The sequence below is a fragment of the Protopterus annectens genome, chromosome 2.part1 (assembly GCF_019279795.1).
Source record: "Protopterus annectens isolate FY-2018-M chromosome 2.part1, PAN1.0, whole genome shotgun sequence".
Lineage (NCBI taxonomy): Eukaryota > Metazoa > Chordata > Ceratodontiformes > Protopteridae > Protopterus > Protopterus annectens.
Genome location: NC_056729.1, coordinates 1,841,015,029 through 1,841,087,117, shown reverse-complemented (window position 1 = coordinate 1,841,087,117; position 72,089 = coordinate 1,841,015,029).

Sequence of the window (72,089 nt, the reverse complement as noted above, 5' to 3'; positions counted from 1 at the left end):
CCAAAGAACACAGGTCATATGATGATGCACCCAAAAAACATGGCTCATATGAATATGCACCCAAAGAAAATGGCTCATATGATGATGCACCCAAAGAACAGAGCTCATATGATGATGCATTCCAAGAACACAGCTTATATGATAATGCTCTAAAAGAACGGAGCTCATATGATGATGACCCCAAACAACACAACTCATATGAAGATGTACCCAAAAAACAAGGCTCATATGAAGATGCACCCACAGAACATGGCTCACAAGATGATACACCCAAAGAACATGGCTCACATGATGATGCACTCAAATGATGCCCTGAAAGAACACAGCTCATATCATGCACCCAAACAACACAGCTGATATGCTGATGCAACCAAAGAACACGGCTCACATGATCATGCACCTAAAGAACATGCCTCATATGAAAATGCACCCAAAGCACATGGCTTATATGATTCATTTGAAGGAAACGGCTCATATGATAATGCACAAAAAGAACAAGGCTCATATAATGATGAACCCAAAGAAAAGAGATCATATGAAGATGCACACAAAGAAAATGTTTCATATGATCATGCATCCAAAGAACAAGGAACCTATAATGATACACCCAAAGAACACTGCTCATATGATGCACCCAAATAACATGGTTCACATGATGATGCAACCGAAGAACACAGCTCATATGATGCATGTAAAAAACATGGTAATTATGGTGTTGCACCCAAAGAACAAGGCTCATATGATGATGCACCCAAAGAACATGATTCATATGATGATACACCAAAAGAACATGGGTCATATGATGAGGCACACAAAGAAAGTGGCTCATATGATGATGCACCCATAGGACAAGGCACATATGATGATACACCCAAAAAACATGACACATATTATGATGCCCCAAAGAACATGGCTCATATGATGATGCACCCAAAGAATAAGGCTCATATGATGATGCACCCAAAGAACACAACTCATATGATAATCATACCCAAAGAACACGGCACATATGATGATGCACCCAAAGAACACGGCACATACGATGATCATACCCAAATAAAATGGCTAATATGATGATTATACCCAAAGAACATAGGTCATATGATGATGGACCCAAAGAACATGGCTCATATGATGCACAAAAAGAACATGGCTCATATGATGAGGCATCCAAAGAACAAGGAACCTATGATGATGCACCCAAAGAACACAGTTCATATGATGATGCACACAAAGAACACAGCTTATATGATGCAACCAAAGAACATGGTTTATATGATGATGCAGCCAAAAAACTCAGCTCATATGATGATGCACCCAAAGAACACGGCTCATATGATGAACCCAAAGAACAAGGTTCATATGATGATGCACCCACAAAATATGTCTCACATGATGATGCACCCAAGGAACATGGCATATATGATGATCCACCCAAAGAACATGGCTCACTGATGATGCACCCAAAGAATATGGCACATATGCTGAGGCACCAAAAGAACATGGCTCATAAGATGATGCACCCAAAGAAAGTGGCTCATATGATGACACACCCAAATTACAAGGTACATACAATGATACACCCAAAGAATATGACTGATATGATGATGCACCCAAAAAACACGGCTCATATGATCATACACAAAGAAAATGGCTCATATGATGATTATACCGAAAAAACACAGGTCATATGATGATGCGCCCAAAAACATGGCTCATATGAAAACCCACCCAAAGAACATGGCTCATATGATGAACACAAAGGACATAGCTTATATCATGATTCACCCAAGGAAAATGTTTTTTTTTTTTTTTTTTTTTTTTTTGTAACATTTGTTGACCGGGAATGTCCGACTAGGTTCCACAGAGCCTGTTTTCAGCGGAGGCCCGGGGAGAAATGCTCCAGATGCATGTCTTTGGAATGTGGGAGGAAACCGGAGTACCCAGAGGAAACCCACGCAAACACAGGGAGAACATGCAAACTCCACACAGAAGGCAGCCCAGCCGAGAATAGAACCGGAGAACCTCTTGCTGTGAGGTGACAACGTTAACCACTGCACCACTGTGCCACCGTGTTTCATATGATGATGCATCCAAAGAACATGTTCCATATGAAGATGCACCCAAAGCACATGGCTTATATGACTATGCACCCAAAGAAAATGTCTCATATGATGATGCACCTGAATAACAGAGCTCATATGATGATGCATCCAAAGAAAATTCATATGATGATGCATCCAAAGAGCAAGGTACCTATGATGATGCATACAAAGAACATGGTTCCTATGATGATGCACCCAAAAAACACAGCTTATATGATGCAACCAAAGAACATGGCTCATATAATGATGCACCCAAAAAACACAGCTCATATGAAGATACCCCCAAAGAACACGGCTGATATGATGTACCCAAAGAACACGGTTCATATGATGATGCACCCACCACACATGTCTCACATGATGATGCACCCAAATAACATGGTTCAAAAGATGATGCACCCAAAGAAGAAGGCTCATATGAAGATGAACCCAAAGCACATGAGCCATGTGCTTTGGGTTCATCTTCATATGAGCCTTGTTTTTTGGATGCACCCAAATAACATGGCTCAAATGATGATGCACCAAAGTACACAGCTCATAGATTTGGAGTGGAGTGATCCCTGGTGTAAATTTTTTATTTCCCATCCAATCATCAAGATTTCTCTTGAAGAGGGCCAGTGAGGTGCTCTGTTTGACATGTATGGGAAGTCTATTTCATGGCATGGGTAGTCTCTGTGTATGAACCTGTCCCTCCAGCATGTTCTGTTGATTGTGGTAAGGAGGTTAAAGTCTCTGAAGTGTGTAGTGTAGATGGACTGGGAATTTTTTAGATGTATTATTTCTAACAGACCTGGGTCAGACATGGCTTTGTAAGTCAAGCAGAGATCACCTCTAAGTAGGCAATATGAGACAAAGAATAGTTGAATTTTTGAGTCTGTCCATATAGAACAAGTGTTTAAGGTATAGGATCCTCTTTGAGAGGTACTTTGCGGTCTCTCCAGTTGTTGCAGGTGTCTAGTGAGGTACATGCCAAATGAGACATTGTACTCGATGACTGGCATACTGAGGGAAGAATAGAGGGAGACAATGACTTCCTTCTTCCTGGAAGCAAAACCCTTAGTAATGAGATGTGCCACATAGAAGGACTTTCTGACCAAACAGTAGAGGCATCCAAGGCAGAAATGCACTGGACCACCACAACACAACACTAATCAATGATGCCCTAATAAGTGACTTAATAGTGAGCAATTACTAACCGATGATGCCCCCAAAGAACATGGCTCATATGATGCATCCAAACAACACAGCTCATATAATGCACCAAATAACATGGCTCATATAATGATGCACCCAAAGTACATGGCTCATATGATGATGCACCCAAAGTACATGGCTCATATGATGATGCACCCAAAGAACATGGCTCATATGATGCACCCAAAGAACACATCTCATATGATGATGCACCCAAAGAAAATATTTCATATGATGATGCACCCAATGAACATGGCTCATATAAATATGCACCCAAAGAAAATGGCACATATGATGATGCACCCAAAGAACAGAGGTCATATGATGATGTTCCCAAAGAACAAGGCTCATATGAAGATGCACCCAAAGAACACGGTGCATATGATGATGCACCCGATGAACATGGCTCATATGATGCATCCAAAGAACAAGGCTCTTATGAAAATGCACCTAAAGCACATGGCTCATATGATGATGCACCCAAAGAATATGGCTCATATGATAATGCACTTAAAGAACACAGCTCATAGGTTCATAGGTTCATAGATGTCTTCTAGGCTAATGGCGTTGGAGCCCTTGCAAGCCTATCCCATAGGGTTACCCTAGCATCATGCCACCTGACCTTAGTTCCCAGTGCCTCTGTTGAGTATAGCCACTGGAATAATCCCTGGGGTGAATTTCCTATTTTCCATCCACTCATCAAGATTTCTCTTGAAGAGGGCCAGTGAGGTACTCTTTGACTTGTATGGGAAATCTATTTCATGGTATGGGCAGTCTCTGTGTTATGAACCTGTCCCTCCAGCACATTTTGTTGATTGTAGTAAGGAGGTTGAAGTCTCTGGAGCATGTAGTGTAGAGGGATTGGGATTTACTTAGATGTAGAATTTCTAAAAGAGCTGGGTCAGACATGGCTTTGCAAGTCTAGCAGAGATTGCTTCTAAATAGGTGATATGAGAAAGAGAATATTTGGAGGTTTTTGAGTCTGTCCATATAGGACAAGTGTTTAAGGTCTAGGATCCTCTTTGAGAGGTACTTTGCGACCTCTCCAGTTGTTGCAGGTGTCTAGTGAGGTACATGCCAAATGAGACATTGTACTCGATGATTGGCCTAATGAGGGAAGAATAGAGGGAGACAATGACCTTTTTTTTTCTGGAAGCAAAACCTTTCGTAATGAGATGTGCCACATAGAAGGGCTTTCTGACCACACAGCAGAGGCCTCCAAGACAGAAACACACTGGACCACCACAACACAACACTAATCGATGATGCCTCAATAGATGACTTAATAGTGAACCATTACTAATCGATGATGCTCCCAAAGATCATGGCTCATATGTTGATGAATCCGAACAACACAGCTCATATAATGCACCAAAAAACATGGCTCATATAATGATTCAACCAAAGAACATGGCTGATATGATGATGCACCCAAAGAACATCTCACATGATGATGCACCCAAAGAACATGGCACATATGATGATGCATCCAGAAAACATGACTCACATCATAATGCACCCAAAGAACATGGTACATGTGATGATGCATCAAAAGAAAATGCCTCATATGATTATGTACCCAAAGAAAGTGGCTCATAAGATGATACAACCAAAGAACACGGCTCATATGATGATCATACCCAAAGAACACAGCACATATGATGATGCACCCAAAGAACACAGTTCATATGTTGATGCACCAAAAGAAAATGTTTCATATGATGATGCACCCAAAGAACATGGCTCATATCACATTAGCATGCAAATAAAATGTCTCATATGAAGATGTACCCAAAGAACAGAGCTCATATGATGATGCACCCCAAGAACATGGTTCATATGATGATGCACCTAAAGAACAGAGCTCATATAATAATGTTGCCAAAGAACAAGGCTCATATAAAGATGCACCCAAAGCACATTACCATAATTTGGACTAAAGTGGAAAAAAGAGAACCAGAAAAAATAAATAAAAAAAAAAATATGTATGATGATGGAAACAAAATGTACACTTAAATTTCAAATGATTTAAAATGGTATTTAAAACCAATTTGTAGAAGAAAATAAAATACAATTAGTCATGTAAGCAATGTGGCATTTTTTTACATTCCAGTGCACTTTTAATAACAATACTAACTAATTATACAATTATATAGTTTTTTAGGGTTCTTGTACACAGACCTGAAGAAGTCTAGAAGGACGGAAGCGATCTTTGTTAACAATAGGTTATGAAAATAGAAACTGATTTTTACATGCAAAATGTATTTATATATAATTTTTGATAGCAAAATGAACTAAGGTTGATATTATTCCAGCCATGTAGTATATTGCCTTGTATAAAATCACAGACTTAATAATCTACTTAATAATTTGGTTAAATAAGATGTACCATTAAAGTACATTAGGGCTATATATTATTATGACAGCTACTAGGTAGGGCAAGACCAGCTTAAATGTCACACTGATGGGGGAATGGATGTGAATTTAACATGTGTACCAATAACACTTTGTTTTACAGCACAATTAACCACTCCCATGTCTGATAAAAAGTATATATATATTTAGAAAGCTTGTGAGGAAATTATTGCTCTATTTTTGTTTTACTTGGATCGCTTGTCTGTGTAGTTAATAAAGAATTTTTGAGTGGAAACAGACTGCCTGTCTTGCTTAGATTACTTTCGAATACTTAGTAATGCTGTAGAATTATGTATTTTCTATTATTACTTTTTGACTTGAGTTTACGTTCGCTACTTCTACTACTGTTGTCTGATCTGATTAATATACAGTGATTAACTAGAAATATATGGACTGAAAATCTTCCACACAGAGAAGTTTCTTACACTGTTTTTTTTTTTTAGACCCACTACACTTTAGTGGGTTGTTTTGAGACTTCGTGGATACCACGGAGATCACTTGTTTGTCATAGAAGGACTTTCTGACCAAACAGTAGAGCATCCAAGGCAGAAATGCACCGGACCACCACAACTCAACACTAATCAATGATGCCCCAATAAGAGACTTAATAGTGAGCTGATACTAACCGATGATGCCCCCAAAGAACATGGCTCATATGATGCATCCAAACAGCACAGCTCATATAGTGCACCAAATAACATGGCTCATATAATGATGCACCTAAAGAACATGGCTCATATCATAATGTCCCCAAAGAACATGGCTCACATGATGATGCTCCCAAAGAACATCATTCATATGATGATGCACCCAAAGAACATGGCTCATATGATGATGCACACAAAGAAAGTGGCTCATATGATGATACACCCAAAGGACAAGGCACATACGATAATACACTCAAAGAATATGGCTGATATGATGATGCACCCAAAGAACACAGCTCGTATGATGATCATACCCATAGAACATGACACATATGATGATGCACCCAAACAACACAGGCCATATGACGATGCACACAAAGAACATGGCGCATATTATGATGCACCCAAAGAACATGGCTCATATGATGCACCCAAAGAACACATCGCATATGATGCAACCAAAGAACATGGTTGATATGATGATGCAGCCAAAAAACACAGCTCATATGATGATGCACCCAAAGAACACGGCTCATATGATGAACCCAAAGAACAAGGTTCATATGATGATGCACTCACAAAATATGTCTCACATGATGATGCACCCAAGGAACATGGCATATATGATGATCCACCCAAAGAACATGGCTCGCCTGATGAGGCACAAAAAGAATATGGCACATATGCTGAGGCACCAAAAGAACATGGCTCATAAGATGATGCACCCAAAGCAAGTGGCTCATATGATGACACACCCAAATTACAAGGTGCATACAATGATACACCCAAAGAATATGACTGATATGATGATGCACCCAAAAAACATGGCTCATATGATCATACACAAAGAAAATGGCTCATATGATGATTATACCGAAAAAACACAGGTCATATGATGATGCACCCAAAAACATGGCTCATATGAAGATGCACCCAAAGAACATGGCTTATATGACTATGCACCCAAAGAAAATGTCTCATATGATGATGCACCCGAATAACATAGCTCATATGATGATGCATCCAAAGAAAATTCATATGATGATGCATCCAAAGAGCAAGGTACCTATGATGATGCATCCAAAGAACATGGTTCCTATGATGATGCATCCAAAGAACATGGTTCCTATGATGATGCACCCAAAAAACACAGCTTATATGATGCAACCAAAGAACATGGTTCATATAATGATACACCCAAAAAACACAGCTCATATGAAGATACCCCCAAAGAACACGGCTGATATGATGTACCCAAAGAACACGGTTCATATGATGATGCACCCACTACACATGTCTCACATGATGATGCACCCAAATAACATGGCTCAAATGATGATGCACCCAAAGAACAAGGCTCATATGAAGATGCACCAAGGAACAAAGCTCATAGATTTATAAGTTCATAGGTGTCTTCTAGGCTAATGGCCTTGGAGCCTTTACAAGCCTAGCCCATACGATTACACTAGCATTGTGTCACCCAGCTTTAGTTCCCAGTGCCTCTGTCGAGTAGAGTCACTGGATTGATCCCTGGTGTAATTTTTTTATTTCCATCCACTCATCAAGATTTCTCTTGAAGAGGGCCAGTGAGGTGCTCTGTTTGACATGTATGGGAAGTCTATTTCATGGCATGGGCAGTCTCTGTGTATGAAGCTGCCCCTCCAGTATGTTCAGTTGATTGTGGTAAGGAGGTTAAAGTCTCTGAAGTGTGTAGTGTAGATGGACTGGGAATTTTTTAGATGTAATATTTCTAACAGACCTGGGTCAGACATGGCTTTGTAAGTCAAGCAGAGATCACCTCTAAGTAGGCAATATGAGACAAAGAATAGTTGAATTTTTTTGAGTCTGTCCATATAGGACAAGTGTTTAAGGTATAGGATCCTCTTTGAGAGGTACTTTGCGGCCTCTTCAGTTGTTGCAAGTGTCTAGTGAGGTACATGCCAAATGAGACATTGTACTTGATGACTGGCATAATGAGGGAAGAATAGAGGGAGACAATGACTTCTTCCTTCCTGGAAGCAAAACCCTTAGTAATGAGATGTGCCACATAGAAGGACTTTCTGACCAAACAGTAGAGGCATCCAAGGCAGAAATGCACTGGACCACCACAACACAACACTAATCAATGATGCCCCAATAAGTGACTTAATAGTGAGCCATTACTAACCGACGATGCCCCCAAAGAACATGGCTCATATGATGCATCCAAACAACACAGCTCATATAATGCACCAAATAACATGGCTCATATAATGATGCACTCAAACAACATGGCTCATATGATGATGCTCCCAAAGAACATCATTCATATGATGATGCACCCAAAGAACAAAGCTTGTATGATGATCATACCCAAAAAACACGACACATATGATGATGCACCCAAAGAACACGGCTCATATGATAATCATACCCAAAGAAAATAGCTCTTATGATGATTATACCCAAACAACACAGGTCATATGATGATGCACCCAAAGAACATGGCTCATATGATGATGCACCCAAAGAACATGGCTCATATGATGCACCCAAAGAACAGATCTCATATGATGATGCACCCAAAGAAAATATTTCATATGATGATGCACCCAAAGAACATGGCTCATATAAATATGCACCCAAAGAAAATGGCTCATATGATGATGCACCCAAAGAACAGAGGTCATATGATGATGTCCCCAAAGAACCAGTCTCATATGAAGATGCACCCAAAGAACACGGTGCATATGATGATGCAACCGATGAACATGGCTCATATGATGCATCCAAAGAACAAGGCTCTTATGAAAATGCACCTAAAGCACATGGCTCATATGATGATGCACCCAAAGAATATGGCTCATATGATAATGCACTTAAAGAACACAGCTCATAGGTTCATAGATGTCTTCTAGGCTAATGGCCTTGGAGCCCTTGCAAGCCTATCCCATAGGGTTACCCTAGCATCATGCCACCTGACCTTAGTTCCCAGTGCCTCTGTTGAGTATAGCCACTGGAGTGATCCCTGGGGTGAATTTCCTATTTCCCATCCACTCATCAAGATTTCTCTTGAAGAGGGCCAGTGAGGTACTCTTTGACATGTATGGGAAATCTATTTCATGGCATGGGGAGTCTCTGTGTTATGAGCCTGTCCCTACAGCACATTTTGTTGATTGTAGTAAGGAGGTTGAAGTCTCTGGAGCATGTAGTGCAGAGGGATTGGGATTTATTTAGATGTAGAATTTCTAAAAGAGCTGGGTCAGACATGGCTTTGCAAGTCAAGCAGAGATTGCTTCTAAATAGGTGATATGAGAAAGAGAATATTTGGAGTTTTTTGAGTCTGTCCATATAGGACAAGTGTTTAAGGTCTAGGATCCCCTTTGAGAGGTACTTTGTGACCTCTCCAGTTGTTGCAGGTGACTAGTGAGGTACATGCCAAATGAGACATTGCACTCGATGATTGGCCTAATGAGGGAAGAATAGAGGGAGACAATGACCTTTTTCTTCCTGGAAGCAAAACCCTTAGTAATGAGATGTGCCACATAGAAGGGCTTTCTGACCACACAGCAGAGGCCTCCAAGACAGAAACACACTGGACCACCGCAACACAACACTAATCGATGATGCCTCAATAGATGACTTAATAGTGAACCATTACTAATCGATGATGCTCCCAAAGAACATGGCTCATATGATGATGAATCCAAACAACACAGCTCATATAATGCACCAAAAAACATGGCTCATATAAGGATTCAACCAAAGAACATGGCTGATATGATGATGCACCCAAAGAACATCTCACATGATGATGCACCCAAAGAACATGGCACATATGATGATGCACCCAGAAAACATGACTCACATCATGATGCACCCAAAGAACATGGTACATATGATGATGCATCAAAAGAAAATGTCTCATATGATTATGTACCCAAAGAAAGTGGCTCATATGATGATACGCCCAAAGAACACAGCACATATGATGATGCACCCAAAGAACACAGCTCATATGTTGATGCACCAAAAGAAAATGTTTCATATGATGATGCATCCAAAGAACACGGTTCATATGATGATGCACCTAAAGAACAGAGCTCATATAATAATGTCGCCAAAGAACAAGGCTCATATGAAGATGCACCCAAAGCACATAGCTCATATGATGATGCATCCGAAGAACACGGCTCATATGATGATGCACCCAAAGAACACAGCTCATAGATTCATAAGTTCATAGGTGTCTTCTAGGCTAATGGCCTTGGAGACTTTACAAGCCTAGCTCATAAGATTACCCTAGCACTGTGTCACCCAACCTTAGTTCCCAGTGCCTATGTCGAGTAGAGCCACTGGTTTGATCCCTGGGGTAAATTTTTTATTTCCCATCCACTCATCAAGATTTCTATTGAAGAGGGCCAGTGAGGTGCTCTGTTTGACATGTATGTGAAGTCTATTTCATGGCATGGGCAGTCTCTGTGTTATGAACCTGTCCCTCCAGCATGTTCTGTTGATTGTGGTAAGGAGGTTAAAGTCTCTGAAGTGTGTAGTGTAGATGGATTGGGAATTTTTTAGATGTAATATTTCTAACAGACCTGGGTCAGACATAGCTTTGTAAGTCAAGCAGAGATCACAAAGTAGGCGATGTGAGACAAGGAATAGTTGAAGTTTTTTGAGTCTGTCCATTTAGGACAAGTGTTTAAGGTCTAGGATCCTCTTTGGGAGGTACTTTGTGGCCTCTCCAGTTGTTGCAGGCGTCTAGTGAGGTACATGCGAAATGAGACATTGTACTCGATGACTGGCCTAATGAGGGAAGAGTAGAGAGAGACAATGACTTCTTTCTTCCTGTAAGCAAAACCCTTAGTAATGAGATGTGCCTCATAGAAGGACTTTTCTGTGTGGAAGATTTTCAGTCCATATATTTCTTGTTAATCACTGTATATTAATCAGATCAGACAATAGTAGTAGAAGTAGCAAACGTAAACTCGTCAAATCAAAAAGTAATAATAGAAAATATATAATTCTACAGCATTACTAAGTATTCGAAAGTAATCCAAGCAAGGCAGGCAGTCTGTTTCCAATCAAAAATCCTTTATTAAGTACACAGACAAGCGATCCAAACAAAAATAGAGTAATAATTTCCTCACAAGCTTTCTAAATATATATATATACTTTTTATCAGGCATGGGAGTGGTTTATTGTGCTGTAAAACAAAGTGTTATTGGTACACATGTTAAATTCACATCCCTTCCCCCATCAGTGTGACATTCGAGCTGGTCCTGCCCTACCTGGTAGCTGTCATAATAATATATAGCCCTAATGTACTTTAATGGTACATCTTATTTAACCAAATTATTAAGTAGATTATTAAGTCTGTGATTTTATACAAGGCAATAAACTACATGGCTGGAAATATATCAACCTTAGTTCATTTCGCGATCAGAAATTATATATAAATATATACATATACATTTTGCATGTAAAAATCAGTTTCTATTTTCATAACCTATTGTTAACAAAGATCGGTTTCGTCCTTCTAGACTTCTTCAGGTCTGTGTACAAGAACCCTAAAAACGTATATAATTGTATAATTAGTTAGTATTGTTATTACCATCATTTTGAATAAAGTGGAAAAAAGAGAACCAGAAAAAAAATTAAAAAAAAAATATATATGTATGATGATGGAAACAAAATATACACTTAAATTTCAAATGATTTAAAATGGTATTCCAATTTGTAGAAGAAAATAAAATACAATTAGTCATGTAAGCAATGTGGCAATTTTTTACGTTCCAGTGCACTTTTAATAACAATACTAACTAATTATACAATTATATAGGTTTTTAGGGTTCTTGTACACAGACCTGAAGAAGTCTAGAAGGACGAAACCGATCTTTGTTAACAATAGGTTATGAAAATAGAAACTGATTTTTACATGCAAAATGTATATGTATATATTTATATATAATTTTTGATAGCAAAATGAACTAAGGTTGATATATTTCCAGCCATGTAGTATATTGCCTTGTATAAAATCACAGACTTAATAATCTACTTAATAATTTGGTTAAATAAGATGTACCAATAAAGTACATTAGGGCTATATATTATTATGACAGCTACTAGGTAGGGCAGGACCAGCTTAAATGTCACACTGATGGGGGATTGGATGTGAATTTAACATGTGTACCAATAACACTTTGTTTTACAGCACAATAAACCACTCCCATGCCTCATAAAAAGTATATATATATATTTAGAAAGCTTGTGAGGAAATTATTACTCTATTTTTGTTTTACTTGGATCGCTTGTCTGTGTAGTTAATAAAGGATTTTCGACTGGAAACAGACTGCCTGCCTTGCATGGATTACTTTCGAATACTTAGTAATGCTGTAGAATTATATATTTTCTATTATTACTTTTTGACTTGAGTTTACGTTCGCTACTTCTACTACTGTTGTCAGATCTGATTAATATACAGTGATTAACTAGAAATATATGGACTGAAAATCTTCCACACAGAGAAGTTTCTTACACTGTTTTGTTTTTAGACCCACTACACTTTAGTGGGTTGTTTTGAGACTTCGTGGATACCACGGAGATCACTTGTTTGTCATAGAAGGACTTTCTGACCAAACAGTAGAGGCATCCAAGGCAAAAATGCACTGGACCACCACAGCACAACACTAATCAATGATGTCCCAATAAGAGACTTAATAGTGAGCTGTTACTAACCGATGATGCCCCCAAAGAACATGGCTCATATGATGCATCCAAACAGCACAGCTCATATAGTGCACCAAATAACATGGCTCATATAATGATGCACCTAAAGAACATGGCTCATATCATAATGTCCCCAAAGAACATGGCTCACATGATGATGCTCCCAAAGAACATCATTCATATGATGATGCACCCAAAGAACATGGCTCATATGATGATGCACACAAAGAAAGTGGCTCATATGATGATACACCCAAAGGACAAGGCACATACGATAATACACTCAAAGAATATGGCTGATATGATGATGCACCCAAAGAACACAGCTCGTATGATGATCATACCCATAGAACATGACACATATGATGATGCACCCAAAGAACACAGCTCATATGATGATCATACCCAAAGAAAATAGCTCATATGATGATTATACCCAAACAACACAGGCCATATGACGACGCACCCAAAGAACATGACTCATATTATGATGCACCCAAAGAAAATGGCTCATATGATGCACGCAAAGAACATATCTCATATGATGATGCACCCAAAGAAAATATTTCATATGATGATGCACCCAAAGAACATGGCTCATATAAATATGCACCCAAAGAAAATGGCTCATATGAAGATGCACACAAAGAACACAGGTCATATGATGATGTCCCCAAAGAAAACGGCTCATATGAAGATGCATCCAAAGAACACGGTGCATATGATGATGCACCCAATGAACATGGCTCATATGATCCACCCAAAAACAAGGCTCATATGAAAATGCACCCAAAGCACATGGCTCATATGATGATGCACCCAAAGAATAGGGCTCATATGATGATGCACCTAAAGAACACAGCTCATAAGTTCATAGGTTCATAGATGTCTTCTAGGCTAATGGCTTGGAACCCTTACATGCCTATCCCGTAGGGTTACCCTGGCATCATGCCACCTGACCTTAGTTCCCAGTGCCTCTGTTGAGTATAGCCACTGGAGTGATCCCTGGGGTGAATTTCCTATTTCCCATCCACTCATCAAGATTTCTCTTGAAGAGGCCCAGTGAGGTACTCTGTTGGACATGTATAGGAAATCTATTTCATGGCATGGGCAGGATCTGTGTTATGAACCTGTCCCTCCAGCACATTTTGTTGATTGTAGTAAGGAGGTTGAAGTCTCTGGAACATGTAGTGCAGAGGGATTGGGATTTATTTAGATGTAGAATTTCTAAAAGAGCTAGGTCAGACATGGCTTTGTAAGTCAAGCAGAGATTGCCTCTAAATAGGTGATATGAGAAAGAGAATATTTGGAATTTTTTGAGTCTGTCCATATAGGACAAGTGTTTAAGGTCTGGGATCCTCTTAGAGAGGTACTTTGCAGCCTCTCCAGTTGTTACAGGTGTCTAGTGAGGTACATGCAAAATGAGACATTGTACTCGATGACTGGCCTAATGAGGGAAGAGTAGAGGGAGACAATGACTTCTTTCTTCCTGTAAGCAAAACCCTTAGTAATGAGATGTGCCTCATAGAAGGACTTTTCTGTGTGGAAGATTTTCAGTCCATATATTTCTAATTAATCACTGTATATTAATCAGATCAGACAATAGTAGTAGAAGTAGCAAACGTAAACTCGTCAAATCAAAAAGTAATAATAGAAAATATATAATTCTACAGTATTACTAAGTATTAGAAAGTAATCCAAGCAAGGCAGGCAGTCTGTTTCCAGTCGAAAATCCTTTATTAAGTTCACAGACAAGCGATCCAAGTAAAACAAAAATAAAGTAATAATTTCCTCACAAGCTTTCTAAATATATATATACTTTTTATCAGGCATGGGAGTGGTTTATTGTGCTGTAAAACAAAGTGTTATTGGTACACATGTTAAATTCACATCCCTTCCCCCATCAGTGTGACATTCGAGCTGGTCCTGCCCTACCTGGTAGCTGTCATAATAATGTATAGCCCTAATGTACTTTAATGGTACATCTTATTTAACCAAATTATTAAGTAGATTATTAAGCCTGTGATTTTATACAAGGCAATAAACTACATGGCTGGAAATATATCAACCTTAGTTCATTTCGCGATCAGAAATTATATATAAATATATACATATACATTTTGCATGTAAAAATCAGTTTCTATTTTCATAACCTATTGTTAACAAAGATCACTTTCGTCCTTCTAGACTTCTTCAGGTCTGTGTACAAGAACCCTAAAAACCTATATAATTGTATAATTAGTTAGTATTGTTATTACCATCATTTTGAATAAAGTGGAAAAAAGAGAACCAGAAAAAAAAATAAAAATAAAAAAAAAATATATGTATGATGATGGAAACAAAATATACACTTAAATTTCAAATGATTTAAAATGGTATTTAAAACCAATTTGTAGAAGAAAATAAAATACAATTAGTCATGTAAGCAATGTGGCAATTTTTTACGTTCCAGTGCACTTTTAATAACAATACTAATTATACAATTATATAGGTTTTTAGGGTTCTTGTACACAGACCTGAAGAAGTCTAGAAGGACGAAAGCGATCTTTGTTAACAATAGGTTATGAAAATAGAAACTGATTTTTACATGCAAAATGTATATGTATATATTTATATATAATTTCTGATAGCAAAATGAACTAAGTTTGATATATTTCCAGCCATGTAGTATAGTGCCTTGTATAAAATCACAGACTTAATAATCTACTTAATAATTTGGTTAAATAAGATGTACCATTAAAGTACATTAGGGCTATATATTATTATGACAGCTACTAGGTAGGGCAGGACCAGCTTAAATGTCACACTGATGGGGGAATGGATGTGAATTTAACATGTGTACCAATAGCACTTTGTTTTACAGCACAAAAAAACACCCCCATGCCTGATAAAAAGTATATATATATTTAGAAAGCTTGTGAGGAAATTATTACTCTATTTTTGTTTTACTTGGATCGCTTGTCTGTGTAGTTAATAAAGGATTTTCGACTGGAAACAGACTGCCTGCCTTGCTTGGATTACTTTCGAATACTTAGTAATGCTGTAGAATTATATATTTTCTATTATTACTTTTTGACTTGAGTTTACGTTCGCTACTTCTACTACTGTTGTCAGATCTGATTAATATACAGTGATTAACTAGAAATATATGGACTGAAAATCTTCCACACAGAGAAGTTTCTTACACTGTTTTGTTTTTAGATCCACTACACTTTAGTGGGTTGTTTTGAGACTTCGTGGATACCACGGAGATCACTTGTTTGTCATAGAAGGACTTTCTGACCAAACAGTAGAGGCATCCAAGGCAGAAATGCACTGGACCACCACAACACAACACTAATCAATGATGCCACATACATCACAAGATGGGTTGCAAACTGGCTAAGTGACAGAACCCACAGGGTCAGAGTTGCTGGAGCCATGTCAGACTCAAAGCCTGTCACAAGTGGTGTCCCACAGGGCTCAGTCCTGGGTCCACTCTTGTTCTGCATCTACTTTTCTGAAGTACAAGCAAACACAGGAGGGTTATGGCTGACAAAGTTTGCAGATGACTGCAAACTGGGCGCCATAGTCGAAAACACATCTGACACAGATATCCTCCAGAAGGGCCTCACAGAAATGGATAACTGGTGCCAGAGCCATGGCCTAAAGTTAAATGCCAAAAAATGCATAGTCATACCCTTCGGGAAAAACAAGGTTACCCCTAGCTACCATATAGGTGGCAATCCACTGAGCACAGAAAAAGTCATCAGGGATCTGGGGACCCAGGTTGACAGTAGCCTTTTGTTTGACACTCATGTTGCTAAAGTAGTTAGGAAAACCTTCTATATCGCCCACCTGATCATGAAGGGATTCACATCTAGATCAAGGGAGGTCATCGTCCCCCTGTACTCATCACTCATTAGACCTATGATTGAGTACAATGCCCGTTCGAATGTATCTGACCAGACACCTGCTGCAGCTTGAAAGGCCCCAAAAGTTCCTCACCAAAAGGATAAAGGGTCTCAAAAATATGTCTTATGCTGCCCGACTGAAAGAACTCCAGCTCTATTCAGTCTCATACCGCTTGCTCAGAGGTGACCTGTGCCTGACATATAAGGCCATGTCAAACCCAGATTTGATGAATATGCTTCACCTCAAAAAATCTAGATCCCTCAGAACCACAAGGGCGGGAGACTTAAACCTTGATGCGGTTATAAATAGAACGTGCTGGAGGGATAGATTCATCACCCAGAGACTCCCTATGCTGTGGAACAAAATCCCGGTACATGTGAGGCAGAGCACCTCTCTGGCCTTGTTCAAGAGGAATCTTGACCAATGGATGGGAGATTGCAGATATACCCCAGGGATTACTTCAGTGTCACTGCTTGACAGAGGCACAGCAAAATGATAGGCATAGTTTTTATTCAAACTAAAGGGGTGGTGAAAGCCACATAACTATGGGCTAGGCTTATAAATGCCCTTGGGCAGATAGCCTAGTATGAACCTATGAACCTATGAACCTATGAATAGTGAGCTGTTACTAACCAATGATGCCCCCAAAGAACATGGCTCATATGATGCATCCAAACAGCACAGCTCATATAGTGCACCAAATAACATGGCTCATATAATGATGCACCTAAAGAACATGGCTCATATCATAATGTCCCCAAAGAACATGGCTCACATGATGATGCTCCCAAAGAACATAATTCATATGATGATGCACCCAAAGAACATGGCTCATATGATGATACACACAAAGAAAGTGGCTCATATGATGATACACCCAAAGGACAAGGCACATACGATAATACACTCAAAGAATATGGCTGATATGATGATGCACCCAAAGAACACAGCTCGTATGATGATCATACCCATAGAACACGACACATATGATGATGCACCCAAAGAACACAGCTCATATGATGATCATACCCAAAGAAAATAGCTCATATGATGATTATACCCAAACAACACAGGTCATATGACGACGCACCCAAAGAACATGGCTCATATTATGATGCACCCAAAGAACATAGCTCATATGATGCACCCAAAGAACACATCTCATATGATGATGCACCCAAAGAAAATATTTCATATAATGATGCACCCAAAGAACATGACTCATATAAATATGCACCCAAAGAAAATGGCTCATATGAAGATGCACACAAAGAACAGAGGTCATATGATGATGTCCCCAACGAACACGGCTCATATGAAGATGCACCCAAAGAACACGGTGCATATGATGATGCACCCAATGAACATGGCTCATATGATCCACCCAAAAACAAGGCTCATATGAAAATGCACCCAAAGCACATGGCTCATATGATGATGCACCCAAAGAATAGGTCACATATGATGATGCACCTAAAGAACACAGCTCATAAGTTCATAGGTTCATAGATGTCTTCTAGGCTAATGGCTTGGAACCCTTACATGCCTATCCCATAGGGTTACCCTAGCATCATGCCATCTGACCTTAGTTCTCAGTGCCTCTGTTGAGTATAGCCACTGGAGTGATCCCCGGGGTGAATTTCCTATTTCCCATCCACTCATCAAGATTTCTCTTGAAGAGGCCCAGTGAGGTACTCTGTTGGACATGTATGGGAAATCTATTTCGTGGCATGGGCAGGATCTGGAGGTTGGCACAGTGGTTAAGGTGTTTACCTTACAGACACAAGGTGCTGGGTTTGATTCTCACTTGGGTAATTGGCTAGGTTTAAAATGGCTCACAAGGGCAGTTAGCTTAGTACTAAACTATGAAACTATGAAACTATGAAAACCTGTCCCTCCAGCACATTTTGTTGATTGTAGTAAGGAGGTTGAAGTCTCTGGAACATGTAGTGCAGAGGGATTGGGATTTATTTAGATGTAGAATTTCTAAAAGAGCTGGGTCAGACATGGCTTTGTAATTCAAGCAGAGATTGCCTCTAAATAGGTGATATGAGAAAGAGAATATTTGGAATTTTTTGAGTCTGTCCATATAGGACAAGTGTTTAAGGTCTAGGATCCTCTTAGAGAGGTACTTTGCAGCCTCTCCAGTTGTTGCAGGTGTCTAGTGAGGTACATGCCAAATGAGACATTGTATTTGATGATTGGTCTAATGAGGGAAGAATAGAGGGAGACAATGACCTCTTTCTTCCTGGAAGCAAAACCCTTAGTAATGAGATGTGCCACATAGAAGGACTTTCTGACCACACAGCAGAGGCCTCCAAGGCAGAAACACACTGGACAACCACAACACAACACTAATCGATGATGCCTCAATACATGACTTAATAGTGGACCATTATTAATTGATGATGCTCCCAAAGAACATGGCTCATATGATGATGCATCCAAACAACACATTTCATATAATGCACCAAAAGCATGGCTCATATAATGATTCACCCAAAGAACATGGCTGATATGATGATGCACCCAAAGAACATCTCACATGATGATGCACCCAAAGAACATGGCACATATGATGATGCACCCAGAAAACATGACTCACATGATGATGCACCCAAAGAACATGGCACATATGATGATGCACCAAAAGAATATGGCTCATATGATGATGCACCCAAAGAAAGTGGCTCATATGATGATACTCCCAAAGAACACGGCTCATATGATGATCATACCGAAAGAACACTGTACATATGATGATGCACCCAAAGAACATGGCTCATAAGATGATGTACGCAAAGAACATGGCTCATATGCTGATGCACCCAAAGAACATGGCTCAAATGATGCACCCAAAGAGCACAGCTCATATGTTGATGCACCAAAAGAAAATGTTTTATATGATGATGTATCCAAAGAACATGGCTCATATGAGGATGCACCCAAAGAACATGGCTCATATGACTATGCACACAAAGAAAATGTCTCATATGATGATGTACCCAAAGAACAGAGCTCATATGATGATGCACCCCAAGAACACGGTTCATATGATGATGCACCCAAAGAACAGAGCTCATATGATGATGTCCCCAAAGAACACAGCTCAAATGATAATGTATGCAAAGAACAAGGCTCATATGAAAATGCACCCAAAGCACATGGCTCATATGATAATGCATCCAAAGAACATGGCTCATATGATGATCCACCCAAAGAACAAAGCTGATAGATTCATAAGTTCATAGGTGTCTTCTAGGCTAATGGCCTTGGAGCCTTTACAAGCCTAGCCCATAGGATTACCCTAGCATTATGCCACCCAGCCTTAGTTCCCATTGCGTCTGTTGAGTAGAGCCACTGGAGTGATCCCTGGGGAATTTTTTTTATTTCCCATCCACTCATCAAGATTTCTCTTGAAGAAGGCCAGTGAGGTTCTCTGTTTGACATGTATGTGAAGTCTATTTCATGGCATGGGCAGTCTCTGTGTTATGAACCTATCCTTCCAGCATGTTCTGTTGATTGTGGCAAGGAGGTTAAAGTCTCTGAAGTGTGTAGTGCAGATGGATTGGGAATTGTTTAAATGTAGTATTTCTAACAGACCTGGGTCAAACATGGCTTTGTAAGTCAAGCAGAGATCACCTATAAGTAGGTGATATGAGACAGAGAATAGTTGGAGTTTTTTGAGTCTGTCCATATAGGACAAGTGTTTAAGGTCTAGGATGCTCTTTGAGAGGTACTTTGCGGCCTCCAGTTGTTGCAGGTGTCTAGTGAGGTACATGCCAAATGAGACATTGTACTCAACGACTGGCCTAATGAAAGAAGAATAGAAGGAGACAATGACTTCTTTCTTCCTGGATGCAAAACCCTTAGTAAAGAGATGTGCCACATAGAAGGACTTTCCTTTCCAAACAGCAGAGGCATTAAAGGCAGAAATGCACTGGACCACCACAACACAACACTAATCAATGATACCCCAATAGGTGACTTAATAGTGAGCCGTTACTAACCGATGATGCCCCCAAAGAACATGGCTCGTATGATGCATCCAAACAACACAGCTCATATAATGCAGCAAATAACATGGCTCATATAATGATGCCCCCAAAGAACATGGCTCATATGATGATGCTCCCAAAGAACATTGTTCATATGATGATGCACCCAAAGAACATGGCTCATATGATCATAACCAAAGAAAATGGCTCATATGATGATTATACCCAAAGAACACAAGTCATGTGATGATGCACCCAAAGAACATTGCTCATGTGGTGATGCACCCAAAGAACATGGCTCACATGATGCACACAAAGAACACCACTCATATGATGATGCACCCAAAGAGAATGTTTCATATGATGATGCATCCAAAGGACATGGCTCATATGATGATGCACCAAAAGAACATGGCTGATGGGACTATGCACCCAAAGAAAATGTCTCATATGATGATGCACCCAAAGAACAGAGCCCATATGATGATGCAACCAAAGAAAATGTTTCATATGATGATGCATCCAAAAAGCAAGGAACCTATGATGATGCACCCAAAGAACACGGTTCCTATGATGATGCAACCAAAGAACACAGCTTATGTGATGCAATCAAGGAACATGGTTCATATGATGATGATGATGCACCTAAAGAACACAGCTCATATGATGATGCCCTCAAAGAACACAGCTGATATGATGCACCCAAAAAACACGGTTCAAATGATGATGTGCTCATATGATGATACACCCAAAGGACAAGGCACATATGATAATACACCCAAAGAATAAGGGTCATATGATGATACACCAAAAGAACATGGGTCATATGATGAGGCACACAAAGAAAGTGGCTCATATGATGATACACCCAAAGGACAAGGCACATATGATGATACACCCAAAAAACATGACACATATTATGATGCCCCAAAGAACATGGCTCATATGATGATGCACACAAGGAGCACAACTCATATGATAGTCATACCCAAAGAACACGGCACATATGATGATGCACCCAAAGAACACGACACATATGATGATCATACCTAAATAAAATGGTTCATATGATGATTATACCCAAAGAACATAGGTTATATTATGACGGACCCAAAGAACATGGCTCATATGATGATGCAAAAAAAGAACATGGCTCATATGATGAGGCATCCAAAGAACAAGGAACCTATGATGATGAACCCAAAGAACACAGTTCATATGATGATGCAGACAAAGAACACAGCTTATATGATGCAACCAAAGAACATGGTTCATATGATGATGCAGCCAAAAAACACAGCTCATATGATGATGCACCCAAAGAACACTGCTCATATGATGAACCCAAAGAACAAGGTTCATATGATAATGCACCCACAAAACATGTCTCACATGATGATGCACCCAAGGAACAAGGCATATATGATGATCCACCCAAAGAACATGGCTCATCTGATGATGCACCCAAAGAATATGGCACATATGCTGATGCACCAAAAGAACATGGTTCATAAGATGATGCACCCAAAGAAAGTGGCTCATATGATGACACACCCAAAGTACATGGTACATACAATGATACACCCAAAGAACATGGCTCATATGATCATACACAGGTCATATGATGATGCACCCAAAAACATTGCTTATACGAAAATCCACCAAAAGAACATGGCTCATATGATGAACACAAAGGATATAGCCTATATCATGATTCACCCAAGGAAAGTATTTCATATGATGATGCATCCAAAGAACATGTTTCATATGAAGATGCACCCAAAGAACATGGCTTATATGACTATGCACCCAAAGAAAATGTCTCATATGATGATGCAACCAAATAACAGAGCTCATATGATGATACATCCAAAGAGAATTCATATGATGATGCATCCAAAGAGCAAGGTACCTATGATGATGCACCCAAAGAACATGGATCCCATGATGATGCACCCAAAATACACAGCTTATATGATGCAACCAAAGAACATGGTTCATATGATGATGCCCCCAAAAAACACAGCTCATATGAAGATACTCCCAAAGAACACGGGTGATATGATTTACCCAAAGAACAAGGTTCATATGATGATGCACCCACCGCACATGTCTCACATGATGATGCACCCAAAGAACATGGCTCAAATGATGATGCACCTAAAGAACAAGGCTCCTATGAAGATGAACCCAAAGAACATGGCTGATATGATGATGCACCCAAAGAAAACAGCTCATAGATTCATAGGTTCATATGTGTCTTCTAGGCTAATGGCCTTGGAGCCTTTACAAGCTTAGCTCATAGGATTACCCTAGCATTGTGTCACCCAGCCTTAGTACCCAGTGCCTCTGTCAAGTAGAGCCACTGGAGTGATCCCTGGGATACATTTTTTATTTCCCATCCACTCATCAAGATTTATCTTGAACAGGGCCAGTGAGGTGCTCTATTTGACATGTACGGGAAGTCTATTTCATGGCATGGGCAGTCTCTGTGTTATGAACCTGTCCCTCCCGCATGTTCTGTTGATTGTGGTAAGGAGGTCAAAATCTCTGAAGTATGTAGTGTAGATGGACTGGGAATTTTTTAGATGCAACATTTCTAACAGACCTGGGTCAGACATGGATTTGTAAGTCAAGCAGAGATCACCTCTAAGTAGGCAATATGAGACAAAGAATATTTGAAGTTTTTTAGAGTCTGTCCATATAGGACAACTGTTTAAGGTCTAGGATCATCTTTGAGAGGTACTTTGCAGCCTCTGCAGTTGTTGCAGGTGTCTAGTGAGGTACATACCAAATGAGACATTGTACTCGATGACTGGCATAATGAGGGAAGAATAGAGGGAGACAATGACCTCTTTCTTACTGGAAGCAAAACCCTTAGTAATCAGATGTGCCACACAGAAGGACTTTCTGACCAAACAGTAGAGGCATCCAAGGCAGAAATGCACTGGACCACCACAACACAACACTAATCAATGATGCCCCAATAAGTGACTTAATAGTGAGCCGTTACTAACCAATGATGCCCCCAAAGAACATGGCTCATATGATGCATCCAAACATCACAGCTCATATAATGCACCAAATAACATGGCTCATATAATGATGCACCTAAAGAACATGGCTCATATGATGATGTGCCTAAAGAACATGGCTCACATGATGATGCTCCCAAAGAACACCGTTCATATGATGATGCACCCAAAGAACACAGCTTGTATGATGATCATACACAAAGAATACGACACATATGATGATGCACCCATAGAACACGATTCATGTGATAATCATACCCAAAGAAAATAGCTAATATGATGATTATACCCAAACAACACAGGTCATATGATGATGCACCCAAAGAACATGGCTCATATGATGATGCCCCCAAAGAACATGGCTCATATGATGCACCCAAAGAACACATCTCATATGATGATGCACCCAAAGAAAATATTTCATATGATGATGAACCCAAAGAATATGGCTCATATAAATATGCACCCAAAGAAAATGGCTCATATGATGATGCACCCAAAGAACAGAGGTCACATGATGATGTCCCCAAAGAACACGGCTCATATGAAGATGCACCCAAAGAACATGGTGCATATGATGATGCAACCAATGAACATGGATCATATGATGCACCCAAAGAATATGGCTCATATGATGATGCACTTAAAGAACACAGCTCATAGGTTCATAGGTTCATAGATGTCTTCTAGGCTAATGGCCTTGGAGCCCTTGCAAGCCTATCCCATAGGGTTACCCTAGCATCATGCCACCTGACCTTAGTTCCCAGTGCCTCTGTTGAGTATAACCACTGGAGTGATCCCTGGGGTGAATTTCCTATTTCCCATCCACTCATCAAGATTTATCTTGAAGAGGGCCAGTGAGGTACTCTGTTTGACATGTATGGGAAATCTATTTCATGGCATGGGCAGTCTCTGTGTTATGAACCTGTCCCTCCAGCACATTTTGATGATTGTAGTAAGGATGTTGAAGTCTCTGAAGCATGTAGTGCAGAGGGATTGGGATTTATTTAGATGTAGAATTTCTAAAAGAGCTGGGTCAGACATGGCTTGGTAAGTCAAGCAGAGAATGCTTCTAAATAGGTGATATGAGAAAGAGAATATCTGGAGTTTTTTGAGTCTGTCCATATAGGACAAGTGTTTAAGGTCTAGGATTCTCTTTGAGAGGTACTTTGCGGCCTCTCCAGTTGTTGCAGGTTCCTAGTGAGATACATGCCAAATGAGACATTGTACTGGATGATTGGCCTAATGAGGGAAGAATAGAGGGAGACAATGACCTCTTTCTTCCTGGAAGCAAAACCCTTAGTAATGAGATGTGCCACACAGAAGGACTTTCTGATCACACAGCAGAGACCTCCAAGGCAGAAACACACTGGACCACCACAACAAAACACTAATCAATGATACCTCAACAGATGACTTAATAGTGAACCATCACTAATTGATGATGCTCACAAAGAACATGGCTCATATGATGATGCATTCAGACAACACAGCTCGTATAATGCACCAAAAAACATGGTTCATATAATGATTCACCCAAAGAACATGGCTGCTATGATGAAGCATCCAAAGAACATCTCACAATATGATGCACCCAAAGAACATGGCACATATGATGATGGACCCAGAAAACATGACTCACATCATGATGCACCCAAAGAACATGGCACATATGATGATGCACCAAAAGAATATATCTCATATGATTATGTACCCAAAGAAAGTGGCTCATATGACGATACACCCAATGAACACTGCTCATATGATGATCATACCCAAAGAACACAGCACATATGATGATGCACCCAAATAACACAGCTCATATGTTGAGGCACCAAAAGAAAATGTTTCATATGATGATGCATCCAAAGAGCATGGCTCATATGATGATGCACCCAAAGAACATGGCTCATATCACTATGCATGCAAATAAAATGCCTCATATGATGATGTACCCAAAGAACAGAGCTCATATGATGATGCACCCCAAGAACACGGTTCATATGATGATGCACCCAAAGAACAGAGCTCATATGATGATGTCCCCAAAGAACAAGGCTGATATGAAGATACACCCAAAGCACATGGCTCAAATGTTGATACATCCAAAGAACACAGCTCATATGATGATGCACCCAAAGAACACAGCTCATAGATTCATAAGTTCATAGGTGTCTTCTTGGCTAATGGCCTTGGAGCCTTTACAAGCCTAGTCCATAGGATTACCCAAGCATTGTGTCACTCATCCTTAGTTCCCAGTGCCTCTGTCAAGTAGAGCCAGTGGAGTGATCCCTGGGGTATTTTTTTTATTTCCCATCCACTCATCAAGATTTCTCTTGAAGAGGGCCAGTGAGGTGCTCTGTTCGACATGTATGTGAAGTCTATTTCATGGCAAGGGCAATCTCTGTGTTATGAACATGTCCCTCCAGCATGTTCTGTTGATTGTGGTAAGGAGGTTAAAGTCCCTAAATTGTGTAGTGTAGATGGATTGGGAATTTTTTAGATGTAATATTTCTAACAGACCTGGGTCAGACATGCTTTGTAATTCAAGCAGAGATCACCTCTAAGTAGGCGATATGAGACAAAGAATAGTTGAAGTTTTTTGAGTCTGTCCATATAGGACAAGTGTTTAAGGTATAGGATCCTCTTTGAGTGGTACTTTGCGGCCTCTCCATTTGTTGCAGGTGTCTAGTGAGGTACATGCCAAATGAGACATTGTACTCGATGAGTGGCCTAATGAGGGAAGAATAGAGGGAGACAATGACTTCTTTCTTCCTGGAAGCAAAACCCTTAGTAATGAGATGTGCCACATAGAAGGACTTTCTGACCAAACAGTAGAGGCATCCAAGGCAGAAACGCACTGGACCACCACAATACAGCACTAATCAATGATGCCTCAATAAGTGACTTAATAGTGAACTGTTACTAACCAATGATGGCCCCGAAGAACATGGGTCATATGATGCATCCAAACAACACAGCTCATATAATGCACCAAATAACATGGCTCATATAATGATGCACCCAAAGAACATAGTGCATATGATAATGTGCCCAAAGAACATGGCTCACATGATGATGCTCCCAAAGAACATCATTCATATGATGATGCACACAAAGAAAGTGGCTCATATAATGATACACCCAAAGTACATGGCACATAAAATAATACACTCAAAGAATATGGCTGATATGATGATGCACCCAAAGAACACAGCTTGTATGATGATCATACGCAAAGAACTCGACACATATGATGATGCACCCAAAGAACACAACTCATATGATGATCATACCCAAAGAAAATAGCTCATATGATGATTATACCCAAACAACACAGGTTATATGATGACACACCCAAAGAACGTGGCTTATATGTTGCACCCAAAGAACACATCTCATATGATGATGCACCCACAAAAAATATTTCATATGATGATGCACCCAAAGAACATGGCTCATATAAATATGCACCAAAAGAAAATGGCTCATATGAAGATGCACACAAAGAACAGAGCTCATATGATGATGTCCCCAAAAAACACGGCTCATATGAAGATGCACCGAAAGAACACGGTGCATATGATGATGCACCCAATGAACATGGCTCATATGATCCACCCAAAGAACAAGGCTCATATGAAAATGCACCCAAAGCACATGGCTCATATGATGATGCACCCAAAGAATACTGCTTATATGGTGAAGCACCTAAAGAACACAACTCCTAGGTTCATAGGTTCATAGATGTCGTCCAGGCTAATGGCCTTGGAGTCCTTACATGCCTATCCCATAGCGTTACCCTAGCATCCATGCCACCTGACCTTAGTTCCCATTACCTCTTTTGAGTATAACCACTGGAGTGACCCCTGGGGTGAATTTCTTATTTCCCATCCACTCATCAAGATTTCTCTTGAAGAGGGCCAGTGAGGTACTCTGTTTGACATGTATGGGAAATCTATTTCATGGCATGGGCAGTCTCTGTGTTATGAACCTGTCCCTCCAGCACATTTTGTTGATTGTAGTAAGGAGGTTGAAGTCTCTAGGGCATGTAGTGCAGAGGGATTGGGATTTATTTAGATGTAGAATTTCTAAAAGAGCTGGGTCAGACATGGCTTTGTAAGTCAAGCAGAGATTGCTTCTAAATAGGTGATATGAGAAAGAGAATATTTGGAGTTTTTTGAGACTGTCCATATAGGACAAGTGTTTAATGTCTAGGATCCTCTTTGAGAGGTACTTTGCAGCCTCTCCAGTTGTTGTAGGTGTCTAGTGAGGTGCTTGCCAAATGAGACATTGTACTCGATGATTGGCCAAATGAAGGAAGAATAGAGGGAGACAATGACCTCTTTCTTCCTGGAAGCAAAACCCTTAGTAATGAGATGTGCCACATAGAAGGACTTTCTGACCACACAGCAGATACATCCAAGGCAGAAACACACTGGACCACCACAACACAACACTAATCGATGATGCCTCAATAGATGACTTAATAGTGAACCATTATTAATCGATGATGCTCCCAAAGAACATGGCTCATATGATGATGCATCCAAACAACACAGCTCATATAATGCACCAAAAACATGGCTCATATAATGATTCACCCAAAGGACATAGATGATATGATGATGCACCCAAAGAACATCTCACATGATGATGCACCCAAAGAACATGGCACATATGATGATACACCCAGAAAACATGACTCACATCATAATGCACCCAAAGAACATGGCACATATGATGATGCACCAAAGGAATATGTCTCATATGATGATGTACCAAAAGAAAGTGGCTCATATGATGATACACCCAAAGAACACTGCTCATATGATGATCATACCCAAAGAACACAGCACATATGATGATGCAACCAAAGAACACAGCTCATATGTTGATGCACCAAAAGAAAATGTTTCATGTGATGATGAATCCAAAGAACATGGCTGATATGATGATGCACCCAAAGAACATGGCTCATATCACTATGCACGGAAATAAAATGTCTCCTTTGATGATGTACCCAAAGAACAGAACTCATATGATGATGCACCCCAAGAACATGGTTCATATGATGATCCACCCAAAGAACAGAGCTCATATGATGATGTCCCCAAAGAACAAGGCTCATATGAAGATGCACCCAAAGCACATGGCTCATATGATGATACATCCAAAGAACACAGCTCATATGATGATGCACCTAAAGAACACAGCTCATAGATTCATAAGTTCATAGGTGTCTTCTAGGCTAATGGCCTTGGAGCCTTTACAAGCCTAGCCCAGAGGATTACCCTAGCATTGGGTCACCCAACCTTAGTTCCCAGTGCCTCTGTTGAGTAGAGCCACTGGAGTGATCCCTGGAGTAATTTTTCTATTTCCCATCCACTTATCAAGATTTCTCTTGAAGAGGGCCAGTGAGGTGGTCTGTTTGACATGTATGCGAAGTCTAATTCATGGCATGGGCAGTCTCTGTGTTATGAACCTGTCCTTCCAGCTAGTTCTGTTGATTGTGGTAATGAGGTGAAAGTCTCTGAAGTGTGTTGTGTAGATGGATTGGGAATTTCTTAGATGTAATATTTCTAACAGACCTGGGTCAGACATGGCTTTGTAAGTCAAGCAGAGATTGCCTCTAAATAGGTGATATGAGAAAGAGAATATTTGGAGTTTTTTGAGTCTGTCCATATAGGACAAGTGTTTAAGGTCTAGGATCCTCTTTGAGAAGTACTTTGTAGCCTCTCCAGTTGTTGCAGGTGTCTAGTGAGGTACATGCCAAATGAGACATTGTACTCGATGACTGGCCTAATGAGGGAAGAATAGAGGGAGACAATGACTTCTTTCTTCCTGGAAGCAAAACCCTTAGTAATGAGATGTGCCACATAGAAGGACTTTCTGACCACACAGCAGAGGCCTCCAAGGCAGAAACACACTGGACCACCACAACACAACACTAACCGATGATGCCTCAATAGATGACTTAATAGTGAACCATTACTAATCGATGATGCTCACTAAGAACATGGCTCATATGATGATGCATCCAGACAACACAGCTCGTATAATGCTCCAAAAAACATGGTTCATATAATGATTCACCCAAAGAACATGGCTGATATGATGAAGCAAAAAGTACACAATGAGGAACCTTGTTTGCAGACAGAAACGCCTCCGAGTCAAAAAGCTTCTTAACGCTTTTATTTTGAACAAACCAAAAGAGCGTTTTCGCCACAGACCACTGCAGCTTCTTCAGAGAAACAAGTTAGACAAAAAACACTCACTTTAAAAATACTACATCAGGAAATGACATATTCCTGTTTCCTGTTACCGAACAGTTGTATTTAAAAACACATGCAAAGTGCTAAAAAGTTAAAGGCATCCCACATTTAGAATCATTTTTAAAAGTAGCACACAACAATAAGAAATAGATTCAATTATATGAAAAAAGGATCTCAGCGACTTAACAATAATATAAATGACAAAAAACAGATGTCATTACTATTTAAAATAAACTACTATACAAGATATGTAAGTAGATCTATCAAAAAGTATACTCTGATACTCACTTAAAACATTAAAAACAAATTAGCCTTGTATGAGGTGTGTATAAGGGATAAATACTGCTCATATTTGCTAAGGCTTAGTTTATTAAACATTCTGTTTGTCCTGTAACCATGCAGGACTGAAGGAGAAAAGAAAAGGGGGGAAAGAAAAGGAAAAGTATCCTTTGCCCTGGAAAACACGTCGACCTGAAAGATTCAGCACGTGAGAATCCATTGTGTCTTCCTACTAAGACCACTAAGACTAGGTTATAAACCTGACTGTTAGGTTAAGCAAGCCCTGAATAGTAGACGGTCAAGTCAACTAGCTGGACCCAATGTGTTAGTGCAAGGTGCTGAAAACAAACAAGACTGCCAAGTCATCCAATATGTGTTGCCTGATAAACGGGTCAGACCTAAAGTCAGAGAAAACTATATAGTAACAGTAGGTTTTACCTGAAATAACTTTTTAATTTAAGAACTGGGGCAATGTTGCAGTTAGTGTTAAGGCCAGGAGACAGAAAGCGTCCAAGCGCAACTGCCAATCCAGCTCGCAATTTTCCAGTATTAAAGATACAGGGCCCCCTCTGATTTTTAAGGGTACATGGTCTATAGCCATAAAGCTAAAACTATGTCCTGGGAACAATGCAATATGTTTGGCCAGTGCGTTGTCATCTTTACATGTCCTAATTGCATACAAGTGCTCATACATCCTATCTCGCAGTCTCCTGTCGGTTTTTCCGATGTAGAACCCAGAGCAGCAGTTGCACATAGCAATGTATATAACTGATTTGCTCTCACAATTAAGTGCATGCTTGATGACAAACTTCCTGTCCCTAACAGGGAATGTCTCCCCTGTTCGGACATTGTTACAGAAATTACAGAATCCACATCTGGACATTCCTTTCCTTTTATAAAAACTATGCTGTTGGATATCCCTTTGTAATAGTTCCTTCAAATTTTAGATCGTTTAAAAATAAATCTGGGTTCGTCTCCCAATTTTCCTGCTAGTGATGGGTTTGAGGATATCAACCTCCAATTCTTACAGATGATGTCCAGAATTGCTTCTGAATTAGTACTAAGTACTAAAAATAGTGACGGCTCAAAGATAAATCTGTGTTTGATTCTCTGCGGTCAACATTGCTACCTATTAGACCACTTATAGGCACCTCATCTGTGAAACTACTAACTACACTGGAGGAGACCTTTTGTTTAGTCAATAAAGGGGTGTAGAAGCCTCTAGTTCTTTTAAGAGTAACTTCCTCAATAAGTTCACAAACCATTTTCTCAGGATAGCCACGGTTAGTGAACATTTCCTTCAGAAATGAACATTCCTTAACAAAATCCACAAGGGTGCTGCACATTCTTCCTGCCCTCACCAGCTGTCCCTTCACTATAGATCTTTTCTGTTTGTGAGGGTGAAAGCTGGTGAAGTGCAGGAAAGAATTACAGTATGTGGCTTTCCTAAAGACGGTGGACCTGAAGCACTGATGACAAATATCCTTCGTAAGTTTGACATCTAAATAATCCAGCTCGGTGGTAGAAAATTTAAAAGTGAACTTCAGGAACTCAGTGGAATTACTGATATTATCCACTAAGTTTTTCGCTTCCAATTCTGACCCCCTGAACAGGAGGAACATGTCGTCAAGGTAGCGGGTGTAAAAGGTAACAGGGGCCATAATACCAGGGAGATCAGCCAAGATGTTTGCTTCCCAATACCCCATTACATAGTTTGCCACACCTGCTCCACATGGGAGCCCATCGCCACCCCCCGTTTCTGTAAATAGAAGTCACCGTCAAATAGGAAGTAGTTACTGGTTAGTACTATTTCAAGTAATTCCATAACTAATTCGACCTCCAATCTGGACGCCCCAAAATTTTGTAACATTGACCCTGTCCATTCAACAGCCTCTAAGTGCGGTATGCACGATAGAGGTCAATGACATCAATAGTTAACAAGTTGTCATCTTCATTGAATGGCAGTTTGTTTATGTTGTCCAAAAATGTCCATGAGTCCTTACACACACTTGGAATGTACTTAACGTATTTGTCCAAGATGTGTGTGATTAGTTTGGAACATGGGTAAGTAATAGAGGATCTACTGTCAATTAAAGCTCTCATAGGGGGGTCAGTGACACTTTTATGGATTTTAGGGATCCCAAACATAACGGGGATCTTGGAAGACATGATGTCAATATAATTATATGTCTTGATATCAATTTCCCCGTTAAGAAAAGGTCCCTAAAATATCCCCTGATCCTTTGTGTGGTACCGTTAACTTCATTTCTTGAAGCTTTTATGTAGGCATCACTATCCAGGAGGGAAGTCATTTTCTCATTATAGGTGACATTATGAAAAATCACCAAGCCTCCTCCCTTGTCCGGTTTTAACACCCGTATAGGTAACTGACTAAGTTCATCCAGTAATAAGCGTTGTTCTTTAGAAATATTGGGAGTTGTAGGCCTATTATATTCATTATATTTGTTACCCAAAAATCTAAAATCAAATTCACACATATTCTCAAACAATTCCAACGTAGAATGTAATGGAGGATTAAAAACACTGGACAGTTTTGGAAGTCCTACATTGGGGATGGCGTTTACTTCACCATGATTCACAACCTCTGTTTCATGATTGAACAGTAACTTAAGATTCATTTTTCTTACAAAACACTTTAGTTCAATAATTTCTTTAGCAACATTCCCATAGGAAGTTGGAACAAAAGTGTTTCCAAAAGCTAACAATTCTATCAATTGTTGGTCCAAAATAATGTCAGAAAAATTGTAAATGGTAAAGTCGCCATTCATGTTAGTGAGAATGACAGGGGGCCCACCATAAGAAGGTGAGCTAGAGGCATCAGCGTCGATTATACTAGAACTATCTGTCACCAAGAAGTTAGGTATGGGGTCAAGCGGGGGCAAGTTTGTTACTTCGTTCTGTTCCTGTAAGACTTCTTGCTGCGTTGCCCTAAAAAATTTTTGTTGTTACTATTCCCTGCATTATAAGTGTTGTGCCCCCTGTTGTCATTGTAACCTTTGTCACTTCTCTCGTGGCTTCCCTTATCTTTAGCAAAGCCCTTAATTCTGTTACTCCTTCTAGGTGTTGGGGTGGCATGAACATTCCCAGAGTCTTCTTCATCAAGGTCTTCTACCCCGTCCTCATCCTCACCTAGTGTTTGGACGGGATATTCATTATTACTACTTATACGAACATGTCTGGTCCCTTTAAGGTTAGGGTAAGCAGCATTTTTACCATAAGCCTCTCTGTCCCTACTCAATTTTTTACTCTTATTTCCCTTTAGTTTAAGTAGCAGAGTATCAATACTGGACAAAATCCGTCCGTGTCGAACTGGTACCTATTAAAATCTAAATGTTGCTTAATTTCATTGTCTAAATCATTAATTTCTTTTAATACAACATCAACATTTGCACCATAGTGCTTAATAATAACATTCATTAACTCAGCACCATGTTTTTGAAAAAAGAGCCTCCAGGTCAATCAAGAAGTCATGGTCTGAAATTAAACCAGAAGGCGTAAAATTATTCCATAAGCCTTTTGGTACAATATTTTCATTAATGCATTGCTTGAAGTAAGCAGACTCAAGCTGCAGTTTTTTTAATTTTAATAATTTAGAGTCAAAAATCTTAAGCTTTTCTGATAAGCATAAGCCATCATTGTTTGCGACAGTACCTGTGTTTATTCCTTGCTCGGTGAAAAGCAAGTTAGTAGTGTCAAAAGCCAGCCACCGAGGCCTGGAATCCTATTATTAGACCCTGTAGGTATATTGTCAATACTGGGACCAGCAACTGCTCCATTCTGAGCAGTTGTTTGAATGATGAATGCGTTAGTTAGAGGCCACTGCAGCGTCAGAACCAGTCCGTCTTATTGCTTCCAGGCCACTCGGACTTAAACGAAGCTGTAATCCAGGTCCTTGGCTCATTCCTGTGCCAAGAACATGACGGAGTGACATAGTCCGAGGGTTAGTTGCGCTGCTGGGATCCAGTCTTCATTTGGGCCCTGGCTGTGCTCTATTGTCAAACCATTCCACTCGGACCATTTCTCAGTGCATGGAAGGAAGCTTGCATCATCCATCCTCAAGTTCATGTCATCCAGTCTAGCTGATAGACCTGCAATCGAAGTTAAGTCAGTGTCCATAGCAGTGCTGCCAGTTGCCATTAACTCAACTGTTAGTAACGTGGTAAAAAGAAACAGGGCCCAAAAAAAAAAAAATGAAAAACCACAAAACTTTTTAAAAAAATAAAAATTTTTGAAAAACCCCCAAGTTTTAAGGGTTTTTAAAAACAACCCAAAAAAAAAAAGAAACGTTGAAAAACCCAAAAAAAAATAAAAAATTGTTTTTTAAAATTTATTTAAAAAAAATGTAAAAGAAAAATCCCATTAAAAATTTTTAAAAGACAAAACAAAAGAAAAAGTTTTAAGAAAATTGTTAAAATATATAAGAAAAAATTTTTCATTATTTTAAAATAATAAAATTTGTCTTTTTAAAAATTTAAAATTTTTTTTTAAATTTTTTTGTTTCCAATTTTTTGTATTTTAAAATTTTTGATTTTGGGGTTTTTTTTTTTTTTTAAAAAAGTTCGGGCGGAAAAGAAATTATTTGATGTTTTTTTTTTTCAATTGTTTTCTGAAGAAAAGGGGGGAAGGGGGTTTTTTTTTAAAAAAACTAAATTTTATCGGGGGTTTTTTAAAAATTTTTTTGGTTTTTTTTTTTTTTTGTTTGAGGATTTTTTTCACCCCCGGGGTTTTTTCCGGTTTTGAAAATTATTTCCCGGAAATCGGGTTAAATTTTTTACTTTGGGGGGGGAAAAAATGGCCCTTTTTAAAAGGTGGTCCCCCGGGGTTTTTTACAATGGGGAAGGAAAAAACCCCCAAAAAAAAGGAATGTGGGGAAAATGGCCAAGGACCAATTTTTTTAAAAGGGGGAAAAAGGGTTTTAAAGGGAAAAACAAAAACTGCCAAGGAAAACTTATAAGACAAATCCTCAGGGAAAAAAAACCGCCCGTGGCTTTGACCCTTTTTTTTGGGGCCCCCGGTCTTTAAAAATGATTTTTTAAAAAAAAAAATTTTTAAAATTTTTTAAAAAAAAGGGTTTTTAAAAAAAGTTAATGAAAAAATTTTACCAAAAAGGTTGGAATAATTTTGCCTTTTTTTTTTCCCCATTTTTTTTAAAAAATGGTGTATTAAAATTTATTAAATTTTAAAAAATTTATTAAAAAAAAAATTTTTATAACAACTTTAGATTTTTTTAGGTACCAGGGGGTTTTCAATTTATTCTGTAACAAAAAAAAAAAGGGAAAAGGGGAAAAAAATCTTCCCCAAAAAAAACCCGACTTTTTTGGGTAAAAAAAAACCCGGGGGGGGGGTAAAAACTTTTTTTTAAATAGAAAAAAATTTTTGGGCTTTTAAAGAAGGGGGCCAAAAGTAAAATGCAGGGGTTTTAAAAAAAAAAAAAAAATTTTTAAAAGGGAAGAATTTAAAGGGAAACATAAAAAACTTCCCCTTTTTTAATTTAACCTTTTGAAAATTTATTTGGGATGCCTTACTACCTTTTAGGTGGGCCCCCCCATTTCTTAAATGAAAGGGATTTTCCTTTAAATTTTTCGACTTTTTTTACCAAAAAGTAAAATTTGTTTTTAAAAATTTTTTTTCCAATTTTGGGGAATTTAAAATAAATAAAATTTTTTTAAAAAAAGAATCAAACTTTAAAAGAAACAGAGGTTGTGAATCTGGTGAATTTGATCCCCAAAGAGGCAAAATGCCCGTGTTTTTCCCCCATTACATTTTCTTAATTTTTTGGAAAATTTTGTGTTTTTTTGTTTGGGAAAAAAAAAAAAAAACCCCCCAAAATTTTAAAAACAACGTTTTAATAATTATGTTACCTTTGGGGTTTGACAAGGGGGGAGGTTTATTTTTCATAATTACCTTAATGAGAAAAAGCTTTCCTGGAAGGATGCCCCAAACTTCAAGTGGTTAAGGCCCCAAAAATCTTTTTCCTTTTCTTGGGAAAAGTACAAGTAATTTTAAAGACAATGTTTCCCAAAATCCCCGTTTTTGGGATCCCCAAAAAAATAAAAGGTTTACTACCCCCTTGAAGTTTAATTAATGACCTCTTTTTCCCCTGTTAACCCCTCTTGGAAAAAAACCCCCAATGTTTAAGGTTGGACTTTTGGCAACTAAAAAACCCTTAAAAGAGAAATTGTTAATTTAGTATTTTCTTAAGGGATAAAAAGGGTTTGAAAAGGGTCAAAGTTACAAAACCCGATTGGGGGCATTTTTGGAAAAAATTTAACCCAAAACTTCCCCATTTTATGATTCAAAAAACGGGTATGGGCCCCAACATGTGGCAAAATGAATTATTGAACAAAATTTGGCTATTTGGTTTTCCCCAAAAGCTCCTTGAGAAACCCCTTTTCAGGGGGGAAATTCAAAAACATGGGTAAAACAAACCACTATTTGAATTCACAAATTTTCAATGGGTTATTTTATTAAAAAAGGATATTTTTCTCAGTCTTCAGGCCAGTTTAGGGAAAAACCCCCTTTTTTCTTTTGATTCCCAAACCCCCCCAAAAAAAAAAAAAACAAGGAAGGGACAGTGGTGGGGCAGGGAAAATCCCCCTTTTATTTTGAAAATGCATTTCGGTGTTTTCCGCAGGGCAAAGGATACTTTTCCTTTCTTTCCCTCCCCCACCCTTTTTCTCTTTTCTCCTTCAGTCCTGCATGGTTACAGGACAAACAGAATGTTTAATAAACTAAGCCTTAGCAAATATGAGCAGTATTTATCCCTTATACACACACCTCATACAAGGCTAATTTGTTTTTAATGTTCTAAGTGAGTATCAGAGTATACTTTTTGATAGATCTACTTACATATCTTGTATAGTAGTTTATTTTAAATAGTAATGACATCTGTTTTTTGTCATCTGTATTATTGTTAAGTCGCTGAGATCTTTTTTCATATAATTGAATCTATTTCTTATTGTTGTGTGCTACTTTTAAAAATGATTCTAAATGTGGGATGCCTTTAACTTTTTAGCACTTTGCATGTGTTTTTAAATACAACTGTTCGGTAACAGGAAACAGGAATATGTCATTTCCTGATGTAGTATTTTTAAAGTGAGTGTTTTTTGTCTAACTTGTTTCTCTGAAGAAGCTGCAGTGGTCTGTGGCGAAAACGCTCTTTTGGTTTGTTCAAAATAAAAGCGTTAAGAAGCTTTTTGACTCGGAGGCGTTTCTGTCTGCAAACAAGGTTCCTCATTGTGTACTTTTTGGTCTGACTTGTTTGAAAGCAGTTTTTGTGATATGATGAAGCAGCCAAAGAACATCTCACATGATGATGCACCCAAAGAACATGGCACATATGATGATGGACCCAGAAAACATGACTCACATCATGATGCACGCAAAGAACATGGCACATATGATGATGCACCAAAAGTATATGTCTCATATGATTATGTACCCAAAGAAAGTGGCTCATATGATGATACACCCAATATACACGGCTCATATGATGATCATACCCAAAGAACACCGCACATATGATGATGGACCCAAAGAACAAAGCTCATATGTTGATGCACCAAAAGAAAATGTTTCATATGATTATGCATCCAAAGAGCATGGCTCATATGATGATGCACCCAAAGAACATGGCTCAGATCACTATGCAAGCAAATGAAATGTCTCATATGATGATGCACCCAAAAACCGTGGCTCATATAATGATGCGCCCAAAGAACATGGTGCATATGATAATGTGCCCAAAGAACATGGCTGACATGATGATGCTCCCAAAGAACATCATTCATATGATGATGCACCCAATGAACATGGCTCATATGGTGATGCACACAAAGAAAGTGGCTCATATAATGATACACCCAAAGTGCACGGCGCATACGATAATACACCCAAAGCATATGGCTGATATGATGAAGCACCCAAAGAGCACAGCTTGTATGATGATCATACGCAAAGAACTCGACACATATAATGATGCACCCAAAGAACACAGCTCATATGATGATCATACCCAAAGAAAATAGCTCATATGATGATTATACCCAAACAACACAGGTCATATGATGACGCACCCAAAGAACGTGGCTCATATGATGCACCCAAAGAACACATCTCATATGATGATGCACCCAAAGAAAATATTTCATATGATGATGCACCCAAAGAACATGGCTCATATAAATATGCACCCAAAGAAAATGGCTCATATGAAGATGCACACAAAGAACAGAGGTCATATGATGATGTCCCCAAAGAACACGGCTCATATGAAGATGCACCCAAAGAACACAGTGCATATGATGACGCACCCAATGAACATGGCTCATATAATCCACCGAAAGAACAAGGCTCATATGAAAATGCTTCCAAAGCACATGGCTCGTATGATGATGCACCCAAAGAATACGGCTTATATGGTGAAGCACCTAAAGAACACAGCTCATAGGTTCATAAGTTCATAGATGTCTTCTAGGCTAATGGCCTTGGAGTCCTTACATGCCTATCCCATAGGGTTACCCTAGCATCATGCCACCTGACCTTAGTTCCCAGTGCCTCTGTTGAGTATAGCCACTGGAGTGATCCCTGGGGTGAATTTCCTATTTCCCATCCACTCATCAAGATTTATCTTGAAGAGGGCCAGTGAGGTACTCTGTTTGACATGTATGGGAAATCTATTTCATGGCATGGGCAGGCTCTGTGTTATGAACCTGCCCCTCCAGCATATTTTGTTGATTGTAGTAAGAAGGTTGAAGTCTCTGGAGCATGTAGTGCAGAGGGATTGGGATTTATTTCGATGTAGAATTTCTAAAAGAGCTGGGTCAGACATGGCTTTGTAAGTCAAACAGAGATTGCCTCTAAATAGGTGATATGAGAAAGACAATATTTGGAGTTTTTTGAGTCTGTCCATATAGGACAAGTGTTTAAGGTCTAGGATCCTCTTTGAGAGGTACTTTGTAGCCTATCCAGTTGTTGCAGGTGTCTAGTGAGATACATGCCAAATGAGACATTGTACTCAATGATTGGCCTAATGAGGGAAGAATAGAGGGAGACAATGACCTCTTTCTTCCTGGAAGCAAAACCCTTAGTAATGAGATGTGCCACATAGAAGGACTTTCTGACCACACAGCAGAGGCCTCCAAGGCAGAAACACACTGGACCACCACAACACAACACTAATTGATGATGCCTCAATAGATGACTTAATAGTGAATCATTACTAATCGATGATGCTCACTAAGAACATGGCTCATATGATGATGCATCCAGACAACACAGCTCGTATAATGCTCCAAAAAACATGGTTCATATAATGATTCACCCAAAGAACATGGCTGATATGATGAAGCAGCCAAAGAACATCTCACATGATGATGCACCCAAAGAACATGGCACATATGATGATGGACCCAGAAAACATGACTCACATCATGATGCACGCAAAGAACATGGCACATATGATGATGCACCAAAAGTATATGTCTCATATGATTATGTACCCAAAGAAAGTGGCTCATATGATGATACACCCAATGAACACGGCTCATATGATGATCATACTGAAAGAACACAGCACATATGATGATGCACCCAAAGAACACAGCTCATATGTTGATGCACCAAAGAAAATGTTTCATATGATTATGCATCCAAAGAGCATGGCTCATATGATGATTCACCCAAAGAACATGGCTCAGATCACTATGCAAGCAAATGAAATGTCTCATATGATGATGCACCCAAAACCATGGCTCATATAATGATGCACCCAAAGAACATGGTGCATATGATAATGTGCCCAAAGAACATGGCTCACATGATGATGCTCCCAAAGAACATCATTCATATGATGATGCACCCAATGAACATGGCTCATATGGTGATGCACACAAAGAAAGTGGCTCATATAATGATACACCCAAAGTGCACGGCACATACGATAATACACCCAAAGAATATGGCTGATATGATGATGCACCCAAAGAGCACAGCTTGTATGATGATCATACGCAAAGAACTCGACACATATGATGATGCACCCAAAGAACACAGCTCATATGATGATCATACCCAAAGAAAATAGCTCATATGATGATTATACCCAAACAACACAGGTCATATGATGACGCACCCAAAGAATGTGGCTCATATGATGCACCCAAAGAACACATCTCATATGATGATGCACCCAAAGAAAATATTTCATATGATGATGCACCCAAAGAACATGGCTCATATAAATATGCACCCAAAGAAATTGGCTCATATGAAGATGCACACAAAGGACAGAGGTCATATGATGATGTCCCCAAAGAACACGGCTCATATGAAGATGCACCCAAAGAACACAGTGCATATGATGACGCACTAATGAACATGGCTCATATGATCCACCCAAAGAACAAGGCTCATATGAAAATGCTTCCAAAGCACATGGCTCGTATGATGATGCACCCAAAGAATACGGCTTATATGGTGAAGCACCTAAAGAACACAGCTCATAGGTTCATAAGTTCATAGATGTCTTCTAGGCTAATGGCCTTGGAGTCCTTACATGCCTATCCCATAGGGTTACCCTAGCATCATGCCACCTGACCTTAGTTCCCAGTGCCTCTGTTGAGTATAGCCACTGGAGTGATCCCTGGGTGAATTTCCTATTTCCCATCCACTCATCAAGATTTATCTTGAAGAGGGCCAGTGAGGTACTCTGTTTGACATGTATGGGAAATCTATTTCATGGCATGGGCAGGCTCTGTGTTATGAACCTGCCCCTCCAGCATATTTTGTTGATTGTAGTAAGAAGGTTGAAGTCTCTGGAGCATGTAGTGCAGAGGGATTGGGATTTATTTAGATGTAGAATTTCTAAAAGAGCTGGGTCAGACATGGCTTTGTAAGTCAAACAGAGACTGCCTCTAAATAGGTGATATGAGAAAGAAAATATTTAGAGTTTTTTGAGTCTGTCCATATAGGACAAGTGTTTAAGGTCTAGGATCCTCTTTGAGAGGTACTTTGTGGCCTATCCAGTTATTGCAGGTGTCTAGTGAGATACATGCCAAATGAGACATTGTACTCAATTATTGGCCTAATGAGGGAAGAATAGAGGGAGGCAATGACCTCTTTCTTCCTGGAAGCAAAACCCTTAGTAATGAGATGTGCCACATAGAAGGACTTTCTGACCACACAGCAGAGGCCTCCAAGGCAGAAACACACTGAACCACCACAACACAACACTAATCGATGATGCCTCAATAGATGACGTAATAGTGAACCATTATTAATCGATGATGCTCCCAAAGAACATGGCTCATATGATGATGCATCCAAACAACACAGCTCATATAATGCACCAAAAAACATGGCTCATATAATGATTCACCCAAAGAACATGGCTGATATGATGATGCACACAAAGAGCATCTCACATGATGATGCACCCAAAGAACATGGCACATATGATGATGCACCCAGAAACCATGACTCACATCATAATGCACCCAAAGAACATGGCACATATGATGATGCACCAAAGGAATATGTCTCATATGATGATGTACCAAAAGAAAGTGGCTCATATGATGATACACCCAAAGAGCACTGCTCATATGATGATCATACCCAACGAACACAGCACATTTTATTTATTTTATTTTTATTTTACATTTGTTGACTGGGATAGTCCGACTGGATGCATGTCCATTTTCAGCGGAGGCCCAGGGAGAAAAGCTCCAAGGCTAAGCAGATACAGCATTACATAATACCAGCATTACATATTACAAACAGACTATTTACAGAGATTACATAAGTAAGCAAGTTAAACAAGTTCCACAAGTTACAGTTAATCATGAGCACAAGTCAGGATTAAATGAAATTACACAGTAAACTGGTTAACAGATTTTTACACATTCTAAAGAGAGTTAGCCAGGCTTGATACAATGACATAGCCAGTTAAGTGACAAATGTTGTTTGAGTCTAGTTTTAAATTGACCTAAGGTGGAAAGTAAGGTAATAGCAGCTGGAAGAGAGTTCCAGGATCTACTTACAGACTTTGCAAAGAGAGAATCACCGGCTGTGTTATTAATTTTGCTAGTCTGAATTAGTAGTTTGTTAGAGGATCGAAGCGGTCTAGGATTCTTATAGGGGGTGATAATATTTTTAAGTGCAGGAGTATTGTCCGGATTATAGAGGATTTTATAGGCCATAATCAGTTAGTCATACTGGATTAGGCTGGGTAATTCAAGCCAACCAATCTGATTTAGATTGATGCAATGATGTGTCCTAAAAGGCAGCCCAGTGGCAAACCTGGCAATGTGGTTGTAGCAAATTGAGAGTTTGTTAAGGACAGTCTTGTTCAAATTCAAGAGTAGAAGGGTGCATACAGAAGGGTTGAAAGAAGGTGAGAGCGAGCTATGGCAATTTTAGCTGGAGGGGTTAGGAAGGCTTTTATTCTGTAAAGTGACCCTAGTTTTTTATTGATGGTTTTGATAGTTTGGTTAACATGTAGGTCAAATTTTAGATTATTGTCTATGATGACACCTAATAGTTTTGTAGATGAGTCAGGGGAGATTATTGTGCCATCATTTGATTTTATGGTAAAGGTGAAAGCGGTTGACCTACGTGTTGGTGAAAATAACAACATTTTAGTTTTTTTGGGATTTAGGATCAGACGATGTTCAGAAAGTCAATTTTCTATTGTATTAAAGGTGGTCTGGGTAGCTGACCATAACTCTACTGGAGATGTGGCTGAGCAAATCAGAGTAGAGTCATCAGCATATTGGATACAGCTGACTTTTGGGATGACAGTATAAAGGTCATTAATGAAGATGGAGAACAGCAAGGGCCCTAGTATAGAGCCTTGTGGTACACCGAGGGTGTTAGGTAGAAGGTTAGAGAGTTTGTTCTGCCAGAGGACAGCCTGCTGTCGACCATTCAGGTAGGATTGAAACCATTGGAGTGCTCCAGTATCAAGACAGAATGTTTGCAGGGTGTGGATTAAAAGTTGGTGATCAACCATATCGAATGCCTTGGAAAGATCCAAAAAGAGGGCTGAGAATATAGGACATATGATGATGCAACCAAAGAACACAGCTCATATGTTGATGCTCCAAAAGAAAATGCTTCATGTGATGATGAATCCAAAGAACATGGCTGATATGATGATGCACCCAAAGAACATGGCTCATATCACTATGCACGGAAATAAAATGTCTCCTTTGATGATGTACCCAAAGAACAGAACTCATATGATGATGCACCCCAAGAACATGGTTCATATGATGATCCACCCAAAGAACAGAGCTCATATGATGATGTCCCCAAAGAACAAGGCTCATATGAAGATGCACCCAAAGCACATGGCTCATATGATGATACATCCAAAGAACACAGCTCATATGAAGATGCACCTAAAGAACACAGCTCATAGATTCATAAGTTCATAGGTGTCTTCTAGGCTAATGGCCTTGGAGCCTTTACAAGCCTAGCCCAGAGGATTACCCTAGCATTGGGTCACCCAACCTTAGTTCCCAGTGCCTCTGTTGAGTAGAGCCACTGGAGTGATCCCTGGGGTAATTTTTCTATTTCCCATCCACTTATCAAGATTTCTCTTGAAGAGGGCCAGTGAGGTGGTCTGTTTGACATGTATGCGAGGTCTAATTCATGGCATGGGCAGTCTCTGTGTTATGAACCTGTCCTTCCAGCAAGTTCTGTTGATTGTGGTAATGAGGTGAAAGTCTCTGAAGTGTGTTGTGTAGATGGATTGGGAATTTCTTAGATGTAATATTTCTAACAGACCTGAGTCAGACATGGCTTTGTAAGTCAAGCAGAGATTGCCTCTAAATAGGTGATATGAGAAAGAGAATATTTGGAGTTTTTTGAGTCTGTCCATATAGGACAAGTGTTTAAGGTCTAGGATCCTCTTTGAGAAGTACTTTGTAGCCTCTCCAGTTGTTGCAGGTGTCTAGTGAGGTACATGCCAAATGAGACATTGTACTCGATGACTGGCCTAATGAGGGAAGAAAAGAGGGAGGCAATGACTTCTTTCTTCCTGGAAGCAAAACCCTTAGTAATGAGATGTGCCACATAGAAGGACTTTCTGACCACACAGCAGAGGCCTCCAAGGCAGAAACACACTGGACCACCACAACACAACACTAACCGATGATGCCTCAATAGATGACTTAATAGTGAACCATTACTAATCGATGATGCTCACTAAGAACATGGCTCATATGATGATGCATCCGGACAACACAGCCCGTATAATGCTCCAGAAAACATGGTTCATATAATGATTCACCCAAAGAACATGGCTGATATGATGAAGCAGCCAAAGAACATCTCACATGATGATGCACCCAAAGAACATGGCACATATGATGATGGACCCAGAAAACATGACTCACATCATGATGCACGCAAAGAACATGGCACATATGATGATGCACCAAAAGTATATGTCTCATATGATTATGTACCCAAAGAAAGTGGCTCATATGATGATACACCCAATACACACGGCTCATATGATGATCATACCCAAAGAACACCGCACATATGATGATGCACCCAAAGAACAAAGCTCATATGTTGATGCACCAAAAGAAAATTTTTCATATGATTATGCATCCAAAGAGCATGGCTCATATGATGATGCACCCAAAGAACATGGCTCAGATCACTATGCAAGCAAATGAAATGTCTCATATGATGATGCACCCAAAAACCATGGCTCATATAATGATGCGCCCAAAGAACATGGTGCATATGATAATGTGCCCAAAGAACATGGCTCACATGATGATGCTCCCAAAGAACATCATTCATATGATGATGCACCCAATGAACATGGCTCATATGGTGATGTACACAAAGAAAGTGGCTCATATAATGATACACCCAAAGTGCACGGCACATACGATAGTACACCCAAAGCATATGGCTGATATGATGAAAAACCCAAAGAGCACAGCTTGTATGATGATCATACGCAAAGAACTCGACACATATAATGATGCACCCAAAGAACACAGCTCATATGATGATCATACCCAAAGAAAATAGCTCATATGATGATTATACCCAAACAACACAGGTCATATGATGACGCACCCAAAGAACGTGGCTCATATGATGCACCCAAAGAACACATCTCATATGATGATGCACCCAAAGAAAATATTTCATATGATGATGCACCCAAAGAACATGGCTCATATAAATATGCACCCAAAGAAAATGGCTCATATGAAGATGCACACAAAGAACAGAGGTCATATGATGATGTCCCCAAAGAACACGGCTCATATGAAGATGCACCCAAAGAACACAGTGCATATGATGACGCACCCAATGAACATGGCTCATATAATCCACCGAAAGAACAAGGCTCATATGAAAATGCTTCCAAAGCACATGGCTCGTATGATGATGCACCCAAAGAATACGGCTTATATGGTGAAGCACCTAAAGAACACAGCTCATAGGTTCATAAGTTCATAGATGTCTTCTAGGCTAATGGCCTTGGAGTCCTTACATGCCTATCCCATAGGGTTACCCTAGCATCATGCCACCTGACCTTAGTTCCCAGTGCCTCTGTTGAGTATAGCCACTGGAGTGATCCCTGGGGTGAATTTCCTATTTCCCATCCACTCATCAAGATTTATCTTGAAGAAGGCCAGTGAGGTACTCTGTTTGACATGTATAGGAAATCTATTTCATGGCATGGGCAGGCTCTGTGTTATGAACCTGCCCCTCCAGCATATTTTGTTGATTGTAGTAAGAAGGTTGAAGTCTCTGGAGCATGTAGTGCAGAGGGATTGGGATTTATTTCGATGTAGAATTTCTAAAAGAGCTGGGTCAGACATGGCTTTGTAAGTCAAACAGAGATTGCCTCTAAATAGGTGATATGAGAAAGAGAATATTTGGAGTTTTTTGAGTCTGTCCATATAGGACAAGTGTTTAAGGTCTAGGATCCTCTTTGAGAGGTACTTTGTAGCCTATCCAGTTGTTGCAGGTGTCTAGTGAGATACATGCCAAATGAGACATTGTACTCAATGATTGGCCTAATGAGGGAAGAATAGAGGGAGACAATGACCTCTTTCTTCCTGGAAGCAAAACCCTTAGTAATGAGATGTGCCACATAGAAGGACTTTCTGACCACACAGCAGAGGCCTCCAAGGCAGAAACACACTGGACCACCACAACACAACACTAATTGATGATGCCTCAATAGATGACTTAATAGTGAATCATTACTAATCGATGATGCTCACTAAGAACATGGCTCATATGATGATGCATCCAGACAACACAGCTCGTATAATGCTCCAAAAAACATGGTTCATATAATGATTCACCCAAAGAACATGGCTGATATGATGAAGCAGCCAAAGAACATCTCACATGATGATGCACCCAAAGAACATGGCACATATGATGATGGACCCAGAAAACATGACTCACATCATGATGCACGCAAAGAACATGGCACATATGATGATGCACCAAAAGTATATGTCTCATATGATTATGTACCCAAAGAAAGTGGCTCATATGATGATACACCCAATGAACACGGCTCATATGATGATCATACTGAAAGAACACAGCACATATGATGATGCACCCAAAGAACACAGCTCATATGTTGATGCACCAAAAGAAAATGTTTCATATGATTATGCATCCAAAGAGCATGGCTGATATGATGATTCACCCAAAGAACATGGCTCAGATCACTATGCAAGCAAATGAAATGTCTCATATGATGATGCACCCAAAAACCATGGCTCATATAATGATGCACCCAAAGAACATGGTGCATATGATAATGTGCCCAAAGAACATGGCTCACATGATGATGCTCCCAAAGAACATCATTCATATGATGATGCACCCAATGAACATGGCTCATATGGTGATGCACACAAAGAAAGTGGCTCATATAATGATACACCCAAAGTGCACGGCACATACGATAATACACCCAAAGAATATGGCTGATATGATGATGCACCCAAAGAGCACAGCTTGTATGATGATCATACGCAAAGAACTCGACACATATGATGATGCACCCAAAGAACACAGCTCATATGATGATCATACCCAAAGAAAATAGCTCATATGATGATTATACCCAAACAACACAGGTCATATGATGACGCACCCAAAGAATGTGGCTCATATGATGCACCCAAAGAACACATCTCATATGATGATGCACCCAAAGAAAATATTTCATATGATGATGCACCCAAAGAACATGGCTCATATAAATATGCACCCAAAGAAATTGGCTCATATGAAGATGCACACAAAGGACAGAGGTCATATGATGATGTCCCCAAAGAACACGGCTCATATGAAGATGCACCCAAAGAACACAGTGCATATGATGACGCACCCAATGAACATGGCTCATATGATCCACCCAAAGAACAAGGCTCATATGAAAATGCTTCCAAAGCACATGGCTCGTATGATGATGCACCCAAAGAATACGGCTTATATGGTGAAGCACCTAAAGAACACAGCTCATAGGTTCATAAGTTCATAGATGTCTTCTAGGCTAATGGCCTTGGAGTCCTTACATGCCTATCCCATAGGGTTACCCTAGCATCATGCCACCTGACCTTAGTTCCCAGTGCCTCTGTTGAGTATAGCCACTGGAGTGATCCCTGGGGTGAATTTCCTATTTCCCATCCACTCATCAAGATTTATCTTGAAGAGGGCCAGTGAGGTACTCTGTTTGACATGTATGGGAAATCTATTTCATGGCATGGGCAGGCTCTGTGTTATGAACCTGCCCCTCCAGCATATTTTGTTGATTGTAGTAAGAAGGTTGAAGTCTCTGGAGCATGTAGTGCAGAGGGATTGGGATTTATTTAGATGTAGAATTTCTAAAAGAGCTGGGTCAGACATGGCTTTGTAAGTCAAACAGAGACTGCCTCTAAATAGGTGATATGAGAAAGAAAATATTTAGAGTTTTTTGAGTCTGTCCATATAGGACAAGTGTTTAAGGTCTAGGATCCTCTTTGAGAGGTACTTTGTGGCCTATCCAGTTATTGCAGGTGTCTAGTGAGATACATGCCAAATGAGACATTGTACTCAATTATTGGCCTAATGAGGGAAGAATAGAGGAGGCAATGACCTCTTTCTTCCTGGAAGCAAAACCCTTAGTAATGAGATGTGCCACATAGAAGGACTTTCTGACCACACAGCAGAGGCCTCCAAGGCAGAAACACACTGAACCACCACAACACAACACTAATCGATGATGCCTCAATAGATGACGTAATAGTGAACCATTATTAATCGATGATGCTCCCAAAGAACATGGCTCATATGATGATGCATCCAAACAACACAGCTCATATAATGCACCAAAAAACATGGCTCATATAATGATTCACCCAAAGAACATGGCTGATATGATGATGCACACAAAGAGCATCTCACATGATGATGCACCCAAAGAACATGGCACATATGATGATGCACCCAGAAACCATGACTCACATCATAATGCACCCAAAGAACATGGCACATATGATGATGCACCAAAGGAATATGTCTCATATGATGATGTACCAAAAGAAAGTGGCTCATATGATGATACACCCAAAGAGCACTGCTCATATGATGATCATACCCAACGAACACAGCACATTTTATTTATTTTATTTTTATTTTACATTTGTTGACCGGGATAGTCCGACTGGATGCATGTCCATTTTCAGTTGAGGCCCAGGGAGAAAAGCTCCAAGGCTAAGCAGATACAGCATTACATAATACCAGCATTACATATTACAAACAGACTATTTACAGAGATTACATAAGTAAGCAAGTTAAACAAGTTCCACAAGTTATAGTTAATCATGAGCACAAGTCAGGATTAAATGAAATTACACAGTAAACTGGTTAACAGATTTTTACACATTCTAAAGAGAGTTAGCCAGGCTTGATACAATGACATAGCCAGTTAAGTGACAAATGTTGTTTGAGTCTAGTTTTAAATTGACCTAAGGTGGAAAGTAAGGTAATAGCAGCTGGAAGAGAGTTCCAGGATCTACTTACAGACTTTGCAAAGAGAGAATCACCGGCTGTGTTATTAATTTTGCTAGTCTGAATTAGTAGTTTGTTAGAGGATCGAAGCGGTCTAGGATTGTTATAGGGGGTGATAATATTTTTAAGTGCAGGAGTATTGTCCGGATTATAGAGGATTTTATAGGCCATAATCAGTTAGTCATACTGGATTAGGCTGGGTAGTTCAAGCCAACCAATCTGATTTAGATTGATGCAATGATGTGTCCTAAAAGGCAGCCCAGTGGCAAACCTGGCAATGTGGTTGTAGCAAATTGAGAGTTTGTTAAGGACAGTCTTGTTCAAATTCAAGAGTAGAAGGGGTGCATACAGAAGGGTTGAAAGAAGGTGAGAGCGAGCTATGGCAATTTTAGCTGGAGGGGTTAGGAAGGCTTTTATTCTGTAAAGTGACCCTAGTTTTTTATTGATGGTTTTGATAGTTTGGTTAACATGTAGGTCAAATTTTAGATTATTGTCTATGATGACACCTAATAGTTTTGTAGATGAGTCAGGGGAGATTATTGTGCCATCATTTGATTTTATGGTAAAGGTGAAAGCGGTTGACCTACGTGTTGGTGAAAATAACAGCATTTTAGTTTTTTTGGGATTTAGGATCAGACGATGTTCAGAAAGCCAATTTTCTATTGTATTAAAGGTGGTCTGGGTAGCTGACCATAACTCTACTGGAGATGTGGCTGAGCAAATCAGAGTAGAGTCATCAGCATATTGGATACAGCTGACTTTTGGGATGACAGTATAAAGGTCATTAATGAAGATGGAGAACAGCAAGGGCCCTAGTATAGAGCCTTGTGGTACACCGAGGGTGTTAGGTAGAAGGTTAGAGAGTTTGTTCTGCCAGAGGACAGCCTGCTGTCGACCATTCAGGTAGGATTGAAACCATTGGAGTGCTCCAGTATCAAGACAGAATGTTTGCAGGGTGTGGATTAAAAGTTGGTGATCAACCATATCGAATGCCTTGGAAAGATCCAAAAAGAGGGCTGAGAATATAGGACATATGATGATGCAACCAAAGAACACAGCTCATATGTTGATGCTCCAAAAGAAAATGTTTCATGTGATGATGAATCCAAAGAACATGGCTGATATGATGATGCACCCAAAGAACATGGCTCATATCACAATGCACGGAAATAAAATGTCTCCTTTGATGATGTACCCAAAGAACAGAACTCATATGATGATGCACCCCAAGAACATGGTTCATATGATGATCCACCCAAAGAACAGAGCTCATATGATGATGTCCCCAAAGAACAAGGCTCATATGAAGATGCACCCAAAGCACATGGCTCATATGATGATACATCCAAAGAACACAGCTCATATGATGATGCACCTAAAGAACACAGCTCATAGATTCATAAGTTCATAGGTATCTTCTAGGCTCATGGCCTTGGAGCCTTTACAAGCCTAGCCCAGAGGATTACCCTAGCATTGGGTCACCCAACCTTAGTTCCCAGTGCCTCTGTTGAGTAGAGCCACTGGAGTGATCCCTGGGGTAATTTTTCTATTTCCCATCCACTTATCAAGATTTCTCTTGAAGAGGGCCAGTGAGGTGGTCTGTTTGACATGTATGCGAAGTCTAATTCATGGCATGGGCAGTCTCTGTGTTATGAACCTGTCCTTCCAGCAAGTTCTGTTGATTGTGGTAATGAGGTGAAAGTCTCTGAAGTGTGTTGTGTAGATGGATTGGGAATTTCTTAGATGTAATATTTCTAACAGACCTGGGTCAGACATGGCTTTGTAAGTCAAGCAGAGATTGCCTCTAAATAGGTGATATGAGAAAGAGAATATTTGGAGTTTTTTGAGTCTGTCCATATAGGACAAGTGTTTAAGGTCTAGGATCCTCTTTGAGAAGTACTTTGTAGCCTCTCCAGTTGTTGTAGGTGTCTAGTGAGGTACATGCCAAATGAGACATTGTACTCGATGACTGGCCTAATGAGGGAAGAATAGAGGGAGACAATGACTTCTTTCTTCCTGGAAGCAAAACCCTTAGTAATGAGATTTGCCACATAGAAGGACTTTCTGACCAAACAGTAGAGGCATCCAAGGCAGAAACGCACTGGACCACCACAACACAACACAACAATAATCAATGATGCCCCAATAACTGACTTAATAGTGAGCTGTTACTAACCGATGATGGCCCCAAAGAACATGGGTCATATGATGCATCCAAACAACACAGCTCATATAATGCACCAAATAATATGGCTCATATAATGATGCACCCAATGAACATGGCTCATATGATGATGCACACAAAGAAAGTGGCTCATATGATGATACACCCAAAGTACACGGCACATATGATAATACACTCAAAGAATATGGCTGATATGATTATGCACCCAAAGAACACAGCTTGTATGATGATCATACGCAAAGAACTCTACACATATGATGATGCACCCAAAGAACACAACTCATATGATGATCATAGCCAAAGAAAATAGCTCATATGATGATTATACCCAAACAACACAGGTCGTATGATGATGTACCCAAAGAACGTGGCGCATATGATGCACCCAAAGAACACATCTCATATCATGATGCACCCAAAGAAAATATTTCATATGATGATGCACACAAAGAACATGGCTCATATAAATACGCACCCAAAGAAAATGGCTCATATGAAGATGCACACAAAGAACAGAGCTCATATGATAATGTCCCCAAAGAACACAGCTCATATGAAGATGCACCCAAAGAAAGCGGTGCATATGATGACGCACCCAATGAACATGGCTCATATGATCCACCCAAAGAACAAGGCTCATATGAAAATGCACCCAAAGCACATGGCTCATATGATGATGCACCAAAAGAATACGGCTTATATAATGAAGCACCTAAAGAACACAGCTCATAGGTTCATAGGTTCATAGATGTCTTCTAGGCTAATGGCCTTGGAGTCCTTACATGCCTATCCCATAGGGTTACCCTAGCATCATGCCACCTGACCTTAGTTCCCAGTGCCTCTGTTGAGTATAGCCACTGGAGTGATCCCTGGGGTGAATTTCCTATTTCCCATCCACTCATCAAGATTTCTCTTGAAGAGTTCCAGTGAGGTACTCTGTTTGACATGTATGGGAAATCTATTTCATGGCATGGGCAGGCTCTGTGTTATGAACCTGTCCCTCCAGCACATTTTGTTGATTGTAGTAAAGAGGTTGAAGTCTCTGGAGCATGTAGTGCAGAGGGATTGGGATTTATTTAGATGTAGAATTTCTAAAAGATCTGGGTCAGACATGTCTTTGTAAGTCAAGAAGAGATTGTCTCTAAATAGGTGATATGAGAAAGAGAATATTTGGAGTTTTTTGAGTCTGTCCATATAGGACAAGTGTTTAAAGTCTAGGATCCTCTATGAGAGGTACTTTGTGGCCTCTCCAGTTGTTGCAGGTGTCTAGTGAGGTACATGCCAAATGAAACATTGTACTCGATGACTGGCCTAACGAGGGAAGAATAGAGGGAGACAATGACTTCTTTCTTCCTGGAAGCAAAACCCTTAGTGATGAGATGTGCCACATAGAAGGACTTTCTGACCTAACAGTAGAGGCATCCAAGGCAGAAATGCACTGGACCACCACAACACAACACTAATCAATGATGCCCCAATAAGTGACGTAATAGTGAGCTGCTACTAACCGATGATGGCCCCAAAGAACATGGGTCATATGATGCATCCAAACAACACAGCTCATATAATGCACCAAATAATATGGCTCATATAATGATGCACCCAATGAACATGGGTCATATGATAATGTGCCCAAAGAACATGGCTCACATGATGATGCTCCCAAAGAACATCATTCATATGATGACGCACCCAATGAACATGGCTCATATGATGATGCACACAAAGTAATTGGCTCATATGATGATACACCCACAGTACACAGCACATAGGATAATACACTCAAATAATATGGCTGATATGATGATGCACCCAAAGAACACAGCTTGTATGATGATCATACGCAAAGAACTCGACACATATGATGATGCACCCAAAGAACACAGCTGATATGATGATCATACCCAAAGAAAATAGCTCATATGATGATTATATCAAAACAACACAGGTCATATGATGACGTATCCAAAGAACGTGGCTCATATGATGCACCCAAAGAACGCATCTCATATGATGATGCACCCAAAGAAAATATTTCATATGATGATGCACCCAAAGAACATGGCTCATATAAATAAGCACCCAAAGAAAATGGCTCATATGAAGATCCACACAAAGAACAGAGGTCATATGATGATGTCCCCAAAGAACACGGCTCATATGAAGATGCACCCAAAGAACACGGTGCATATGATGATGCACCCAATGAACATGGCTCATATGATCCACCCAAAGAACAATTCTCATATGAAAATGCACCCAAAGCACATGGCTCATATGATGATGCACCCAAAGAATATGGCTTATATGATGAAGCACCTAAAGAACACAGCTCATAGGTTCATAGGTTCATGGATGTCTTCTAGGCTAATGGCCTTGGATTCCTTACATGCCTATCCCATAGGGTTACCCTAGCATCATGCCACCTGACCTTAGTTCCCAGTGCCTCTGTTGAGTATAGACACTGGAGTGATCCCTGGGGTGAATTTCCTATTTCCCATCCACTCATCAAGATTTCTCTTGAAGAGGGCCAGTGAGGTACTCTGTTTGACATGTATGGGGAATCTATTTCATGGCATGGGCAGGCTCTGTGTTATGAACCTGTCCCTCCAGCACATTTTGTTGATTGTAGTAAGGAGGTTGAAGTCTCTGGAGCATGTAGTGCAGAGAGATTGGGATTTATTTAGATGTAGAATTTCTAAAAGAGCTTGGTCAGACATGGATTTGTTAGTCAAGCAGAGATTGCCTCTAAATAGGTGATATGAAAAAGAGAATATATGGAATTTTTTGAGTCTGTCCATATAGGACAAGTGTTTAAGGTCTAGGATCCTCTTTGAGAGGTACTTTGCGGCTTCTCCAGTTGTTGCAGTTGTCTAGTGATGTATATGCCAAATGAGACATTGTACTCGATGACTGGCCTAATGAGGGAAGAATAGAGAGAGACAATGACCTCTTTCTTCCTAGAAGCAAAACCCTTAGTAATGAGATGTTCCACATAGACGGACTTTCTGACCACACAGCAGAGGCCTCTGAGGCAGAAACACACTGGACCAACACAACACTAATCGATGATGCCTCAATAGATGACTTAATAGTGAACCATTACTAATCGATGATACTCCCAAAGAACATGGCTCATATAATGATGCATCCAAACAACAGAGCTCATATAATGCACCAAAAAACATGGTTCATATAACGATTCACCCAAAGAACATGGCTGATATGATGATGCACCCAAAGAACATCTCACATGATAATGCACCCAAATAACATGGCACATATGATGATGCACCCAGAAATCATGACTCACATCATGATGTACCCAAATAACATGGTACATATGATGATGCACCAAAAGAATATGGCTCATATGATGATGCACCCAAAGAAAGTAGCTCATATGATGATACTCCCAAAGATCACGGCTCGTATGATGATCATACCCAAAGAACACTGCACATATGATGATGCACCCAAAGAACATGGCACATAAGATGAGGCACCCAAAGAACATGGATCATATGTTGATGTACCAAAAGAAAATGTTTCATATGATGATGTATCCAAAGAACATGGCTCATATGATGATGCACCCAAAGAACATGGCTCCTATGACTATGCACACAAAGAAAATGTCTCATATGATGATGTACCCAAAGAACAGAGCTCATATGATGATGCACCCTAAGAACATGGTTCATATGATGATGCACCCAAAGAACAGAGCTCATATGATGATGTCCCCAAAGAACACAGTTCAAATGTTAATGCACCCAAAGAACAAGGCTCATATGAAAATGCACCCAAAGCACATGGCTCATATGATGATGCATCCAAAGAACATGGCTCATATTATGATGCACCCAAAGAACAAAGCTTATAGATTCATAAGTTCATAGGTGTCTTCTAGGCTAATGACCTTGGAGCCTTTACAAGCCTAGCCCATAGGATTACCCTAGCATTGTGTCACCCAGCCTTAGTTCCCAGTGCCTCTGTCGAGTAGAGCCACTGGAGTGATCCCTGGGGTAAATGTTTTATTTCCCATCCACTCAACAAGATTTCTCTTGAAGAGGGCCAGTGAGGTGCTCTGTTTGACATGTATGGGATGTATATTTCATGGCATGGGCAGTCTCTGTGTTATGAACCTGTCCCTCCAGCATGTTCTGTTGATTGTGGTAAGGAGGTTAAGGTCTCTGAAGTGTGTAGTGCAGATGGATTGGGAATTTTTTAGATCTGGTAATTCTAACAGACCTGGGTCAAACATGGCTTTGTAAGTCAAGCAGAGATCACCTCTACGTAGGCAGTATGAGACAGAGAATAGTTGGAGTTTTTTGAGTCTGTCCATATAGGACAAGTGTTTAAGGACTAGGATCCTCTTTGAAAGGTATTTTGAGGCCTCCAGTTGTTGCAGGTGTCTAGTGAGGTACATGCCAAATGAGGCATTGTACTCAATGACTGGCCTAATGAGGGAAGAATAGAGGGAGACAATGACTTCTTTCTTCCTGGATGCAAAACCCTTAGTAATGAGATGTGCCACATAGAAGGACCTTTTGACCAAACAGCAGAGGTATTAAAGGCAGAAATGCACTGGACCACCACAACACAGCACTAATCAACGATGCCCCAATAGGTGACTTAATAGTGAGCTGTTACTAACCGATCATGCCCCCAAAGAACATGGCTCATATGATGCATCCAAACAACACAGCTCATATAATGCAGCAAATAACATGGCACGTATAATGATGCATCCAAAGAACATGGCTCATATGATGATGTGCCCAAAGAACATGGCTCACATGATGTTGCTCCCAAAGAACATTGTTCATATGATGATGCACCCAAAGAACATGTCTCATATGATGTACCCAAGAAACACAGCAGATATAATAATGCACCCAAAGAGCACAGCTCATATGATGAACCCAAAGAACAAAGCTTTTATGATGATGCACCTAAAAAACATGCCTCACATGAAGATGCACTCAAAGAACATGACTGATATGATGATGGACCCAAATAACATGGCTCATATGATGATGCACCCAAAGAACATGGCTCATATGATTATATGAGCCAGACTGGTAGCCGAACATAATGCAGCAGAGATGCTTCAGGTGCAGCTAACATTGGGTAAGACAGCGATTCAGGTAGTAGCCTACTATAGGTCCCCAACATTGTCCCAAGACTCACACTCCACGTTCCTAAGGAGACTGGAGAATATTAGGGTCCAACCTAACACTCTTATACTGGGTGACTTCAACAACCCCTCCATTAACTGGGAAAAGTACTCATGAACCAATACACTTGCCCTACATTTCCTGGAATTCATTCAGTCAAATGCCCTAACCAGCTCGTTCTTACCCCCACTAGCAGTAGCAACATCCTTGACCTGGTCATTACTAACATTGGCAACCATTGCTCTACACCAATAGTCAACTCCTCCCTGGTTAGATACAACCACAAACTAATCATCCTGGAAATCCACATCCCTCCCCCCCACCCCCCCCTGCAAAGGTAACCACCATGAAAAACCTTTCCAAAGTTAACTTTGGGCTCCTTAAAACAGAGGTGGCTAACTTCATGGCATGAATGTAAATAGAGAATAGTTGCATGACTGCTGAATCATACACCAATGCACTGTACAAACATGTACACAAATGCATGGATCTTGCCATACCCAATAGAACCAAGATGCTCTGCTCCAAAAAAAATGAACACAATTTGGTGGTCCCCTGCCATAAACAAACTCTACAACAGAAGGAGAAAACTGATGCGGAGTAAGGTGAAGTCCCAACACTGGAAAAACGCCCTTATCAACCTCAACAAGAAGTTGAGATCCCTCATCAAATCCTCTAAAGCTAGCTATGAAAACAGAGCTGCAGCAGAGAGTAAAGACAACTACAAGGCCTTCTATAGTTATGTAAAGAATCTCCATGGCAATACCCAGATTTGCTCTGAGCTACTGCACAATGGTACCTCTTATACTGTGCCAACAGATATTGCCAATATACTGGCCGACAGATTCAGTGCCAACATTACCTTTCCCCCGCAAAGGACCAATCACAATACCAGTAGATTGCCAGGCACCCAGTATTACTGCTGCACAGGTTAAAACAGCACTGTCCAAGGCCAAGAATACAGCTTCCATGAGACCTGACATCATCCCTGGCTGTGTTCTACATGAACTACAGTGTGAACTGGCACCACACCTGTGTGCCGTGTTGAATCACAGCCTCACCTCAGGCATTGCCCCTACTGAATGGTGCACTGCTAAAGTCATCCATCTCCACAAAGGAGGAGTGACTATAGACCCTGGGAACTATTGTCCCATTAGCATGATGAGTCTGATATGCAAAGCTATGGAATGTATCATCATCATGGATCTAATAAACAAGGATATAGAGAATCTCCAAACTCTGGATCCTACACAGTTTGATTTTGTGAAGGGTAGATCATGCCTGCTGAACTTGGTTGACTTCTTTGAGTCAGTCATCAGAGCTGTAGATGAAGGCAAGGTGGTTCATACAGCTTACCTTGATCTGGCCAAGGTGTTTGACACCATACCCCATTCAGGAATGATACAAAACTCACTAAGCTAGGCAACAACCCCTATATCAATAGGTGGGTTGCAAACTGGCTCACAGATAGAACCCACACTGTGAAAGTAGGAGACTGCCGACCAGTCATGAGTGGAGTTCCATAGGGTTCATTCCTGGGTCCCCTCCTGTTTGGTATCTACTTCTCTGAAGTCCAGGCCAGCACAAAGGGTCTCTGGCTGACAAAGTTCGCAGATGATTGCAAGTTGGGAGCTATTATTAACTCCCCAAATCATGTTGACATCCTACAGAAAGGCCTCACTGAGACCAACAACTGGTGTCACAATTATGGCCTTAGGCTCAATGCCAAAAAATGTGTCATCATCCTCTTTGGGAAAAAAACGGTTCCCATGAATTACCACATGGATGGGAGTCCACTGAACACAGCAGGTGTTATAAGAGATCTGGGAACACAGGTTGACAGCAGCCTCTCTTTTTACCACCGCATTTCCACTGTGGTCAGAAAGTCCTTCTATGTGGCACATCTCATTACTAAGGGCTTTGCATCCAGGAAGAAAGAGGTCATTGTCTCCCTCTACTCTTCCCTCATTAGGCCAATCATCAAGTACAATGCCCCATTTGGCATGTACCTCACTAGACATCTGCAACAACTGGAGAGGCTGCAGAAGTACCTCACAAAGAGGATCCTGGACTTAAACACTTGTCCTATATGGAGAGACTCAAAAAACTCCCAACTATTCTCTGTCTCATATTGCCTACTTAGAAGCAATCTCTGCTTGGCATATAAAGCCATGTCTGATCCAGCTCTGTTAGAAATGGTACATCTAAAGAAATTCCAATCCCTCCTCACCACACACTCCAGTTACCTCAATCTCATTACCACAATCAACAGAACATGCTGGAGGGACAGGTTCATAATCCAGAGACTACCCTTGCTATGGAACAGACTTCCCATACATGTCAAACAGAGCACCTCACTGGCCCTCTTCAAGAGAAACCTTGATAAGTGGATGGGAAATAGAAAATTCACCCCGGAGATCACTCCAGTGGCTCTACTCGACAGAGGCACTGGGAACTAATGTCGGGTGGCATAATGTCAGGATAACCCTATAGGTGAGGTTTGTAAAGGCTCCAGGACCATTAGCCTAGTACACACCTATGAACCTATGATCCTATATGATGATGCATCCAAAGAACATGGCTCATATGATGATCTTACCCAAAAAAACATGGCTCATATGATGATTATACCCAAAGAACAAGGCTCATATGATGATGGACCCAAAAGACATGACTAATATGATGATGCAACCAAAGAACGCAGCTCATATGATGCACCTAAAGAACACGGCTCATGTGATGATGCACCCTCAGAGCATGGCTTACATGAAGATGCACCCAAAGAACATGCCTTATATGATGATGCACCCAAAGAACACTGTACATATGATGATGCACTCAAAGAACACAGCTCATATGATGCATCCAATGTACACAGCTCATTTATTTATTTTATTTATTTAACATTTGTTGACCGGGAAAGTCCGACTAGGTTCCACAGATCCTGTTTTCAGTGGAGGCCCGGGGAGAAATGCTGCAGAAGCATGTCTTTTATGAGGCACCCAAAGAACATGGCTCACATGATCATGCACCCAAAGAATACAGCTGATATGATGATGCACCCATAGAACATGGCTCATATGATGATGCACCCAAAGAACACAGCTGATATGATAATGGACGCAAAGAAGATGGCACATATGATGATGCACTCAAACAATGGGTTTCTATCATGTTGTCAAACTTTTAAAAGTTTGAATGTCATATGGTCAACACCATCTGATCGAACTTTTAAAAGTTCGAACGTTTCTACGGAGATCCCCATACAGTGCGGCAATGGAAGTTTTCCATTGTCTGCACTGTAGTGTGATCTTGGATTTGGTATATTTAAAGAGTGGGGGGTGTGGGGGGTGCAGGGAAGCTTGGCCCCTCCTTAAACTTTCAGAAAGGTTATGTCTGTTTTTTTTAATTTGATTTTTGAACTTTTAAGAGTTCGAACATATGGTCTCAACCATATGGTGTTTGAACTTTTAAAAGTTCTATTTTCTGATATAGACCCAAAACAACATGGCTCATATGATGATGCCCCCAAAGAACATGGCACATATAATAATTCACCCAAAGAACACGGCTCATATAATGGTGCACCCAAAGAACACTGTTCATATGATGATGCACCCTAAGAACATTGCTGATATGATGATGCAGCCAAAGAACATGGCTGATATGATGATGCACCTAAAGAACATGGTTCATATGATGATGCAACCAAAGAACACAGCTCATATGATGATGCACCTAAAGAACACAGCTCATATGATGATGCACCCAAAGAACATGGCTGATATGATGATGCACCAAAGGAACACGGCTGATATGATGATGCATCCAAAGCACAGGTTTCATATAATGATGCACCCAAAGGAATATGGCTCATATGATGATGCACCCACAGAACTTGGCTGATAAGATGCTGCACCCAAAGAATATGGCTGATATGATGATGCATCCAAAGCACATGGTTCATATGATGATGCACTCAAAGAACACAGTTCATATGATGATGCAACCAAAGTACATGGCTCATATGGTGATGCACCCAAAGAACATGGCACATATGTTGATGAACCCAAAGAACACAGGTCATATCATGATGCACCCAAAAAACACGACTCATATGATGATGCACCCAAAGAACACAGCTCATACAATGATGATGCACCCAAAGAACACAGTCATAGGATGATGCACTCAAAGAACATGACTCATATGATGATGCACCCAATGAACAAGGCATATATGATGATGCACCCAAAGAACATACTCATATGATGATCATACCCAAAGAACACAGCACATAAGATGATGGACCCAAAGAACTTGGCTCATATAATGATGCACCCAATGAACATGGCTCATATGTTGATGCACCCAAAGAACATGGCTCATATGATGATGCACCCAAAGAACTTGGCTCATTTGATGATGCACCCAAAGAATACAGAACATATGATGATACGTCCAAAGAACACGGCACATATGATGATGCTCCCATAGCACATGGCGCATATGATGATGCTCATGTTTACTATATCTGATTCTTTCTTTTACACCATAACCACTCTAGCATGCAGTAACTGAGTATTTACACACACACACACACACACACACACACACACACACACACACACACACACACACACACACACACACACACACACACATACAATAAGTCACCCAGGCACACCTTAAGCTCCAGCTTTCAAGACTGACTTACCTTTCTCAGTAAGGGCAGCTAATATGAAAGTAGTGGAGCCCACAATCATAAAAAAATAACAGAGTGGTAACCATAGTAACGTGATTCCCTCAATGGCAGCAGTAGTAACCTCAACAGTAAATAATTCCCTTAATGGCAGCAATAGCAGAAACAGCAACGTAACTCCCTTAACAACACTAGTAACAAAAGTAACCTCTGCATGGACAAGCCTACAAGGAGAAGCAACAGTACTTCATATATGGACTGCAGGGACCCACAGGCAAATACTGTGAAATCTGCTTTACACGAACCCCAAAGGCAGCAGCCAATCACAGAGCCTTCAGTCAACTGCACTTACAAACTTACAGTGCTAGTAAAGGCAGATGATTGCCCATGAGTTTTAGCTTCACTGTTAAAAATATCACTCTAAAAGTTTCTCTTTTTCTTTAGTTTAATTGAACAATCCAGTGTGAGAGACAGACTTCCTGGAAGCAGAGAGAGGAATTCACACTGGAAGATATGAAGCGAGGTGTGGGTGAGAGCAGCTGAGTGCAAAACTGGGTTAGAGGATGTGGATGAAACACATTTTTTTGACAATTAATTTTTGGGGTGCTCAGCCAGTATCACGTCATCTGGTGCTGGATCTGGCCCTGAATGAACCAGTTTTGTTTCATTCCCAAAAGGAATGATCTAGTACTGAACCCTGAGGGATGCCAACAGTAACACACACCAGTCATCTACTATTTTAACCCGTTATCTATACTTATGCACACACAGACACACACACACACACACACACACACACACACACACACACACACACACACACACACACACACACACACACACACACACACACACACACACACACACACACACACACACACACACACACACACACACACACACATTATATATACACACACACACACACACACACACACACACACACACACACACACACACACACACACACACACACACACACACACACACACCTTATAACATTTTTGTAGTTATCCGGCCCATATTCTACACAAGCAGGCCAATCATTAATCATAATTAACCTAGATATGATTTGAATACCTGTGCAAATGTATTGAGGCCAGCAGATGGAGAAGGAACCTGAGATTCTACTATTATAAATTCTGAAAAATTATCTCCCTGAATTGCAATTTTATACAATTATGTAAAGTGCAAGTTACCTTCAACAATTCCTGACCAGACTGCCTCAGAATTACAAAAGCCTACATCCCACCTTGGAACAAGCTGACTATTGTCAGAATACATCCTAAATTGGACAGCAACATCCTTCCCTCAGGAAACAATTATAATGGGGGACTTTAATGTGGAGTGGCTCTCCAGTAGTTCTCAATAGCCCACTGACCACATTAACCTACACGCTTCTCACAAACAATCCAAACTTGTACTAGAGTAGACAAAACATCAAATAAGCATTCAGTCCTAGACCCGATCCTTACAAATAGGCCAAATGTATCCCTTACATCTGGCTGTGTTTTAGACAGCCTCAGTTACCATATTCCAATTTACATTCTGCAACACTGAATAAATCCACATAAACTTACCACAAACCATCAAATTTGAGATAGTAAAAAAATGTAAATGTTTTCTTATCTCGGATTTGGTGGTTGGTGGTATTTCTCCCAGACCGTATCGCTAGTTTTTTTACAGAGATCTTGATTGGTTAGCCGGGGGCATAATTGGATTTTATCCTTATTGTTCTTGGGGCGGGGGGATCAAGATGTTTAGGATGCTGAGGAAGGTTGAGTTAAAGCATTCAACCGCAGTATCTGAAGGGAGATTTTTGAGTGGTGTTCAGTTGGATTGTTTAAACTAGTTATGAAAGTAAGCAGTTAGCAGTATCCAACTAAAAAGTCAAAGAAATCCACAGATATTCTGTGCTGCCATCAAAAAAATCCTACAGCCAGGACAAGCAAGTACTCCTTCCCCAACACTCACTGATACTAAAGACAGCATAGCCTCATGATTTAACAGATACTTCAGTGAATCCATAATGGCCCTCATGAACGATAATTGCTCTTCCCATACCGAGACTCATATAATACCCATGCTTGATCCCAATAACTTCTCTTTCCAATCTGCCCCAATAACCACCATAGTTAAATATCTCAACAGACTTAAACCTACTACACTTGCTGCTCACTATCTACCTGCTGAATATGTAAAAATATCTGCAGAAGCAATATCCTAGCCATATTAATAAATCGATCCATCTGAGAAAAACTTTGGAAAGTATCATATATCATTCCTCTACATTATGGTGGAAACTTGACAGAATTATCAAATTACCAGCCAATAGCTATACAATCACCATTATCTAAAATACTTGAGAGGTGCATCAATCCATAAATCTTGAACTATCTAATAACCAACAATCTTCTATTTAATACTCAGCATGGTTTCCATCTGAATCATAGCACCACCACTGCCCTTATTAACTTTACTAACATTATTAAGCACCATTGCAATGAATGCAATTTAGTTTCCTCCATCTTTCTTAATCTGTCCAAAGCTTTTGATGCTGTCTCTTATTCTAAACTCTTAACTACAATTTCAGAAAATAAACTTAGCCAGTCTGCATTTACTTTGTTCGAGCAATATCTAGCTGGTCGCCAGCAAGCTGTAAAATGGCAACAAAATCTCTCTTCACTACTGCCTGTAACCTTGGGAGTACCACAGGGATCTATTCTGGGTCCTCTTCATTTTTTGTTATCTTTACTAGCAAGCTTCATACTGCCACCCCACTTGCCTCCATAGTTCAATATGCAGATGATTCCACGCTGATTTGTATTGCCCCCAACACTACAAAAACTCCAACAAAATCACCCAGCAGTCATTTAATGCTGTGGAATCATGGCTAAACAATCCACAATTTATACTTAACCCTACCAAAACAAAACTTATGCTCTTCTATCCAACTAGAGCTGCAGAGCCCCACCCACCATTCAATTTATCATCATCAAACCATACAATTATTTCTCTGGTTTCCCAAATAAAATTACTCTAGTGGTCATTAACCATAATATGTAATTCAATGGGATCTGTACAGATGCTCAACTGCATCTTTCACTGAATCCCAATTTGGTGAGCATACTTGCGCGAAAGTGCTATTCACCGAAGCAGCACTTTCACGTAAGTATGCTTGTTGTTCTGGTCGTACTATGGAGCGGTAAGGGAAAATTCCCTTTTCCCCACTGTAGTGCAACCTTGGAGTGAAAATATTAAAGTGGGGGGGGGGCTGGGGGGGCTTGCCCCTCTGCATTCAAGTAGATTTTGCTTTTTTTTTAACATACTTTAACGAAAGCGCTTTTTCGATGAAAGCGCTTTCGTTAAAGTGTGTTCGGTTGTAATGGATTCGGGCTTTTGATCTTTCAATCAAAAGTCCTAGATCCAATTTAACATACACATGTCACAGACAATAAAAAAGTCCACAAGTCTCAGCGCTTCTATGGATCACTAGTGATATCTGCATTGCTTACTGTACTTATTTCCTTGTTTCACTTGAAAGAAAGTTACTGTTTGTCGTTTTTGCATTTAAGTTACCTGTAACACATTGCACTTAAGTTACCTGGCACTTGCTCACTAAAGCAATTATATAAGTCAGCACTAAAAATTAAAAGCACTACACCCTCACTCCCCACTGGCCCTTGTTTTCAATTATTAAGGAATTCCCAGTATTATTCTAGCATGTCCAAAGGTCAGTTGTCAATCTCCTCTCCGGTCCAGCTGGTGAATCTGGGAATCTTGAGGCAATGTTACAACTGCCTCATGTACACAGACAACCCTCTCCTCCTCCCAACAAATTCCAACACATGTGAGAGATGCAACCATATAGCCAAACTGGAGGCTAAGCTCTCTCAACTCAGTACTGGCATAATCAGTCAGGAGGAGAAGGAAACCACACTCACTACAATTCCAGTCTCACATAGACCTACCACGACAGCAAACCAAACACATAATCACACAAAAACATACTCGGAGGCTCTAAATAAAGATCTGCCTAAGCAGCAGAGACCTCCAAAGCAGACACCCAAGCAACCGCTACCCCAAAACAAAACACGTGCAACACATATCTCACAAAGCCAGTGTGCCAAACAGTCACAGCCCTTAAGACTAAACAACACACCTGATACACTTGTAATAGGTGACTCTATTGTCAGGCACACTGACGTCCCGCTCACCAGGCTGAACAAGGAGAGGGTCACGATGAGCAGCCTGTCGGGCGCTAGGATCCGCCACATAACACAAACACTCAGGTCACTCCAAGGCAAGTACAAATATGACTCAGTCATTGTCCATGCTGGTGTGAATGACCTGAGACATACCTCCCTGGACTACATGAAAAGAGACATAAAGGAGCTCTCTGAGCATGTAGTCCAGGCCGGTATGACCCTGACCTTGAGTAGCATCTTACCCTCACCAAGAATGTTGCCACAATATGAAGACAAGATGATCAATTTCAACAATTGGCTTAAGTACTGGTGTCATTCAAAGGGGATCCAATGCCTGTCAGCTTGGGATGATATGCTCGACAAGCCACGATGCTTCGCTAGGGACGGCTTGCACCTGTCACCCCTGGGCTTTCGGATATTGGCAAAGGCTCTTGCTACCCCCATAGTGCCTTTTTTAGGCAAGGCTCAAAAGACAAACCCACCTCTATAGGTATCACAAGGGATAAGAAACTAAGAGTAATGCTGCTCAACGCCAGAAGTCTAAACCTCAAGATGCATGCACTCAAAACTCTCCTTAGCATGGAGAACATTGATATCTGTGTAGTAACAGAAACCTGGTTCAGGGCTCCCGAAAGCACCCCAGCAATACCAGGTTATACCTCATACCATGCTTTTCGGCCCCAAAACTTGGACCAAACCACAAAAGGAGGGGGAATATCGATATTCATCAAAGATACCCACACCTCCAGGTTGGTGGCAAAGCACGAAGCATCAGAGACTATCTATGTGCAACTAACAGTGGGTAAAACTGCCTTCCAGTTTATAGCCTGCTACAGACCACCCTCCCAAACCCAGGAACCCCACTCAGCCTTCCTGAGAACACTGGAAAATATGAAGGTCTCTCCAAACACCATTATATTGGGCGACTTCAACTACCCAAACATAGACTGGGAGCATTACTCTAGCTCCAACACCCTAGCCCAAAGGTTCCTAGAATTTATAAACTCAAATGCTATGGAACAACTTGTTACCACTCCCACAAGAGGGGAAAACATACTGGACCTGATCATCACCAACATGGGGACTCTATGCTCCAGACCAGAAGTGTATCCCTCACTGGTAAGATCAGACCATAAACTAATCTCACTGGATATTCACATCCCGACCCCACCCCCTGCCCAGAAAACCACAGTGAAAAACTTCTCTAAAGCAAATTTCACACTCCTCAAAACCGAGGTGGAATCCTTCAAAGCCCCCGGGCCTGTGGAAAATACGGCCCAGACCGCAGAATCCTTTATAAACGCATTCTATGAACACCTTCAGGAATGCATGGATCATGCGATCCCAAATAAAACCAAGACCCAATCCTCCAAAGGCAGACGTCCTGTCTGGTGGACCCCAGCCATAAGCAAACTATACAACAGAAGGAGTAAGCTACTAAATGATAGAGCAAAATCCCCAAAAGGGAAGGCATCTCTGATGAGTATTAGCAAAAAACTACGGGCACTCATAAAATTGTCTAAGGCCAGCTTCGAGAGAAAAATTGCACAGGACACAAAGGATAATCACAAGGCTTTCTTTAGTTATGTTAGGAACCTGGGTGGTATTTCCCAGATATGCTCAGAATTAGTCCAAAATGACAAAAAATACACTGAACCCACAGACATTGCCAACATCCTAGCTGACAGGTTCAGTGCAAACCCCCCTCCACCAAAAGGGAAAATATCTATCCCAGCAGAGTGCTGCCCCTGACATCTCAGATGCTCAGGTAAGAGCCGCCCTCTCCAAAGCAAAAAACACAGCATCGATGGGACCAGACGGTGTCCCGGGCTGCATCCTACATGAACTCCAAGAAGAGCTAAACCCAAACATAAAACTACTGTTCAATCTCAGCCTTACTACAGGATATGTGCCCAAAGAGTGGCGTACAGCAACAGTGGTCCCTCTCCATAAAGGTGGTGCCTCAACGGATCCAGGAAACTATCGCCCCATAAGCCTGACTAACTTGGTCTGCAAAGCTATGGAAAGGATCATCATGGACCTCATAAATAAAGATATTGGGGACCTACAGACACTGGATCCTACCCAGTTCGGCTTTGTTAAGGGCAGATCCTGCCTCTTAAACCTGGTTGATTTCTTTGAAACAGTCACCAAGGCCATTGACGAGGGGAAGGTGGTCCACACAGCCTACCTGGACCTCACAAAAGCCTTCGATACAATACCCCACTCGGGCATTATAGATAAGCTCACCAGCTTAAATATAAACCCCTATGTCACTAGATGGATTGCAAACTGGCTCAAGGACAGAACCCACATGATTAGAATTGCTGGAGCCATGTCAGACTCCAAACCAGTTACAAGTGGTGTCCCACAAGGCTCAGTCCTGGGACCTCTCTTTTCGGTATATATTTCTCGGAGGTACAGGCCAACACGGAAGGACTGTGGCTGACCAATTTCGTAGATGACTGCAAACTGGGCCATAATTGACTCTCCAGCCGACACAAGCATCCTCCAAAAGGGCCTCATAGAAACAGACAACTGGTGCCAGAGCCATGGCCTCAAGCTAAATGCCAAAAAGTGTATAGTCATCACCTTTGGCAAAAACAAAGTGCCCACAAATTACCACATAGGTGGTAATCCATTAAGTACAGAAGAAGTAATTAGGGACCTGGGGACCCAAGTTGATAGCAATCTCTCATTTGACAACCACGTGGCCAAAGTGGTTAGAAAAACATTTTATATAGCCCACCTAATCATGAAGGGATTCACATCTAGATCACGGGAGGTCATCGTGCCTCTTTACTCATCCCTCATCAGGCCCATAATTGAGTACAATGCCCCTTTTGGGATGTACCTTACCAGACACCTGTAGCAACTGGAAAGACCCCAAAAGTACCTCACCAAGAGGATCAAAGGGCTCAAACAGATGCCATATGCTGCCCAGTTAAAGAAACTCCAGCTCTACTCAGTGGCATACCACCTGTTCAGAGGCAATCTGTGCCTGACGTATAAAGCCATGTCCAACCCGGAATTAATGGACATGCTGCACCTCAGAAAATCCAAATCCCATCGAGCTACACGCTCAAGAGACTTCAACCTCAGCACTGAAATAAATAGGACATGCTGGAGGGACAGATTCATAACCCAGAGGCTCCCTTCACTCTGGAATAAAATCCCAGTCCAGGTTAGGCAGAGTCCCTCATTGACTCTATTCAAGAGGAATCTTGATGAGTGGATGGGAGATCGTAGGTTTACCCCAGGTATCACTTCTGTGTCACTGTTAGACAGAGGCACAGTATACTAACCTCGAAAAAGGGCATAGCAAAATAAATTTAAAATGGGTGGCGAAAGCCAAACACATCCTGGCTAGGCTTATAAATGCCCTAGGGCAGATAGCCTAGTATGAACCTATGAACCTATGAACAAAAATGTAGGAACCCTGTACAGAGATCAGCACTTTCTAAACAAATCTTCAAAGGCCACTATAGCAAGAAGCCATCTTATCTCTATGCTACTATAAGCCTCACAAATTCTCACAAATATTAAGAAATCTGACCTTGCAAAACTCAAAACTTGCTGTAATAAAATTGCACAATTTTTATAGAATCAAATTTCAGATCCAGTTATTGTTTGGCTTTAAAACAACTATCTTGGATCGAACTAACACATCTACTTGCTTATAATCAACTCCCTTCGTCCATGAAATACTAAATCAGACAGAAAAACATCAAAATCTGCTAGCACATGACTCCAACGACAGGGTATTGCATTCCACTAACAAATCGTTCTTAAATAGATCATATCCAAATCTAACAATGCAGCTGGAATTTCACTTTACTCAAACTGCATAGCCAAAACCTGGAATTCCCTGCCATTAATTATCAGAACTACTAACACTTCCAACTTTAAAAAGCTTAGCTTCTCAAATCACACCTCTCTGAATCCTGGACCTGCTCTTGTAGAAACCCTGGTTAGGAAATAGACGTCTTAAGGCAGCTAAAAGAAGAGAACCAGTTATTTTTATATTTGAATAGTGTACCCTACTACCCATATATGTACTTAACGTGCTTGTTTTTTTACCTTCAATCGCAGCACTGAATATTCTTTTTATTCTACATAGACTATAAGATTATATTAGTGACGTGTCACTTGTCTTTCAATTTGTACTTGTATCTGAGATTGAATCAATATTTATATCTGTATGCTGTGTATGTATGTATTATACTGTTATTTAGAAATGTGGAGCTTTTTTCCCCAAGCCTCCACTGAAAAAGGAGACTTTGTCCGGTCAGACTTTCCCTGTAAACAAATATAAAATAAAAAATACAAATAAAAATCAACAAATCTACTCTTTTTTTCAGGACATCTGCTATGCTGAGGTTATAATGATCCATATGATGTGTGGATAGTCAGGGCAGAGTAGAACAGGTGCCAGGAACATTTCAAAATCTTGGCCTGTGGTGTGAACTTCAGACCTGTCCAACCTGTGTAAGTGCGAGTAATGATTGTGGGAGACACCACAGTCAGGATAGGGATGGGAAGGGCAGGAGGCCTGTCTGGAGTATCATGATCTGAAGTGTGGTTTAGAATACAGCTGTATAAGTCCTACCTACCTGTAAGAGTATATTTTCAAATTTCTCACTGCCTCAGTGGCATTCTGAGTTATCTAAAAGGGTAATCCAGCACTGTCCAGTTTTCAAAAGCTCAGACACCCCTCCCACTCTCTTCCTGTGACAGGTGATTCGCTGTGCATGTCCTAAGAGGGAATCATTCAGCTGTGACAGGAAGTGAATGCTCAGGCTTTCTCTTCAACAAAGAAGGAGAGGAAAGTGCCAGAATCATCTAACCAAAGTACATTTGCAGTCATGACAATACCTTTTTTAAACAAAATCCAACAACAACTGAATCAAAGAGCTGAAACCCCTCTCAACTGTGCATAATCTGGAGCATGGCTGGTGTGTGCTGTCACCGGGTGCTGTAACCAGATTTGATGGGGAGTACCAGAGTTAGAATTCATCAAGTCAGGGGAGAGAACACCAACCAGAAGAATAAACTGACAGTACTGGATAATTTTTCATAATAATCACTTAAAGTCTCTTGTAATAAGTTTGTCCCCATATAACAAACCCCTGGCAAACTGTGCTATTATCACAAAAAACAGTTTGAAATGTGTTTAGAATTTGTTTACAACTGACAGACATTAAATCATTTCTAGTACGCAAAGTCCAAACACCAAAGCAACCATTATGGCAAACTAGTGTTAATAAGTAACTCCACACACTTTAACCACATTAAACTGTCCTAAAATAATGTTTAATAGCAATTTAAATTAAATGTTCTTGTCATAGAGAGGAAAATCTACAAAGTACATTCAAATAACTTAATTTGAGCTAAAATCACAATCTGATCTTAAGCACACATATACCAGTCATACATATAGTAAATAATTTATAAATGGTGAAAAATCCAAGTTCTGCTATATTGTCCTGTCAAAAGATGAAAAGAAAGAAGAGTACAACAGTAAGGACAAGTCTCGAGCATCTATCAACACTCATACATACTACACTTTTGAGAGAGAACTACTGAAAGTTACCTTAGAAACAGTAAAAACATATTCTTATAAGCAGAAATTCCCACAGGAATTACTGTAAACACTTACAGAAATAAATTATTAAAATATGTTTTAATAAACATAAAACAGAATAATAAATATAATAAGAAAAAGAGAGGAAGGGGGTCTCCAAATGAGACTTATCTAAGCAGAAGCTGAAAAATCAGCAATGGATCCTGTGAAGAGTCAGAGGACTTTCTTCTTTGGATGGCCGACAAAGACTCAACACTCACTTCATATGACAGCTGTAGACTTTCCTCTCACAATATGCTAAGCCAATCAGCTGTCACAGGAAGAGGGAGGGAGCAGGTAGCTAGTATTAGGTTACTTTGACAGATACACAGAATGCCATTGAGGCAGTGGGATGATGAACTTCAGCTGTCACCCATACCCATCCTGTCTGCTGTGGAAAAGATGGCAGTATTATAAGAATGTCAAAGCCTTATGTAGCTTTTGTACTGCTTATTGTATCTTCGATATATTAACAATACGTGAATGAGAATACAAATGTGCAACATGTTATGAATCACTTGTTGGTCTATATTTTACCTTATAAAATGGAAC